Source organism: Opisthocomus hoazin, chromosome Z, assembly GCF_030867145.1.
Source record: "Opisthocomus hoazin isolate bOpiHoa1 chromosome Z, bOpiHoa1.hap1, whole genome shotgun sequence".
NCBI classification, from domain to species: domain Eukaryota; kingdom Metazoa; phylum Chordata; class Aves; order Opisthocomiformes; family Opisthocomidae; genus Opisthocomus; species Opisthocomus hoazin.
Window position 1 is genome coordinate 11,984,065 of NC_134454.1, and position 72,089 is coordinate 12,056,153.

A 72,089-nucleotide genomic window follows, 5' to 3' on the forward strand; every position below is an offset into this window, starting at 1 on the left:
GTCCAGATGGCTTAAACGATCCCTCACACAGTCCTCCTCCACCATAGGAAAGTCATCCTCTCTGAGGGGTTCTTCTCTTACCTCGGGGCCTGGGATTCCTGAGGGCCTGCCTTGGCACTGAAGACTGAAGCAAAGAAGGCATTCAGTAGCTCTGCCTTCTCAGCATCCTCCGTCACTAGGACACCCACCTCATTCAGCAGCAGCCCCACATTTTCCCTAGTCTTCTGTTTGCTACTGATGTAGTTGAAGAAGCTCTTCTTGTTGTTTTTGACATCCCTTGCCAGCTTCAATTCCAGGTGGACCTTGGCTTTCCTCGTCGCATCCCTGCATGCTCTGACCACATTCCTGTATTCTTGCCAAGTGTCCTGTCCCTATTTCCACATTCCATGGACCTTTCTCTTCTACCAGATCTCTGCTAAAGGCTCTTTGTTGAACCATGCTGGTCTCCTGCCTCCTTTGCTAGAGTTCTTTCTCAGGGGGATGCACCACCTCTGAGCGTGGAGGAAGTGACGTTTAAACAGTGACCAGCTCTCTTGGACCCCCCTGCCTTCGAGGAACCTGGCCCATGGGATTCCTCCCAGTAGCTTCTTGAAGAGGTCAAAATTCTCCTGAGGTCCAGGGTTTTGATCCTGCTTATCGTCCTGCTTCCTCCACGCAGGATCCTGAACTCGACCATTTCATGGTCACTGCACCAGAGTCTACCTCCAACCTTCACATCCTCCACCAGTCACTCCTTGTTTGGTAGTACAAGGTCCAGCAACGCGCCTTTCCTTGTTGTTTTCTCCACCACTTGCATCAGAAAGTTATCATCGATGCTCTGCAGGAACCTCCTCGATTGTGCCTGCCTAGCTGTGTAGTCTTCCCAGCTGATGTCAGGGTGGTTGAAGTCTCCCATGAAAACCAGGGCCTTTGACTGTGAGGCTACTTGCAGCTGCCTGTAGAAGGCCTCATCAGCTTCCTCCTCCTGGTCAGGTGGCCTGTAATACACACCCACAATAACATTACCGATATGAGGCTGTCCCTTAATTCTAATCCACAAGCTCTCAACTCTTTCTTCATCTGACCCCAGGTCAAGCTCAATGCATTCCAGTTGCTCGCTCACACATAGAGCAACTCTCCCACATCTCCTTCTTGGCCTGTCTTTCCTAAGGAGTCTGTAGCCATCCATAACATCATGCCAGTCGTGCGAGTTGTCCCACCACGTTTCTGTGATGGTGACCAAGTCGTAGCCGTCCTGCTGTATAATGGCTTACCCATGCTACATGCGTTGGTGTAGATGCACTTGAGCTGGACTGTTGATTTCACCCCTGACCCTGGCACGCCAAGTCTGGGCTCATCCCTGGTGAGATGGACTATGACCTCTTCCCCCTTCGAACCTATTTTAAAGCCCTCTCAATGAGCCCCGCCAGCTCGTGGCCAAGAATCGTTTTTACGCTTTGAGATAGCTGCGATGCATCTGTCGCCAGCAGTCCTGGTGCTGTGTACGCCTCCCCATGATCAAAGAAGCCAAAATTTGACCGATGGCACCAGTCCCTGAACCATCTGTTAATCAGGTGAGTTTTCCTGCCCCTTTAAGTGCTATTTCCTGCCACTGATGGGATGGAGAAAAACACCACCTATGCCCCTGATTCCTCAACCAGTCTCCCCAGTGCCCTGAAGTCCCTTTTGATGGCCTTGGGACTTCTCTCTGCTATCTCGTCTTCGCCAACCTGCATTACCAAGAGGTAAGTGTTATAAGGAGTGCTTCAGAGAACGGAGACTGCTTAGTTTGGGGAAAAACAGGCTCAAGGTGGACCATATTACTCTCTACAACTACCTGAAAGGAGATTCTATGATTCTGTGGTTCTGTAATCCTGTAATGATGCCCTCAGAACATTTTCATGGTTTCCCCCATGACCTATCTCATCAACCTTGCTGATATATGTTTGTAATGTTGCTTTCTGTGATGTACAGTATAGGGTTGGATCTTTGGGACATATAGGGACACAGGTATGTATCTTCTATGGTACTATGTTGATTTCCAAAGTCTGAAACATGAATCCAAAATGAAAAGACAGAAGAATTTTCTGAAGACTTTAAAATTCAGAAAACAAATAAAAATCTATTAGATTTATTCCTCTTCAATTTAAGGCCTATTCGTAGTGTAATTCCAAATTAAAGCTGAAATATACTTCTGTCCATTTTAGACGCTGAAGTAATGTAATGGTAAAACAGTCAGTTTCCATTTGTATCAAAATTGCCTATAATGGGAGAGAATTACAGAATTATATTAAAGCTGGTCAAAAATAAGTCATATTAGCTCTGCAAGGTTTAAAAAAATAACGTTACTTGAAAAAATATTACCCATTTTTCTGAATAAAAATGACCTTTTGCTTTGCAAATACAATTATTAAAATTATTTTCCTTCTGCTATATTCTTTTTGTGCAATAGCTTTTCAGCTTTTCAGTAGCTCTGAGAGCTATGGATATGTTTTATTAGAAACATGTGTTACCTTCTAACTATGGATAAGTCTTTGATGGGACAATTTCTAACATCCTCTAACACATTTGGGTTTTTTTTTTCTTTTTTAATTTTTTTTTTTTTTAAATAAGACTAGAATGATAAAATTATTGATATTTTAACTGAAGTACTCCAGGCTTTACTTAACTCAAAAAAAGTATATATTATAAGAGAGTTTATGAATATTGTATTAAATGCCATATATACTGAAGGTAGGCTGTGTCCAACTCATAGGAGTACACAACTCTGTGCTTCCACCATGGCCACTAACAACTGGACATCAGCTAGGCAGAATGGCACAATGGTAGGACAGAACGATAAAATAATTCAAGGTAGCTTAAATCCACCTAGGCAAGCTCCTGCTCCTGTGATCAGGGAACTATGCTTTTGGTTTAAGAATAACTAAAATTAAAAATAAATACAGAGCCACAGAATTTGTTAACCCCCATTTAAAAATCCTCTACAATGTAAGAGGAAAATTATGGAACATATAGTACCTGTGATTGAGCAAATACATTTTAAAAAGGAATATTTCTTTAAATACACATGTATACCTGACAGCAGCAGATGCTCAAGCTGTCAGTTTTACAGACGATAAACAGAACATGGCATTATTTACAAGTGCTGGGGAGAGGTAGATAAAGGATGTCAGTTAACATTTGACACCAAAAGAAAAGCTATTGAGTGGTCCTTGATCATAGTTCGACTTTAAATGCAATTAACATACATTCTATCAGCTATGTTGTTTAGATGCTGTTTGAAAAAGCAGACTAAGTTTTCAGTACCCTTGGTGATGCTAAATAAAGGGGACTTTAACATTTCTGGAATGACATAACTGTATATTTTCCTACATTTGTTAACACTTCATAAAAGTCAGAAATTCCATTTTGGGACAGTTAAAATTTTATTTGAATTGAAAAAGTGAGTATTATTTCCATACTCACATGCCGTAAATTTACTTGACACTTTTTGGCCCTTTATTCAGTTCCATAAAGAAAGTAAGTTGTAGGAAACATTACACCAGTTTTATATATAGTTGGTCACAACTCAGACCTTCTCCGCAGTAAGTTTATGGAGAAAGCACACATTAGGCTCTGTGACAAGATGTTCGTCTTTTTGTGCATGGAGAGCCCAGGACATGAGGCAGTGAGCGGGTGAATGCCAGCAATCAGAGACAGACACCAAAGAGGTACATGTGTCTCTGATGGCAGTAGCCGCAGAGACCTGAGTGCGTGTGTATTGCATGGTATGAGAGACTGAAAGAGTTAATGTGCACTAATGCCTCAAACATTGTGGTAAAATAGCTGCCTCAGCCCAGGGGCAGCCCTCCAAATGGCTGTCCTGAGCGGGCAGGACAGCACCACCCCCGCAGTGGGTGGGAGTGTTGGTCTGCTCAAGAGCAGGAAGGGTCTGCAGAGGGATCTGGACAGACTCAACCGATGGGCCAAGGCCAACTGTATGAGGTTCAACAAGGCCAAATGCCAGGTCCTACACTTGTGTCACACCACCACCATTCCACAGGCTTCAGGAAGTGTGGCTGGAAAGCTGTCTGGCAGAAAAAGATCTTGAGGTGCTGGTTGACAGCTGACTGAACACGAGACGGTAGTGTGCCCAGGTGGCCAAGAAGATCAACGACATCCTGGCTTGTATCAGGAATAGTGTGGCCAGCTGGAGTAGGGAAGAAAGGGTGTTCCTATACTCAGCATTGGTGAGGCTGCACCTCGAGTATTGTGTGCAGCTTCGTGCCCCTCACTACAACCAAGACATCGAGTTGCTGAATTGTGTCCAGAGAAGGGCAACAAGGCTGGTGAAGGGTCTAGAAAACAAGTCTTACAAGCAGCGCCGAGGGAGCCGGAGCTGTTAACTCTGGAGAAGAGCAGGCTGAAGGGACACCTTATTGCTCCCTACAACTACCTGAAAGGAGGTTGTAGAGAGGCAGGTGTTGGTCTCTTCTTCCAAGTAACTAGTGATCGAATGAGAGTTTAAACATCACTGTTTAAGCATTATTCTTTAAACATCACTTCTTCCGTGCTGAGGATCAGTGTATCCCCCTGAGAAAGTAATCTAGCAAAGGAGTCAGGAGACCCACATGGATTAACAAGAAGCTTCTAGCAGAGCTCAGGTGGAAAAGAAAGGTCCATGGAATACGTGGAAAGAGGGACAGGCCACTTGGCAATAGTAGAGGAATGTTGTCAAGGCACGCAGGGATTCAACGAGGACGGCTGAAGTCCACACGGAAATGCACCCAAGAGTGCTGAGGGAGCTGGCAGATGTCATTGCTGAGCTAATCTCCATCATCTTTGAGAGGTCCTGGAGGACAGGAGAGGTGCCCAAGGACAGGAGAAAGGCCAATGTCACTCCAATCTTCAAAAAGGGCAAGAAGGAGGACCCAGGGAACTACAGGTCAGTCAGCCTCATCTCCATCCCGAGAAAGGTGATGGAGCAGCTTATCCTGGAGGCCATCATCAGGAAAGTGGAGGAAAAGAAGGTTATCAGGAGTAGTCAGCATGGATTCACCAAGGGGAAATCATGCCTGACCAATCTAATAGCTTTCTATAATGACATGACTGGCTGGGTAGATGAGGGGAAAACATTGGATGTTGCCTACCTAGACTTCAGCAAGGTTTTCGACATAGTCTCCCATAATATTCTCCTAGGGAAGTTCAGGAAGTATGGGCTAGATGAGTGGTCGGTGAAGTGCATTGACAGCTGGCTGAATGGCAGAACTCAGAGGATTGTCGTCAGCGGCGCTGAGTCTAGTTGGAGGCTGGTAACTAGTGGTGTCCCCCAGGGGTCAGGACTGGGCCCAGCCTTGTTTAACTTGTTCATCAACGACCTGGATGAAGATTTGGAATGTACCCTTAGCAAGTTTGCTGATGACACCAAACTGGGACGTGTGGTAGACACAAGAGAAGGCTGTTCTGCCATTCAGCGTGACCTGGATAGGCTGGAAAGCTGGGCAGAGAGGAACCTGATGAGGTTCAGCAAAGGCAAATGCAGGGTCCTGCACCTGGGGAGGAATAACCCCATGCACCAGTACAGGCTTGGGGCAGACCTGCTGGAGAGCAGCTCTGTGGAGAGGGACCTGGGTGTCCTGGTGAACGACAGGTTAACCATGAGCCAGCAGTGTGCCCTGGCTGCCAAGAAGGCCAATGGCATCTTGGGGTGCATCAAGAAGAGTGTGGCCAGCAGGTCGAGGGAGGTTCTCCTTCCCCTCTACTCTGCCCAAGTGAGGCCTCATCTGGAGTACTCTGTCCAGTTCTGGGCTCCCCAGTTCAGGAAAGATGAGGAGCTACTGGAGAGAGTCCATCGAAGGGCTACAAGGATGGTGAGGGGACTGGAATATTTCTCCTACGAGGAGAGGCTGAGGGAGCTGGGCTTGTTCAGCCTGAAGAAGACAAGGCTGTGAGGGCACCTAATATATACTTGCAAATACCTGATGGGTGGGTGTTAGGAGAATGGGGCCAAGCTCTTTTCAGTGGTGCCCAGCGAAAGGACAAGGGGCAAGGGGCACAAACTGAAGCACAGGAAGTTCCGTCTGAAGATGAGGAAGAATTTCTTCCCTCTGAGGGTGATGGAGTACTGGAACAGACTGCCCAGGGAGACTGTGGAGTCTCCTTCTCTGGAGATATTCAAGACCCACCTGGACAAGGTCCTCTACAGCCTACTGTAGGTGACCTTGCTTCGGCAGGGGTGTTGGACTAGATGACCCACAGAGGTCCCCCTCAAACCCCTACCATTCTGTGATTCTGTGATTCTATGAATCTGGGAAGGGATGTCAAGGAGAACAAGGAAAGCTTCTTCAAGTACATCAGCAGCAAACAGAAGACTAGGGATAATGTGGGGCCGCTGCTGAATGATGCGGGTGTCCTGTTGATGGTGCACGCAGAGAAGGCAGAGCTACTGAATGCCTTCATTGCTTCAGTCCTTACTGTTGAGGCTGGCCCTCAGGAATCCCAGGTCCAGAGGTCAGTGAGGAAGCCTGGAGAAAGGACGACCCTCCCTTGGTCAAGAAGGACTGTGTGAGACATCGCATAAGCAATCTGGATGCCCACAAATCCATGATCCCAGATGGAATGCATCCAAGAGTATTGAGGGAGCACTGGCAGAAGTCATTGCTGAACCACTCTCCATCATCTTTGAGAGGTCCTGGAGGACAGGAGAGGTGCCCGAGGACTGGAGAAAGGCCAGTGTCACTCCAGTCTTCAAAAAAGGCAAGAAGGAGGACCCAGGGAGCTGCAGGCCAGTCAGCCTCATCTCCATCCCGGGAAAGGTGATGGAGCAGCTTATCCTGGAGGCCATCATCAAGCAAGTGGAAGAAAAAAAGGTTATCAGGAGTAGTCAGCATGGATTCACGAAGGGGAAATCATGCCTGACCAATCTGATAGCTTTCTATGATGGCATGACTGGCTGGGTAGATGAGGGGAGAGCATTAAATGTTGTCTACCTTGACTTCAGCAAGGCTTTTGGCAGTGTCTCCCGTAATAACATCTTTATAGGGAATGTCAGGAAGTGTGGGCTGGATGAGTGGTCGGTGAAGTGCATTGACAGCTGGCTGAATGGCAGAGCTCAGTGGGTTGTCATCAGCGGTGCTGACTCTGGTTGGAGGCCTGTAACTAGTGGTGTCTCCCAGGGGTCAGTACTGGGCCCAGTCTTGTTTAACTTCTTCATCAATCACATGGATGAAGAGTTAGATTGTACCCTCAGCAAGTTTGCTGGTGGCACAAAATTGGGAGGAGTGGTGGATAAATTAGATAGCTGTGCTGCCATTCAGCGTGACCTGGACGGGCTGGAAAGTTGGGCAGAGAGGAACCTGATGAGGTTCAACATGGGCAAGTGCAGGGTCCTGCACCTGGGGAGAAACAATCCCATACTTCAGTACAGGCTTGGGGTGGACCTGCTGGAGAGCAGCTCTGTGGAGAGGCACCTGTGTGTGCTGGTGAATGACAAGTTGACCATGAGCCAGCAGTGTGCCCTGGCTGCCAAGAAGGCCAATGGCATCCTGGGGTGCATTAGGAAGAGGGTGGCTAGCAGGTCGAGGGAGGTTCTCCTTTCCCTGTACACTGCCCTAGTGAGGTCTCATCTGAAGTCCTGTGCCCAGTTCTTGGCTCCCCAGTTCAAGAAAAATGAGGAGCTACTGGAGAGAGTCCATTGAAGGGCTATGAGGATGGTGAGGGGACTGGAGCATCTCTCCTGTGAGGACAGGCCAATGGAGCTGGGCTTGTTCAGCCTGAAGAAGAGAAGGCTGCAAGGGGTCCTAATAAATGCGTATAAATATCTTAAGGGTGTGTGTCAGGAGGATGGGGCCAAACTCTTTTCAGTGGTGCCCAGTGACAGGACAAGGGGCAATGGGCACAAACTGAAGCACAGGAAGTTCCGTCTTAGCATGAGGAAGAATTTCTTCACTTTGAGGTTAACGGAGCACTGGAACAGGTTGCCTGGAGAGATTGTGGAGTCTCCTTCTCTGGAGGCATTCAAGACCCACCTGGACAAGTTCCTGTGCAGCCTGCTTCGGCAGTAGGATTGGACTAGGTGACCCACAGAGGTCCCTTCCAACCCCTGCCATTCTGTGATTCTGAGAGGCAATGACCTCTAGTGGCGTCAAGGGAGCTTCAGATTGGATATTAGGAAAAATTTCTTTCCTTTACTGAAGGAGTGGTCAGACATTGGAATAGGCTGTCACAGAAGTGGTTGAGTCACCATCCCTGGAGATGTTCAAAAAATTTATAGATGTGGCACTTTGGGATATGGTTTAGTAGGCATGATGATGTTGGGCGGGTGGTTGGACTTGATGATCTTAGAGATGTTTGCCAACCTATGATTCTATGATTCTATGATCCTACTCTCTTCTCTGGCTGATCAGGGTGGAAGCCTGTAAGTATAAAAGATGTACATTAGTATTCGTATATTTAGTAAGGATATCTTCAGTAACTGACCAAGTCTCCCCAGTAACCACCCACACAAGAAGCACTCACATACAGACATGCACTCACACATACCCTCACAGACACTATGGATCTCACTAGTGACTTGGCTTGTACACTCAGTCTAACCAGCAGCTAGCCTTTGGATTCCCTGATCTCCCAGTGACCTCATGCATACAGATACACATGCAAGAGGGGTCTCTCTGCCAGCTGTCCAGCCCAAAGGCTCTGCCAGTAGTCTGCCACGATGCCCTGTGACTGCTCCAGCATCTGACTTAGACCCTTGATCTCTTCAGTAGCTGCCAGTCAGACCCCTAGTGTCTCCAATACCCAGCCTAGACTTGTGGCCACTTTGACACTGGCTCCTCAGCCTCTCATCCTGCTAGCCATCTCAGCCTCAAGTTCACTACCAATAACACGTTGATCTGCATACGCTTCTGTTGCATCATGCCTGAGGGGCAAAGTGACCCCGATTCTATGAATCCCCTTGGGCTAAATTAAGATGAAACTACACCAAAAAATCAATTTAAGCATTTTATTTATAACACAAATTATCTGGAAAACATGGAAAGCATTGACAACATGTATTCTTGTCAAAAATGTCTAGAAGAGGGAGAGTAAAGGAAAGAGAAGAAAAGAAAGAGGGACAACAAAAAAGGTATCTCCACCCTAGGATCCAGCGATGATGATGACAGGCCTGACATCCTCTGGTGGTGGACGCACGCGGCTCATTGCAGGTGTGTCTTTTCTCACTCAGTCTCCTCTCTTAGTCACACTTCTTGGCAACTTACATGGCAATTCTTCTAGAAAGTTTGTGATCTTCTGTGGTGTCACCAGTGGGGGGAAGATGTCACGAGGGGTCTCTCAGGTAGTCTTAATCCCCTTCCTCAAATGAACTTTATATGACCTCTGCCCATATTTGGGTCAGGCACAAAAGCAGAACTGTGCATCCTCCGATCCACCCTCCCTGTCCTGTACTACCTTGCTCCTTATCTGCAGCCTGTTGCTGGGCAGGCCCCCCACTGCAGGTGGGTGCTCACATGCCTGCTGATCACACTCAGGATGAATTGCTCCATGACCTTTCCCAGCTCTGAGGTCAGGCTGGCAGGCCTGTAAATCCCAGGATCCTCCTTCCGCCCTTCTTGTAGTTGGGTGTTACATTGGCTATCCTCCAGTCATCTGGGAGCTCCCCTGTTAGCCAGGACTTCTGATAGATGATGGAGAGTGTCTTAGTCAGCTCCTCCGCCAGTTCCCTCAGCACTCTTGGGTGGATCACATCTGGACCCATAGACTTGTAACTGTCCAGGTGGCATAGCAGGTTGTTAATTGCTTTCTCCTGGATTATGGGAGGTTTCTTCCACTCTCCTTTCCTTTCTTCCAGCACTGGTGGCTGACTGCCCTGGGAATAACCAGTCTGAATATTAAAGACTGAGGCAAAGAAGACGTTAAGTGTCTCAGCCTTTTCCTCATCCTTGGTGGCAATATTCCCCCTTGCATCCAATAAGGGATGGAGATTCTCCTTGGCCCTCTTTTTGTTGGTGGTATATTTCACACAGAATCACAAAGAATGTTTGGGGTTGCAAAGGACCTCTGTGGGTCATCTACTCCAATACCCCTGTCGAAGCAGGGTCACATACAGCAGGATGCACAGGACCGCATCCAGGCGGGTCTTGAATATCTCCAGAGAAGGAGACTCCACAACCTCCCCGGGCAGTCTGTTCCAGTGCTCCTTTATGCACAGAGGGAAGAAGTTCTTCCTCATGTTCAGACGGAACTTCCTGTGCTTCAGTTTGTGCCCATTGCCCCTTGTCCTGTCACTGGGCACCACTGAAAAGAGCTTGGCCCCATCCTCCTGACACCCACCCTTCAGATATATGTAAGCATATATTAGGTCCCCTCACAGCCTTGTCTTCTTCAGGCTGAACAATGCCAGCTCCCTCAGCCTTCCCTCGTAGCAGAGATGTTCCAGTCCCCTCACCATCCTTGTAGCCCTCCGCTGGACTCTCTCCAGTAGCTCCTCATCTTTCTTGAAGTGAGGAGCCCAGAACTGGACAGAGTACTCCAGGTGAGACCTCACTTGGGCAGAGTAGAGGGGAAGGAGAACCTCCCTCGACCTGCTGGCCACAGTCTTCTGGATGCACCCCAAGATGCCATTGGCCTTCTTGGCAGCCAGGGCACACTGCTGGCTCATGGATAACCTGTCGTGCACCAGCACTCACAGGTCCCTCTCCACAGAGCTGCTCTCCAGCAGGTCCACCCCAAGCCTGTACTGGTGCACCCTTACAACAGTGCCCAGCCTGAGTTCTAGCTAGACTTTTGCCTTTCTAATTTCCTCTCTGCACTACCTAGTCAGAGCCCTTGTACTCCTTTTGAGTCATCTACCCTTTCTTCCATAGGTGGTAGACCCTCCTTTTTTTCCTGAGTGCCAGCAAGAGCTCCCTGGTCAACCAGGTCGATTGTCTTCTCCACTAATTCATCTTGCGACACATGGGACAGCCTGCTCCAATGCCTTTAAGACTTCCTGCTTGAAGAATGTCAAGCCTTGCTGTACTCCTTTGCCCTTCAGGACCCGCTCAGTGTCCTGAACAGGCCAAAGTCTGCTCTCTGAAAGTGCATGGTGGTGATTTTTCTGACCCCCCTCTTAACTTCACCTTTTAAGTGAGAACTCTGTCATTGCGTGGCTGATAAGCCCGAGACAGCCTCCGACCACCATATCTCCCACCAGTCCTTCTCTGTTAGTAATGATGCTGTCGCCATTGTCTGTACTTGCATGAGTGTTGTGTTTTTGTTTTCTGTGTGTTTCTCTGTGTGTGTGGCCATGTACATATGGTTATACGTATTATGCATATGTGTACATGTTTGCCTACTGAGAATACATGCTCGACAATGCTATTAGCTGGACTTACGGACATGTAGCTACAACAGCCTCACCTCTTTTAGGCTACTGGCTTTGTGAGCTCCCAGAATCAATAAATTTTTGAATGGTTGGGTAACGCTGTAAATGCAGCCACCATCACTCATTTATTAGCCTACGTGAAATTTCAACACCATTACACCTAAAGGTTTGTCACATCTGCAAGTGTTTATCTTTTCTTCTTATAAAGAGGTGCGTATGCCAACTGAAAAGCACACTTTGGATTCTGAAAATTAAGCATGTTGCTACTGTTCATAGTTCTAAGTGAGCCACTGTAGTGTTCAACACACAACCTCTTGTATGTAAATTACAAAAATACATTGTACAGTTAGAGGACTTCTTATGTCTTTATAGATCAGGGGATCAGGGTATTTGTAGTGTAGGCAGAACAGGAGAGAAGCTAGAAAGTTATTTCTACCTTGCCTACTGTCCCACTAATCAAATTATGGGTCTAAATCTACTTCCATTTTCACTCTGTCTTCAGAAGAAAGACATTATCATAAAAAGTTTGCACACTTCCTTAAGCTGAAGCTGACTGAAAAAACCCTTGATCTCAGCTAGTGTCTCCAAGTGCCTCTGTATATTAATAAGGAAAAATTAAACCAAAGGAAAAAGTCACCAGAGATATATGTAAATGTTTACTAACTAGTACACAGATAACGGATATATGTTTCTTAAGTATAAACATATGCTTACTGCTGGCCATAGAGCTCATTTTTCTTGCAGATGTACAAGTGCTTCTGGAAATGATAGACTTGTCATAAATTAGAATGCTTCCTTCTAAGGCCAGAAAATGAATTATACTTTCCTCTGTTGTCCTTCTACAATGCCACAGAAATCTACCTCATCTATTAAGGAGATATAATGGCAGGATACAGGGAAAGACAGAATTTTGATGGAGGGTCAGAAAGCGTGAAAGAAAGTAATGACACTTCATAAACTTCACTGGTCATCCAAAACCAAGCAGTATTGGACCACTAAACTCAAGATGTTAGCAGCAAGATTCTTTCCTCTCTCTAAGCAGACCTGTCAGTTTAAAACAGCTATAAATTCTGAAGGAAATTTTTGTTCTAAGCCAATATTGCAACAGAGGAGATGGATAAGTGGGAAACAAAAACAAAAAAACAAAACAAACAAACCAAAACTCTAAATAAACAGAAAGTGGAGCTTTTTTCCCCACCCATTTTAAGTATGAAATGTCCTGTTCCAACTCACCCTGTACATTCTATGGATAATCTGGTTCTCAATTCCTACAAAAACGGAACAACTGTTGAAAGATGCTGTGCAGTCTCCTGGTGATTGCACACCCACTGCAGTGCTTGTGATCATTTTTATTAGCAGAATGGACCTTACTCAGTAAAAAATGAGATATTTGGTTCCCTACCGAGCAAAGGATGTTTCTGTTTCAGTGCTATTACCTTATGAACATATATAGGCAGGGGAATATCTTGAGTACCCTCTCTGTATGCTTTAGTATTTTTGACACTTCTTCCTTCTGAAGTAATCCAGTTTTACAAATGTAGGAATACACAGATAGGAAACATGTTCCTGACACAGTCCTTGATTTTTTCTGTTCTTGTGTTGTTATGTCTTGACATGCAAAATAAACTGCAAATTACAGACATTATAAAACAGTCTTGCAACACAAATCATAATATCTAACCTCTATAACAAAGCCATATAATGAATGCTCATCAAATGCCTGAATATCTAAACAGTTATTTGCTAACATTAACTACATTGCTTGAAGTATTAGATCTACTACATCCAGATAGCTGGAATATTTTAGTTCTCAGTTAATAATGTTCCTGGATCCAATTTGGGAGCCATTTATTATTGCCCAGTAACATATAGTTTTAGAGAGAAACAAGTATTTTAAAGTATTTATATTAAAATGTCTGACAGGTCCATTTCTTTAGAAATCCAGACCCTTATGTCAAGTTTATTCCTGTTAGTACTACTCTGCTCTGTTATAAAAAGTGTCTTCCACAGGCACACCAGATAACAGACACAGGCTGTCCTCCACACATGACCTGTAGGGTATGTAAACTTCTCACTGATCCAACTAAGGAGAATTAGTTCAAACTGCAACAGCTAGTTTTAGCCCTCGAGCTTCCTTGCCAGTGCAGTCTCATAAGTGGTGACTGAAATACTGAAATAGCAGTGGAACACACCACTACCAGACATAAGGCCTGGATCTGAAGAGAGCAGTAGGCAAAGGGTGTAAAGACTTGCACTACCAAGCTGGAACACATATGGGATTGTGACAGACCAAGATCTGTACAAGTCCCTCAGCAGGTCCTGTGGAAGGGGATGCTGCAACAAATAAATTGCATTAAATGCACATTTATTGTGTGGAGACAAAAGCTAGTATGTTTTAACATTTGCCCACACTACAAACAGTTTTCCCCTAGGTACTTCTGTTGCCCTAAATTTTCTTATATCAGTATGAGATTGATGATAAGGATGCTAATAAATGACCTGTGCCTAGAGTGTCCTTAAAATATTTTTGATACAATGTGTTTTAATATAAATCCAATGTCAACATAAAGACACTAACAGATCTTCATTCAGCCTTTAAAAAATAAAGTGTTGTGTAAGAAAAGTCTAATTAGTACACTGATGTTATAAAATATAATGATCTGTAGAGAAGATGAGGATCCTAATGTAACATATGGCAGTGCCATATTAAATGAAGTAATTGAAAGTCTCTCACAGCTTCCTCAACAGTAACAACTGTATATTTATAAAGATAATTTACATATCCTACATGTGGACAAACACTATTATACACAAAAAATAATTTTTTTGGTGGGGGTTTTGTTTCTTTTTTAGTGATTGTCAGAGGTGTGTTTTCACATAAGCTTTATATTGCTAGCATCCAATGACAATGTGTTACACCTCTGTTTCTTAGACAATACTTCCAAATAAACAGACGTAGGGGTATTAAGTCTCGCCGAATTAAAGGCTATGACCTTCAGCCTACTGAAGTTTTGAATATTTTAGTCGGCTTTTTTTAAATTAATCTTTTGTGTTAGGAAAAAGAGAAATGCTTACAGAGTTCATCATTTCCTATAGTTGATTCCCAAATTCAAATTCCACCAGCCTCAGTTTTCTAGAAATGAAAATAATTTCCATAGCAACCAACTGTGACTTCACCAATTACAGGCCCAAAGGGAAACTGCAAATGAAACTAAAATCCTCTTGTCAGGCATTTGTACTTCATAAAGCAGAGTAAAGGAAGAGAAAATTAAGAAGAGAAAAAAAAAATTTCGGACTTAATTTTTCATTTGTTCCTTTTTTCAACACATACCATAAATAGAACCAACAATTGTGATATCTTAATGCTACTTTCTCTTTTCTTCAGTGGCTTAAAACAGGATAAAGATCATGATGTATGAATTTTTATGCACTTGGAAGTTGAAAACAGAATAGTAATTGTCATATAAACGATTTACATCTTTCACATCCATCTTTGCTGCACTGTGTTACCAAAATCACTAACAATATTGTTGCCTTAATGACTATACATCAAATTAAAATCATTCTTTGTTCCTACCAAACAGAAAATGCACTTTATACCTCAATATGTCATGTGAATTTTTATATTTATCACAGAATGAATCTACGGATTGTAGAAACCAGAAAAACAGACACATTTTCTCTCCAAATGGCAAATGATGTTTTTGAATAAACCAAATTACAAACAATTTTTACTGTTCTTTCCATTTGAAAATTTCAATATTATTGACTGAAAGGAAATGAAAGAGGTGAAAAATAATACTTTTGATGAATGAAGTGACAAAGAATGCTGAACTCTGAGAAATTGTACCTGCCTGCTGGTTTATTACTGTCTTATGGTAAGAACCAGAAGGCAATGATGACACACATTTCGCTGCAAAATTTTTGTAGATTGATAGCTTAAATACTAGGTGTCAGGTAACTTTTGCTTCCTCATTTTCAAGACATTTTTACTTGTTATTGGTTTCACATGCATGGTAGCATATTTACTAGTGAATAGTGCACTAATTTTCACATTGTTCTCTAGAATTAAACAGCATCTGCATTTGAGTATGGCTGTGCCCTAGAAGAGATATTATGTCAAACACAAAAAATCTTGAAACTTAATGTTTCAACGAATCATAGAATGGTTTGCATTGGAAGTGACTGTAAAGAACACCTAATTCCAACCCCCTTACCATGGGCAGGGACACCTTCCACTAGGCCAAGTAGCAAATCCAACCTGGCCTTGAATACTTCCAGAGAGGTGGCATTCACAGCTTCTCTGGCCAACTTCTTCCAGTGTCTCACCACCCTCAGAGTAAAGAATTTCTTCCTTATAACTAATCTAATAATTTAAAGCCATTACCCCTTGTCCCATGACTATATGCCCTTGTAAAAACCCCTCTCCAACTTTCCTGTAGGGCCCCTTCAGGTACTGGAAGGCTGCTACAATGTGTTTACAGAGCCTTCTCTGCTCCAGGTGAGCAACCCCAAATCTCTCAACCTTTCCTCATAGGAGAGGTGTTTCATCCCTCTGATCATCTTTGTGGCCATCCTCTGGACCAACAGGTCTCTGTCTTTCCTGTGTTGGGGGCTCCAGAGCTGGACGCAGGACTCCATTTGGGGTCTCAGCAATGCAGAGTAGAGTGGCAGAATCACCTCCCTTGACATTCTGGAGATGCTTCTTTTTATGCAGCCCAGGATACCGTTGGCATTTATAGGTACAACATTGCTATACATAAATAGCCTTCCATTTGTACTTAACTTGTCCAGTCAGCTGCTAGTCATAGGCAGCCAGCCTTCTCCAGAAGGCTATGTACAGGAGAAGGCAGTGCGGTTTACTATTTTACAGTTCAAAGAGATCAAGAAAAGCTGTAAAACCAAAATACCTCCACATTTTCGGACTTAATGTGTAACTGTGTTTGCATTTTGCTATCAGATGCTCTAATAAAGTATGAACATTCAATGTGCAACCATGCACAAGAATTCTGTTTTTGAACATAAGCACGTAACAATGAACCAGACTCTTTCATATATAGGAAGTATACTTGCTAGCAAACAGTACAGTTATTAAGCAACATGCTTCTATTATCATTTTATACTAGTATCAAGAGACTTTATGAAGTTATGCTGGTCTATATTTTGTGTTGAGAAATGCTGATGGACTATCAGTGAAAGACTTCAGGGAACTGTCTTCTTTCCACACATGTTCCAAGAAACTCAAGCTGATTTTCTTCTGAACCCTGCTTTACACTTAGAGTCTGCCTAAGCATGGACAACAGCCCACCATAGAAAAATGGATCCACCAGATGGACCAGGGTGGTCATAAACTCTGTAGATCCCCATTGTAAAACTCAGCTTAGTTTGGTGACTGCTCCTACTCAGAAATTTGTAGGAACGAAACACATGGAAACCACTCATTTTGGGACACAAGCTTATAGAGTTTTAGTAAGTGTACTTTGATTTGGAAAAGCCACTTGTTAGTGTTCCTGAGAGAATAACATCAAAATTCCTAATTTTTTTAGGTAATTTTGCAGAACTGTGGCTTCAACAGCAAGGTAAACAACAAACTTTTAGAAATGTTTTTTTCTAACTAGGTAAAAATTTTAACTTTGAAAATACAACCACTTCAAGCAAGAAAGAATCATTCACTTCCCAGGCTCTTAAAATATGTGACTGACACTTCTGAAAAGTGCAAATGGTATAATTACGTGTTTATGGCTTTTTGAGGCTATTCACTGTCTGCTAGGAAGCAGAGAAATCAACTTCTGTCCCTTTATTGAGCGTCTGACCTTCCATTTTAAAAATGTGTCTAACATTTATTACTGTAGAGGAAACCTCAGCACATCACTGATGAGGCATCCTCTTAGACTTGTAGGGACACATGAAAAATAGTTACAAAAAGTATCTATGGAATGTGTGAAATTTTCTGTTTGCTTCAGCTAAAAGATTTCATGCATATTTCTGGTGATGATAATTGAAATGTCAACACTGTTAATTTCATTTGAGAAAAGTCAGGGAAGGTCTCTTTCACACAACTCTGAGATCTTGTCTTGTTTCTGTGCTACAAATAGATTTCAGTTTGGATGTACTTGTGTATATTTCCTTCTCTTAAAAAAGAAATTCAGATACCAGTTACAGACAATAAGCATATTGAAGTTCATCAATCAATCATTTTGTCATGGAAATGTGACAGCGATATTTAACACAACGTGATTATTTTTCCAACAAAACTGTCCGACTTGAGAAGGTCAATGCATTTGAGTAACGTCATTCTTCAATTTTTTATGTTTGAATGAAGATTTCCTGCTCTAAGGAAGTTCATTCATAAGTTTCAAATATTCCATTTCATGTATCATTAATTGTCATTGTAGCAGTGGAGGTCCAGGGAAGTTCAACATTTCATATGACCTTTCATTAGCAGGCTCATTACAATTCAATTCATGTGCCTGTAGATATCCAAGATTCAACAGTGTTATGGAGTTTTTTTCACCTTGGTTCAAGATCTTTTCTTCTTTCTGATGAACTGGTTAAGAAAATGGTGATGTCAGCCAAGTTTAAATGCTCATGACTTAACTTGATAAGATAGTAATCTTTTGTAAATTACAGGTTTATAAAATGTTTTGCCAAATTACAGCAGTGAAACAGATTACCAATTTTCCAAGAAATTTGGCAATTCATGAATTTTTGTTGTTTACTTCTTGTTCTTTGCAATGGTTCCACAACTTCTTTTTACCCAGTGTTCATTCTGTTGAACATTCCCCTTCAAACTGCTGCAAAGCAATCACTTTATTTTATTTTCCATTTGCCTAAAATACCTCTAAATACCTATTTAAATACCTTTGTTTCTAGTTTTCCCCAAACTATTAGCCAGAAAAGATTTTCAATTGGTTTTAAGCTATGTAAAGCAAAGTAAGCTGGCACTTTAATCATTTCTTTTTGAGAGGAGCAGAAGGCAGAGGGAAGAACAGACAAGATTATTTGGACAAATCTTTCCTGACCCTGGCTTTCTCAAACAAGCAAAATTTCCTGGGCTATTCATTGTTATCCAGTCACAGATGTATATCCTCCCTTGCTAATGATATTTACACATTATTATAAAGGCTCAAAAGTTTACTTGCAAAATGCTGATTATTTATATTTGTTCAAGTAGCTTTTGGATAAATCTTGACCGAATTGTATATATAAGTGTACGCCCAGATCTGGGAGAAGCATCACTTGTCAGCAGGAGAGCTCCTAAAGGGCAGCACAAAGGAACTCCAGCCAGTAAGGGGACCCAGCTGAAATGCCTCTATGCAAATGCAGACAACATGGGGAATAAACAAGAAGAGATAAAGACGTGCGCATGCCTGCATGGCTGTGATCTTATTGGCATCACGAAGACATGGTGGGACGGCTCCTATGACTGGAGTATTGGAATGGAAGGATGCAGGCTCTTTAGGAAGGACAGGTAGGGGAGACGAGGAGGGGGTGTCACCCTCTGTGTCAATGACCAGCTGGAGTACATACAGCTCCTCCTGTGGATGGATAAGGAGCCGATCAAGAGCTCACGGGTCAGGATTAAAGACAGGGCAAGGACAGGTGACATTATAGTGGGGGTTTGCTACAGGCCACCTGACAAGGAAGACTGAGTGGATAAGGCCATCTACAGGCACATAAGAGCAGCGTCATGTCCACAAGTTCTGGTCCTCATCGGGGACTTAAATCACCCAAAAATCTGTTGGTGGAACAACAACAGAGCGTCAGCAATCCAGAAGGTTCCTGGAATGCAATGATGAAAACTTCCAAGTGATAGAGGAGCACACAAGAGAGGTGCTGTGCTGGACCTTGTTCTCACCAACAAGTAGGGACTGGTGGGGAATGTGAAGCTCAAGGGCAGCCTTGGCTACAGTGACCATTAAATGGTGTAAATCAAGATCCTTAGGGCAGCAAGGAGGAAGCACAACAAACTCACTGCCTTGGATTTCAGGTGAGCAGATTTTGGCCTCTTCAGGGACCTGTTTGGTAGCCTACTCTGAGAAAAAGCCCTGGGGGGAAGAGGGGCCCAAAACAACTGGTTAATTTTCAAAGATAACCTCCTCCAAGCTCAGGAGCGATGCATTCCAAAAAAGAGGAAGTCTGGCAAAAAAGCCATGAGGCCTGCATGGGTGAACAAAGAGTTCCTGGGCAAAGGCACACACAAAAAGAAAGCCTGCAGAGGGTGGAAGCAAGCACAGGTAGCCTGGGGGGAATACAGAGAAACTGTCTGAGCAGTCAGAGAACACCTTAGGAAAGCTAAAGCCCTGATAGGAGTAAACCTGGCCAGGGACATCAAGGGAAACAAGAAAAATTTCTATTGGTATGTCACTGATGAAAGGAAAACTAGGGAAAATGGGAAAATGTGGGCCCTCTCTGGAAGGAAACAGGAGACCTAGTTACCTGGGGTACGTAGAAGGCTGAGGCTCAATGACTGTTTTGCCTCAGTCTTCACTGGCAAGTGCTCCAGCCACATTGCCCAGGTTGCAGAAGGCAAAGGCAGGGACTGGGAGAATGCAAAAGCGCCCACTGTAGGAGAGGGTCAGGTCTGAGACCATCCAAGGAACCTGAAGGTGTACAAGTCCATGGGACCAGATGAGGTCCATCTGCTGGTCCTGAACAAACTGACGAATGAAGTTGCTAAGATGCCATCCATTATATTTGAGAAGTCATGGCAGTCCAGCGAGGTTCCCAGTGACTGGAAAAGGGGAAACATAACCCGCATAATTAAGAGGGGTCAAAAAGGTAAAAAGGCAGACCTGGGAAACTAAAGATCAGTCAGTCTCCCCTCTTTGCCCAGCAAGATCATGGAGCAGATCCTCCTGGAAAGTATGTGAAAGGCATGTGGAAGATAAGGTCGTGGCTGGTGACAGCCAACATGGCTTCACTAGGGGCAAATGCTGCCTGACAAATTTGATGGCCTTCTGTGATGGGATTGCTGCACTGGTGGATGAGGAAAGACTGGTGAAGTCATCCACGCGGACTGGAGCAAAGCATCAGACACTGTCCTGCACAACATCTATTTCTCTGAATTGGAGAGACATGAATTTGATGGATGGACCATTTGGTGGATAAGTAATTGGCTGAATGGTTGCACTCAAAAATTTGCGGTCAACAGTTCAATGTTGAAGTGGAGACCATTGATGAGTGGTGTTCCTCAGGGGTCAGTACTAGGACTGGTGCCATTCAGCGTCTTTGTGGGTGACATGGACAGTGAGATTGAGAGCATCCTCAGCAAGTTTGCCAATGACACCAAGCTAGGTGGTGCAGTCAGCCTGCTAGAGGGAAGGAATGGTATCCAGAGGGACCCTGGCAGGCTTAAGAGGTGGGCCTGTGCAGATCTCATGAAGGTCAACACGGCCAAATGCAGTCCGGCCAAAGAGCACATTGAGAGCAGCTCTGAGTAGAAGGACATGGGGGTGCTAGTTGACAAGAACCTCAGCATGACCTGGCAATGTGTGCTAGCAGCCCAGAAGGTCAATGGTATTCTGGGCTGCATCAAAGGAAGGGTGTCCAGCAGGTCGAGTGAGGTGATTCCGCCACTCTGCTCTGCAGCGAACCCACCTGGATTCCTGTGTCCAGCTCTGGAGCCCTCAGCACAGGAAAGACAGGGACCTGTTGGAGCAGGTCTAGAGAAGGGGCACAAAAAAAGATCAGAGGAATGGAACACCTCTCCTATCACTGAGAGGGTTGGGGCTGCTCAGCCTGGAGAAAAATAAGGCTCCCGGGAAACCTTGTAGCAGCCTTCCAGTGTCTGAAGGGGGCCTACAAGAAAGCCAGAGAGGGACTTTTTACAAGGGCATATAATGATAGGACAAGGGGTAATGGCTTCAAGAAGAAAGAGGGTAGATTTAGATTAGGTATAAGAAAGAAGTTCTTCATTCTGAGGGTGATGAGGTACTAAAAGAGATTGGCCAGAGAAGTTGTGTATGCCCGCTCCCTGGAAGTAAGGACAGGTTGTGTGGGGTTTTAAGCAACCTGGTCTAGTGCATGGTGTCCCTGCCCTTGGCACGGGGCTTAGAGTTAGATGATTTTTAAGGTGCCTTCCAACCCAAATAATTCTACAATTCTATGTATTTATATAATGCACAGTTATTGGATAATTTTAGCAATTGTAAATTGAAATGTAAAGTATAAACAATCAGGACGGAATTTGCTAATATATGATGTGGGCTGTGAGAATTTCAGCTTAGATTTTTCATTTTTTTATTATCGGCAGTGGATTGAAGTACATGAAGCATGAAAAGAAGAATTGCCATAAATTTTGGTTAAATGAACATTTGCCCTGCATTTTCAAATTGTGACATGCTGTTCTTCTATCTTATCTCACTTTCTTGCCCAGCTATATTTTTCCTGTATAACTATCCTTCTAAATATTGTGTATTTATGACAGCACAAAGTACTTCTGTTGTGAAGGCAAAAATAAGTATAATAATTATGAAAAGTACCATGGCAGAATGTGGTGATGTTTACAAGTCCTTTTTGTTATCGTTCTTCTTTCTGCACTAATATTTTAAACAATAATTTAAAATAAATGCTTCGTACTAGGTTAAAGTTATCTGTATTGCAACTATATTAGCATCAGACATGAAACTTCCATGTATATAAAAACAGATCCATTGGTACTGCTATTATGTTCCATAGGGGAAGTCAGTTACTCAGAATATATATACTGAATAACTACTTTCTGTAATTAACCTCCACCATCAGCAGCATCTTTTCGAATATGCTTCACTTTCAACATTTGACATAAACCTTATCATACAGCAAAAGCTAAGGTCATGCCAAGAAATTTTATGGAGCAGGGTCATAAAGAACCCCTACAGAATCGGCCAGACAATTAGCAAAAGGAATGACTTGCATGTGGAAGATAGGCACCTAAGCAGTCCAATAGATAGATAAATCATCTGCTCCCATCTGTTTAACAGAGATGCACATATGGAAGATTGCCTTATTCTTTTTCCCAGCTCCCTCTACTCCTCTGCTCTAGAGGCGTCCTTTACTTTGTGCTGATCTTTCGTATTGAGTTTTGACCATTTGTCAGAGCTCCCAAAGCTTACAAAAACTCTCCTTGCAGTGCTTAAGACATCCCACTGCTGATGCCACATGTCAGTGACTTGAGCAGTAGATCTGACTTACTTCAAATGCAGATAATAGAAGCTAAGAGAAGGTAAGAGAAGTGAAAGTAAACTAAGCTGAGTAAAGCTAAGCTCTGCTTTACTACTCTTCCTTAAACAGTTTTTTTGCTGTTTTTCAGGATCTTATATACTCTTTCTGATTAGCCACTTGTTTTTAACATCCCATAGCTGTGCTTCCAGTTTACCAACCAGGCTTTGAGTCTCACCATCTTTGGAAAGGTGAAGACTGTGTGCATATGTAAAGGTGCTGACAAACAGATATACATAACAGGGAAAAACTCCTGGAAAATTTTGCATTGTAAGTAGAGGCTACTGATACCCTTGATGGAAAATGTGGCATAAACTCTAAGGTGTTTGAAATAGCACATTTTTCTAAACACCTACCTGAACAGTATCAGAAAGCACACTAAAATACTGCCAGAATAGCTACAAAATAGATACATATACTGAGATAGAAATGTATCTGAAATCATGCCATTTACTTGATTTATTAAAGAATGGGACAAAGAAATCTTTGAAGTATACATGCATGACAGACATGTACTTACGTGATTAATGGCTTCATAGGATAGTGTAAGTTCTATGAGGGAACAATTTACCAACAGGTGAACATACTTTTGAATGTGATTGACCTTCGGGAAACAAAGAATGTCCTTTTTGGAGGTCACGATACCTGCAATATGCTTGTAGAGGATGGGAAGAAAGAAGCTGGCTGAGTCATAACAAAATGTATTAAAGTGTCATTTTGGAAGATTTTCCTCCTTCTAATGAATCAATTCCAGAGTACAAAGTATAGTCATTCAGCAGAGAAATGCAAAAATATTGTAAGGTGCATATTAAGTTTCAAATAAAAAAGAATGCCCTTAAATGTGAGTCAAGAAAGTCAGAAAAAGTTTCTGATATGTATGGCTAAATAATAAGACTGGTAAGAAGCTGTGATTTTGTGTCCATTATTTCCTCAATATAATGAATTTCTTTTTTGTAATTATGTAAAAATCAGTCTTTTTTCCTTAAAGTAAGCCAAATGAAACATTAAACCTGTTCAGGTCCTTAAGCCTTAGTAAACAGTGTCTGTAAAACTGCAAATTAATATTAAGAATTATTTATTCATAGTAATAACTAGAGTGATGGATTTGACTGTATCGGTCAACAAGCTATATAGTATAATATGTTACTTCCATAACTTTTAGTCTCCAACATGTGCTAACATGTACTGTAAAAATGAATAAAATGTTAGCCTACAGGATATAGAATGCCCCACCCCCCAAAAAAAAACCCAAATGCAATGCAATATTACCCTCACCCCTCTAAGTCTGCATTCTAGTTTGTTTTCAGACTTTCAGTGCCAAGGGCATCTTTTTGAAAGCAAGTGGCGTTAAAGTTTTTAGCAGGGCCTGTAACAATAGGACAAGGGGTAATGGTTTTAAACTAAAACAGGGTAGATTTTGATTAGATACAAGGAAGAAGTTTTTTACAAAGAGAGTGGTGAAACACTGGAACATGTTGCCCAGAAAGGTGGTAGATGGCCCATCCCTGGCAACATTCAAGGTCAGGTTGGATGGTGCTTGGAGCAATCTGATCTAGTTGAAGAGGTCCCTGCTCATTGCAGGGGTGGTTGGACTAGATGACCTTTAAAGGTCCCTTCCAACCCAAACTATTCTATGATTCTATGATTATACTCATTACACATTTACATAATATATTTGCAGGAAGCACTTTTATTAAAACTCAAGAACTCAAGGAAGAAGGCTCATTTGCAGCTCATATGTCTTTCAATATAAGTCAGTGGCCAGTCATGAGTGGTGTTTCTCTGGTCTCAGTTTTGCAGCCAGTCTCGTCTAATATCTTTATCTGGATGAGCAGATTGAGTGCTCCCTCAGTAGGTTAGTAGATGACACCCAGTTGGGTGGGCGTGCGATCTGCTCAAGGGTAGGCAGGCTCTGCAGAGGGAGCTGCAGAGACTGGATCGATGGGCTGAGGCCAAGTGTACGAGTTTCAACAAGGCCAAATGTCGGGTCCTGCACTTGGGTCACAACAACTCCATGCAACACTACAGGCCTGGGGAAGACTGGCTGGAGAGCTGCCTGGCAGAAAAGGACCTTGGGGTGTTGGTTGACAGTCAGCTGAACACGAGTCAGCAGTGTGGCCAGGTGGCCAAGAAGTCCAGTGGTATCCTGGTTTGGATCAGAAATAGTGTGGCCAGCTGGAGAAGGGAAGTGAGGGTGCCCCTGTACTTGGCACTGCTGAGGCCGCACCTCAAATACTGTGTTCAGTTCTGGGCCCGTCACTACAAGAAGCACATTGAGTTGCTGGAGCTTGTTCAGAGAAGAGCAACAAGCCTGCTGAAGGGTCTAGAGAATCAGTCTTATGAGGAGTGGCTGAGGGCTGCTTAGTCTAGAGAAGAGGAGCTTGAGGGGAGACCTTATTGGTCTCTACAACTACCTGAAAGGAGGTTGTAGTGAGGCAGGTGTTGGTCTCTGCCGCAACTGAGAGACGAGACACCTGCTTGATACAAGCAGAATGTTCGTGTTATTGCCATTATACACATGTATTTATACAGATCAAAAGACAGCGTGTTCTAAACTGATTGGTTGAGTTTCAAACTAGGCACTCATTAACTGGTTAACACAAACGCTGGGCAGACACACATTCTTTAAGCTTATCTTGACAGACACATTCCTTAAGTTTATTTTAACTAGGGCAATACTCCCTCCTCCAGGAAGACTCGACACTATCTCGTTTCTTCCCAGAGCTTGTGGCCAACGAGTTCCAGCACGTCCTCCTTTATTGCACCACACTGGGGGCCCTGCTGAGACCTACATCTCCCCCTTCCTGTTGCACGATAAGAATCCTTTTTACCGAGAGTGTTATTAGTTTTTGCAAACACTGTAACAGGCATGGAAGGAGTAATAATAGAAAAATAAAAACAGCCAAAGTATACACTGCCGTCTTTATAGCATTTACACAAAACCCATGGTTCACAAGTGTTACAGAAGAGACACGAAACCTTCATGACTGGTGTCTCTGTACACTGGTTCATACAGTCCTTCTATGTTTATGATTCAACCGTCCTGACTGTCCCGGTCCTTTTGAGGAGATTCACCGACTTGTTGATCAGAAGGTTGGTCCTGGGTGCGATCCAATTCGTCCTCAGACGGTTGTGGCAACGATTCACGGAAAGGCCGCATGCTTTTCGCTGGAATCCATCGGGGGCCTCTTTCTGTGGAAACACAAGCATAACCTCTGCCCCACGTGAAAAGGGGGTAAAGTCCCGTGATCTTACCTGTTTTGGGATCTCGAATCAATACTGGAGCCTTGATTGTTGCTTCAAACGAAGAGTTTGTATTAAAATGACGAACTATCGGAGGGTTGTTGTCTAACAGAGAACAATTCAAAAAATTAAAAACATATCAGGCTTTCTGTAGACGCTCCTCAGGAGTAGCAGTCCCTACTCCCCCTTTTTGTTGACGTAATAAACGTTTTGGAGATTGATGAGTGCGTTCAATTAAAGATTGGCCTGTAGGGGAGTGAGGAATGCCAGTAACGTGAGTAATCCCCCAGGAGTTAAAAAAGGCTTTTGTTGCGGCCGACACGTAGGCAGGGCCGTTGTCCGTCTTGATTTGAGAGGGTATACCTAAAGTGGCAAAGGCACACATTAAATGTTTTTGAACATCACGTGTCTTTTCTCCTGTGTAGCAGGAGGCAAACAAGGCACCAGAAAAGGTATCAATGGAAGAGTGAATGCATTTTAGATGACCAAATTCTGAAAAGTGGATTACATCGTTTTGCCACAGTTGTAAGCTCTGCAGTCCCCTAGGATTAACCCCTCCCGTTATCGACGGACAGGAATGTTTTTGACAGTCAGGATACACGGCGATAATATTAGTTGTTTGCTGAGTAGTGAGGCCGAATTGTCGTTTAAGACCTCCAGCATTCTGGTGAAAGAAAGAATGGCTGAGTTTAGCCTGTGCTACGCGATCCGGTAATACTTGCACTGGTAACGTAAGTATATCAGCTCGTCGATTCCCTTCTGCAATAAAACCAGATAAAACAGTATGTGCCCTGATGTGCATAACAAAACAGGGATGAGGGCGCGAGTCCAACAGGAAAATAAGCTCCTGCAATAAAGCAAACAATTCAGAATGTGAGACATCACGTAACACAGATGCTTCAGCTCGTTCAACAATTCCTACAACATAAGCTGAGTCAGTAATTATGTTAAGAGGTGTAGACCACTTTCGAAAGACTCGAACAACAGCTCTACTATCTGAGGAGAACCAGGCACAGTCTCTATATCCGAGTTCCATTGTCCACACTGGTCATCCCACCATAGGATGACCGATTTATGGGACTTTCCAGAGCCATCCGTAAACACGGTGAGGGCCTGTGAGGGTTGGTTGCTTCTTTTTGGCCTGGACAGAAGATGAAAGTCAGCATTGAGTAGCTTATGAGATGGCGGGTGAGAGGTAAGTTGGCCTGTATAGCCAGCTATCACTATACTGAAGGCGTCGGATTGTTGGTGGAGCCACTGTAAATAAGTACTTGCCACAGGCAAACAGATGCAGGCAAAGTCCATCCCTGATAGTGTCAATAAACGTTGCCGGGCTCTAATGATTAAGGACGCAAACATCTCGTGCTGTGTTGAAATAGTCTTTGAAGATTGATTGGGTAAGAAAACCCATTCAATAGTCAGCAGTGGGTCTGATTTCTGAGAATCCCGCTGAAATATTAGCGCATGATGTTGTTGAGCGGGGTTTAAAATAATCAGAAAAAAGGGTAGCTCGGAGACCATCGATGTGCTTGTCGGAGACTAATTGCTGTAGCAACCTTTTGCAGGGAAGTAGCGGCTTCAGGGACAAGACTGCGGGGGGAGCGTAAGTCAGTGTCCCCTTTTAGCAGTCTAAATAAAGGACCTAGGTCCGCATTAAAAATCCCCAACAGTGGTCAGACCCAATTGATTGTTCCCAAAAATTTCTGTACATCATGTAAATTTTGTATGTCTGTCTGTATCTGTAGAGGTTGGGGAGTTATAGTCTGGGCACTGATGCGCTAACCTAAGTATTTCCATGGAGATATCTTTTGAACCTTTTCCGGCGCAATACAGAGGCCTGCCGAGTTAACGGCAGCCATGACGAGAGCTACAGCTTCCTCCATGACCTCGTGGAGTTGTGCAGCCACTAGGATGTCATCCATATAGTGATACAACAAGACACTGGGCATCGTAGTTCTAACAGGGGTAAGTACTTTAGCTACATACCACTGACAAATCGTAGGACTATTCTTCATTCCCTGTGGCAGCACAACCCACTGGTATCTTTGCAATGGGGCTTGCATGTTGACGCTTGGAACTGAAAATGCAAATTTAGGAGCATCGTCTGGATGCAGTGGGATATTAAAAAAGCAGTCTTTGAGGTCAATAACAGTCCAGTGCCAATCTCGAGGGATCATAGTAGGGGACGGGAGTCCTGGTTGAAGGGCTCCCATGTCTTCCATAGCATCATTAATTTTCCTAAGGTCATGGAGTAAGCACCACTTGCCAGTTTGTTTCTTGATGACAAAGACAGGTGAATTCCAAGGGCTAGTGGAGGGCACAATGTGCCCTCTTGTTAACTGCACCGTGACTAATTCCTGGAGGGCGCGAAGCTTTTCCAGAGGTAGGGGCCATTGATTTATCCAAATAGGGTCATCGGTTGTTCAAGTTAATTTCAGGGTGTCGCGCACTTCAATGGCCCCATCTAAAAATGGGTCCGAATGGACATTCACCATTGAGACAGTACGTCGTGCCCCCACAGAACCATAGGAACAGGCAACACAAAAGGCTTAACAGAAGCCGTATGCCCTTCCGGACCTTGGATTTGGATTAATTCCACGTCTCTGGTGACTTTTACCAGTTCCCCCAATTCCAGCTAATGTCTGGGAAACTTTAGCCAGAGGCCATTGTGGAGGCCACTTGGCCTGGGATATTACTGTAACATCAGCTCCAGTATCAATAATCCCATTTAGCATTACTTTCTGCCCCCCACGAATAAGGGTACATTGGTACACAGGTCATTTCTGGGAAATAGACTGTACCCATAAAATTTTGGGTCTCCCGTAGATCCAAACCCTCCCTGCCTTTGTTGAGGCTGGTTAGGAACTGGGGAGTCTGTCACTGTGGGAATCAATACCAATTGTGCTATACGGCAGCCTTTTGGCACAGCGCAGGGAGGAAACCGGGTCCATGCCATGATTTTAATTTCATCAGTACGGTCAGAATCAATGACCTCTGGTAGTACAAAAAGTCCTGACAAGGTGGTAGATGATCTTCCTAACAAAAGCGCTTGAGTTTTTGGGGGTAGGGGCCCCGAAGCGTTTGTTAACAATAAGTGAACCGAGGAATCGAGCAACGTTACTGTGTGGGAGGTTGCCAGGTCCAGTCCAGCGCTACCGGCTGTTGTTGGATGGAGACCTGAGACACTGCTGGTTCCCTCCGTGGGGGTTGGAACGTCGGCTGCGGTACTTGCGTCTGCGCACGTTGCTGCTCCACGCTCCGTGATCGGTTTCCCTGTATCGGTTGACCTTCGAAATCATACTTAGACCGACATTGATTAGCATAATGACGCCCTTTTTGGCATCTAGAACAGACCCCAGGGGCCTGGGCCCTGGTACCAGCATTGGTAGCCAAACAGTTCTTTTTCAAATGACCAGGTTTGCCACAACCATAACAATTCCCGGGCCCCCCAGAGCCGCGCATGGCCGCGAAAGCAGCAGCCATGGCTTCAAATTTATGATCCATAGTGCCAATTCTATTACAAGCCTCTACCATCTCCACCAGCGTGGGGTTTGGATTCGGGAGAGATTTCAGTAACTTTTTACAATCCACATTAGCATTTTCTACAGCCAATTTTAACAACAAAATCTCCCGCCCTTCCGTATTGTCTATCTGACGCTCCAGAGCTTGCTTCAGCCTGTCAATAAACTGCATATAAGGTTCCCGGGGGTCCTGGGTAATCGTAGTGAAGGTTTTTTGAGGTTTTTGTGAGTCAGGGACCTTAAGAAGGGATTTTTTAGCTTCTTCACGAGTTGCCTCAAGAGCTTCCCGTGGGATATCCCGGGCTTGAGCCATCGGATCAGAGTGTTGACCTGTGCCAGTAAGGTGCTCTATAGTCAGCGCAGCTATAGCTGCATTGCCGTGAGCCACGTAAGTCATAAGAAGTGCCTGTAGTCCCCCCCTCCAGTGTGACTCCCACAGGGAGTACTGTGTCGGAGTCAGTAACAGTTGCGCTAAAGATTTTAAGTCATGTGGAGTCATATTATAAGTGTCAAAAACAGAAGATAACAAACTTGCAAAATACGGGGAAGAAAGCCCGTGCTCAGTAACAGAACGACGCAGTTCCTTAATTACCGGGAACGATAAAGCCTCCCACTGTGCCCCCCGACCCTGATAAATCACGGGGGCTACAATTCTTTTAGCGATTTCTAACTCCCCCTCCTTCAAGGCTTGGCGTCTTATATTAGCCCACACATTGCACGTGTCAGGGGGGTAGAGATCCGGTTCTTTTTCAGGATCCACCGGACCCGGGTCAAAAGGATCCTCCTCTGGGGGGTATCTCGCAGCACACACTCCTAAAGGTTTGTTCTCCGACAGCACCGGAGGCGCTGTAGGAGAGTTGTCCTCCTCCACTGCTTTGTCCTTATGATTTTTCTCTTGCGCTTTTAAGGTCTCAAAAATACACCTCCACCAGAGGAGCATACGCTGGGCTTCAGCGTTCCCTGTTGTTGCCGTGTCCCATAGTTTCACCCCCACATCGTCCCAAAGTTCCCGCGTAAAGATAGTAGACGCAGTTACAGTGGGCATCTTCACCTGTACCCATTTAAGTATCAGTTTGAGATAGTGCCCAGAAATATTCTTTCAATGTTTTTGAAGGAGAGCTTTCATAAGCTCATAAACGTCTCTCTCTGGGGAAGACGTCTGACTTCCCATGTTTCCCACAGCTCACCTCTCTTCTCCGGAGGGATTGTTTATGCCAGCTCCTGCTTCCTTTCAGCAGCTCACTCAACGTCCTGTGGGACTCGCAGCATGCCACGCAGATAGGTGGTTCTCTTCTTATCACGTCGGGGTCACCAATTTGCCGCGATTGAGAGATTGGACACTGCTTGATGCAAGCAGAATGTTCGTTTTATTGCCATCGCACACATACATTTATACAGATCAAAAGACAGCGTGTTCTAAACTGATTGGTTAAGTTTCGAACTAGGCGCTCATTAATTGGTTAACACAAATGCTGACGCGGACACACTTTTTCTAAGTTTATCTTAACTAAGGCAATACTTCCTCCTTCAAGATGACTCGGCACTATCTCGTTTTCCCCCAGGGCTTGTGACCAACAAGTTCCAGCATGTCCTCCTTTATCAATCGCGCCACACTGGGGACCCTGCTGAGACCAGTCAAACTCTGACCTACAGACCAGGACAGTGTTAATTTTCACTGGAATCCAGGAAGGGGCACAGCTGGGTGGGCTGACCAAACCTGGCCAAACAGAACTGAGTATTCCATACAATGTGCCGTCATGCTGGGTTCTGGTGGGGGAGAGTGGGGGGGCCGGAACTCACTCGGGGCTCGGAAGCACAAGGCGTGGGTCCGGTCCAGGAAAGCGGCTCTGTGGGTTGTGCGGTTTGTGTTGTGTATTCTCTTTATCTGTGTTGTTTTCATGTTCCCTTTCTTTGCTGTTCTGTTAAACTGCCCTTATCCTGACCCACCAGTTTCTGCCTGTTTCTTTCCATTCTCCTTGGCACCGCGGCAGGGGGAGTGGCGGCTGCGTGGAGCTTTTGTTGCCGGCCGCAGTCAAACCATAACATTAAATGGCGCCCAACGTGGGGCGGGGATAACAGCGGGGCTGAGCAGAGTGTGTTAAGATGGTTTTCTTAGATTTTGTTAAAAATTATTGTACGCATTTATTGTGTTAGTGAAATAGTCACCGGTAAAAATGTTTCTAACTTTGAACAAATGACTCTGCTACGTAAACCCTTATTTGCTGTATGTGTTTGCTGCCATGCTGTTTATTACCTTGGGAAAAAAGATCAGCATAATGATTTTGCTGTACTGTATGATATCGACTTATGACATGATAAAATCACTGTGCTTGAAATTAGGCTTGTATTTGCATGCGGCACTGCGGTCATTTACGTACCTTGGATCCTATGTCTAAGAATTTGTTAATAATCAAACCCTACCTGTCTAGCAGACAAGGTAGACAGTTTGATCTTGATTCCGATCCTCTGGAAGGGACCTCCAAGTCTTTCTTTCAGCAAGTGAGCAGTAAATTCTCTGACCAGGATTAGAGGGGCCCTGCCTCCAGTCAGGTGGAGGAAAGGGACAACCGCATTTAATGGTCTGTGTGGATTCGGTGGCCTGGCACGTCAGATCCACAAGACGATCAAGCTCTACTAGACACTGGTGCACAGTGTACTTTAATGCCATCAGATTTCCAAGGGTCAGAGTCCGTTTGTATTTCGGGAGTGACAGGGGGGGTCCCAAGAGCTGAGTGTATTGGAGGCTGAAGTGAGCCTCACTGGGTAGGAGTGGCACAAGCATCCCCATTTTAATAGGCCCTGAGGCTCTGTGTTTCCTTGGGATAGACTATCTTAGGAGAGGGTATTTCAAGGATCCAAAGGGGTATCAGTGGGCTTTTGGCATAGCTGCTTTGGAGACGGAAGAAATTAAACAGCTGTCCATTTTGCCTGGTCTCTCGGAGGATCCTTCCGTTGTGGGGTTGCTGAGGGTGGAAGAGCAACAGTTTTCAATTGTGAGCACAGTGTTGCACAAGCAACAATATCGCACTAACCGCGACTCCCTTATTCCCATTCATCAGCTCATCCGCCAGCTGGAGAGTAAAGCAGTGATCAGCAAAACTCGAGTCATCCTTTCAACAGTCCCATATGGCCAGTGAGAAAATCTACTGGAGAGTGGAGACTGACAATAGACTACCGTGACCTGAATGAAGTCACACCACCGCTGAGTGCTGCCGTGCCAGACGTGCTAGAACTTCAACATCAGCTGGAGTCAAAGGCAGCCAAGTGGTATGCTACAATTGACATCACTAATGCATTCTTCTCCATCCCTTTGGCAGCAGAGTGCAGGCCACAGTTTGCTTTCACCTGGAGGGGCATCCAGTACACCTGGAATCGACTGCCCCAGGGGTGGAAACACAGTCCCACCATTTGCCATGGACTAATCCAGAATGCACTGGAAAAGGGTGAAGCTCTGGAACATCTGCAGTACATCGATGACATCATTGTATGGGGTGACACCATGGAGGAAGATTTTGAGAAAGGGGAGAAAATAGTTCAGATCCTTCTGAAAGCCGGTTTCACCACTAAGTGAAGTAAAGTCAAGGGACCTACCCAAGAGATCCCGTTTTTGGGGATAAAATGGCAGGATGGGCATCTCCCAATAAAAAAGAGATTCTGGCAACATGTGAAGGCATTCGAGCTGCTTCAGAAGTGGTTGGCACTGAAGCACAGCTCCTCCTAGCACCACGATTGCTGGTGCTGGGCCTGGATGTTCAAAGGGAGGGTCCCCTCTACGCATCATGGCACCAATGCTATGTGGAGTAAGTGGGTCGCGCTGATCACACAGCGCACCTGAATGGGAAACCCCAGTCGCCCAGGAATTCTGGAGGTAATCATGGACTGGCCAGAGGCAAAGATTTTGGAGCATCGCCAGAGAAGGAGGTAACACGTGCTGAAGAGGCCCCACTGTATAATCAGCTGCCAGAAGATGAGAAACAGTATGCCCTCTTCACGGATGGGTCCTGTCGCATTCTGAGGAAGGAGCAGAGATGGAAGGCTGCTGTATGGAGCCCTACATGACAATTCTCGGAAACTGCAGAGGGAGAAGGTGAGTCAAGCCAGTTTGCAGAGGTGAAAGCTATCCAGCTGGCTTTAGACATTGCCAGTCGAGAGAAGTGGCCAGTGCTCTATCTTTACACCGACTCCTGGATGGTGGTCAATGCCTTGTGGGGGTGGCTGCAGCAATGGAAGAAGAACAACTGGCAGCACAGAGACAAACCTATCTGGGCTGCCCCATTGTGGCAAGATATTGCTGCCCGGCTGGAGCAGTTGGCTGTAAAAGTCCATCACATGGATGCCCACGTCCCTAAGAGTCGGACCACTGAAGAACATCAAAACAACCACCAGGTGGATCAGGCTGCCAAGATTGAAGTGGCCCAGGTGGATCAGCACTGGCAACATAAGGGTAAAATCTTTATAGCTCAGTGGGCCTATGACAACTCGGGCCACCAAGGAAGAGACGCGACATACATATGGGCTCGTGACCCAGGGGTGGACTTGACCATGGGCACCAATGCACAGGTTATTCATGAATGTGAAACATGCGCTGCAATCAAGCAAGCCAAGCGGATAAAGCCTCAGTGGTATGAAGGACAATGGTTAAAATATAAATATGGGGAGGCTTGTCAGCTTGACTACATCACACTGCCACAAACCCACCAAGGCAAGTGCTACGTTCTCACAGTGGTGGAGGCCACCACCGGATGGCTGGAAACCTACACTGTGCCCCATGCCACTGCCTGGAATACCATGCTGGCCCTGGAAAAACAAGTCCTGTGGCGACATGGCACTCCCGAAAGAACTGAGTTGGACAATGGGACTCACTTTCCCAACAGACTCATAGACACCTGGGCCAAAGAACATGGTATTGAGTGGGTGTATCACATCCCCTACCATGCACCAGCCTCTGGAAAGATCAAATGGTACAATGGGCTGCTAAAAACTACTTTGAGAATAATGGGGGATGGGACTTTCAAAAACTGCAATACTCATTTAGCAAAGGCCACCAGGTTGGTTAACACCAGAAGATCCTCCAACCAGTGTGGTCCTGCCCAATCAAAACGTCAGCTCCCCGTAGAAGGGGATAAAGTCCCCGTAGTACACATGCAGAAGATGTTAGGGAAAACAGTATGGGTTAGTCCTGCCTCGGGCAAAGGAAGCCCTATCCGTGGGTTTTCTTCTGCTCAAGGACCTGGGTGTACCTGGTGGGCAATGCGGAAGGATGGTTAAGTCCGATGTGTACCTCATGGGGATTTGATTTTGGGTGAGCAGAGTCCATAAATAAATTGTATCAAATTAATTGTTAAATAACCCTGTCACTGTCTGTTATTACTGTTATAATTGTTCTATGTTATACCAGTAGTATCATAGTAAGAATTTTCCAGATTAAAGAAGGATGGACTTTTTGATGAAAACCTAGCAGAGCACAGCGATGATGGGACTGGACCTGGTTTTCAACAGCTAGCGCCCAGTAACTTCATTGAGATCGATGTCTCTAACTTGCAGACTGTGTGCACGGGCCGCACCAGATACATCAGCTGTGAGTTCCGGATGCAGAAAGGGACGGCCCATCAGCACACATCACCTCTCCTGCCACGGAAGACCATTACGACAGATGGAGCCCGAAGTCATGGATTAAATGAACTCAATGGACACTTTAGAGTGATGACCCATATACTAAGGGAATGATATCTGGAGACAGGAGAAGTGGTGGTGATCAACTGGACAATGGGGGACCTGGGCATGATGTAGATGGTATGGAATAAGGGGTGGATAATGTCCTGGGTTTGGCCAGGAGGGTGTTAATTTTCACTGGAATCCAGGAAGGGGCACAGCCGGGTGGGCTGACCCCATCTGGCCAAACAGAGCAGGGTATTCCGTACCATGTGCTGTCATACTGGGTTCCGGGTGGGGAAAGCTGGGCGTCGGGAACTCACTCGCGGCTCGGGAGTACGCCGCATCGGTTTGGTCCAGGAGAGCGGCTCTGTGGGTTGTGCGGTTTGTGTTGTGTATTCTCCTTAACTGTATCATTGTTGTTCCTGTTCCCTTTGTTTGCTGTTCTGTTAAACTGCCCTTATCCCCACCCACCAGTTTCTGCCTGTTTCTTTCCATTTTCCTCTGCACCGCGGCAGGGGGAGAGGAGGCCGCGTGGAGCTTTTGTTTCCATCTGCAGCCATACCATAACACAACATCAGTTACTTTTTCAAATTTATACCTCTTTTCTGTCTTTACCCTACTTTAACCTTGTCTTAGTATGAATATAAGTATGTGTTACTACAATGCGGCATATTGGAACGGTAAATTAAAAAAGAGGAAATCAACATTTTATGTGATAATGCCTTAGTTTTTCCTATTTTAGTTAGGGGAAAAAAAAAAAAAAGAAACCATGAATGATCTGACCAAACAGAACCAGAACAGAACACCAAAAAAGAGGAGAAACAGGCCCTGTCAGAACATTTAAAATGCAGTGAAGTAATGCATGTGCGTACTAAGCTGTCAGGAGGTGTCTGGACTGGCTCTGGTGGATACATATTATTTAGCTTGAGTACTGACAATGACAGCACTCCATTCTCAGGAAGCACATAGCAATTTTGCTGCTTCCCCTTATGTATGGAGTGCTGTGTGAACTCACAGTGCCTGTTCACAGACAGCACATCAGTTTGTGTAAACAGGGATCTGAAATACATACGAGCGCTGAACACAGGAACATTAAGGTGATTCTTCCTAAGTTATACTGCATCCAGTGCACAACCTAATCTGCCATATGCTATTTTTAAAACAAGAAAGAGGAGTAAAAGATTTGTGGAAGACAGTTTGTCATTGTGGTAGTGAGATTACGAGCAGAAATTTTTATTTATGCTTCAGTTATTTTGGTGTTTCTGTGTGACCCTTATGCAACAAGGATGGATTACAGTAATCCAGCAGCGAAAAAGAAGTAAGAAAGCATTTAAATTAAATGACTAAGATGATACAGGGACATATAAGAGTAGACTAGCCACAGACCAAACAGGACTGGAAACAGGAAGAAAACTTCAAACTCTCTAAGCAGGACTGTTCTGAAACATTCTTCTAGTAAAAGTATTATAGGCAAAGCAATGTAATTAGTGTTAAAGCAAACACTGATCACTAAATGAGAAGAATTGTAGTGGTGTATGCACAGTTCCAGATACCTGCGCCCTAAGGCTATGACCATAAGATTCCAGCTTGCTGTTATCATACTGCAGTCTCTTGAAGTACCTTCATCGCAGAACTTTTGCTTTCACAATGTACCATGAGTGGTGCTACAGAATCACAGAAAGGTAGGGGTTGGAAGGGAACTCTGTGGGTCATCTAGTCCAACCTCGTTGCCGAAGCAGGGTCACCTACAGCAGGCTGCACAGGACCTTGTCCAGGCAGGTCTTCAATATCCCCAGAGAAGGAGACTCCACAACCTCCCTGGGCAATCTGTTCCAGTTCTCCATCACCCTCAGAGGGAAGAAGTTCTTCCTCATGTTCAGATGGAACTTCCTGTGCTTCAGTTTGTGCCCATTGCCTCTTGTCCTGTGGCTGGGCACCACTGAAAAAGTCTGGCCCCATCCTCCTGACACCCACCCTTCAGATATTTATAAGCATATATCAGGTCTCCTCGCAGCCTTCTCTTCTTCAGGCTGAACAAGCCCAGCTCCCTCAGCCTTTCCTCACAGGAGAGATGCTCCAGTCCCCTCATCATCCTTGTAGCCCTCCACTGGACTCTCTCCAGTATCTCCTCATCTTTCTTGAAGTGGGGAGCCCAGAACTGGACACCGTACTCCAGAGGGGGCCTCACCAGGGCAGAGTAGAGGGGAAAAACAACCTCCCTTGACCTGCTGGCCACACTCCTCTTGATGCACCCCAGGATGCCACTGGCCTTCTTGGCAACCAGGCACACTGCTGGTTCATGGTTAACCTGTTGCCCACCAGGACACCCAGGTCGCTCTCCACAGAGCTGCTCTCCAGCAGGTCACGCTGCACACTTAACCAGACAATTTTTTCACAAATCCCATGCTGATTTTTTATTTTTCACATGATGCAATCTGACTCATCTGTAACACTACACATGCAGCCGTCTTTCTTACATGGTTCTGTCAGCTTTCACACACTTTCCTTAGAGTAGGTAGTTACTTGTGAACTGTTAGAAGCTGGAGAAAACAAGAAGGTGAGATAGGTTCACTGTGAAAGTATTATACACGTAGAGGGTCACAGTGATCCCATTTTGTCCTTGTGATAAAGAATGAAGGAATTTCTGTGGCATGCATTCATCAGGGCTTTGTGCAAGAAAACAGTCCTACTATTAGAAAAGCAGGTTACCCTTTGCTATACTGTGTTGGCAGAGAAGCGAGGCAGACCACATTCATGTAACAATCCAGGTGAGACCTCCTCATCTTTTATCATCTAAGCCTCTGAATGATTTTGTCTGTATGCCTTTTCCTTCATTATTTCAGGCTTGTCTTTTGTGCAGGGAGAAAACTTGCACCTTTGTCACTAGAATACTGTAGCTATTTGAACACCATGTGAAAAATACAAGCTGTCTACTGGCATCTTTCCCATGTGGTTCAACAAGAGTGAGGAGTCCTGCATATTTATTCCCTGCTGCCACACAGAAAACTCTTCAACAAAAATCTCGGCCACTTGTGGATAGGAACTGACAGGCTGAGAACTCTTATCAGCCAGGGACTTGCTGATAAAATAGCCAGCTGTTTCTTAGGAGAAAGTGCAAAGATCTAGCTAGTCAAATATAAGCATAGGGAGGACTGATAAGCAGTTCACCCTAGTTCTTATCACCAGTCACCATGATACTTGAAACTAACCTTATTTCACTACTTTTAAAAGTTGATGTTCTGTGAGTAAAGATTCATTCTGAAAACCAGAGCTGTGTTATAACAGGTTCTGCAGTTCCACCATGTAAGGTTTAGTGTAAGGTCTATTAGTGCAGATTACAGTTCTTGTGCTCTTTGTTACATTGATATGTGTCTAAGGCTCCTTGCAAAGGTGACAAGGACTGAGAGCTCTAAGAGAGATGCAGATCATTCTTTCTGCTTTCCCCAGAGCCCTCTTTGGGAAAAGAATCCAGCTTTTAGTCATCATGACCTATTGCATGGGAGAACAATGAATAATCTATCAAAAATTAGTCATGTTTTGATTTTTCTCTTTCCTTAGCACACTTTTCTTTAGAGCAGATAGAGAATTGATCTTTCTTTCTTCCTAGCTGATATACACCTTTGTTCAAAAGCAAACAGAATATTTTTCTAACCTTTCCCCATAACTTCCGCTGGAGGATTGTGTGTTCTCTAACAAAGTGCTTGTAGCTCTGGGATGGATGAATTTGCAAGTATAATACACATTACAATGAATAAAAGTGAAACCATTCAAAAAGGGTTCCAAAAGAATTGCAATGTTCTGTTGCCCCTAATTTAATAAACAGCACTCTTTTTTAATGAAATGTTTATGCTTGTATAGATATAGAAAACTGTATGTGTTTACATATTATATACAGAGGAAGAAAGAGAGGGAAAGACTGAAAAAGATCATGGCAGCATGAGTCTTTTGACATCAAATCTAGTATCATTGATTACATCAGCTATTAATTCGGCCCAAGGCAAGCTATTTAGTGAACTAGCACGAGAAAGGTCCAAGTGATGAAGCGGAATGCATCATATGAGTTATAATGTGAACAACATTCCCAATAATGATAGCTGGATAATAGCTCACATAGAAATAATTTTCTTCATTCTCTTTCAGGACACATAATTCACGTTACAGAACCAATTAATGGGACTAACATATGAAAGAAGATACAGTGAAGGACTCTACCGGAGAAGCGTGGGGATGCTCAATTTGATTATGAAAAGCCTTTTATAAAAAAACAAAAGGAAAAGGAAAGGAAAACATCAGTTTTAGTCACAGGAAACACTGAATTTCTGAACTAGAAGATACGTGGATTACACGATGTTTCACAAGTAGAAATTAATTTTCTAATAAGTGAAAGCACAACTTCTGCAATCTGTAAGGCTTTTTTTAAAAAAAAACACTTCTGCTACTCTTATTTTGATATAATGCTCCTCTGAAAAAGAGTGAAACTGCATGTGCTAAATGCTGTCTCACTTCCCACATATACACTTAAGAAGTCATTTCAGACAAAACTGGTGTCTATGCTTATCACTGCAATTACCCAACACTTTCTGGTACAGAATGTTGTTCAACATGACATATATCATTATCAATTGTTATATTTGACCTGAGAGTTTATTCACTACCTATACATCTACAGGTGTTAGGTTATATGAAGTGTTTTTTACATTTCTCCCATCAACATATTCTTAAATATCTAAGATATACTTTGGAATATTCTGCTACAAAAAAAAAAAATCTATTAATGTATCAAAGTTTAATTCCATGTTGAAACTTTATTCATCTATTAGTGTTTGCAACACTGAGATGCCCTTCTTAACATAGTTTCTGGTGACTATATTACAGGAAGACAGTGAGACTGAGTATCATTTGCTTAGACAGAACAGTAATAAATAAGAGACACAGTTAGTCATACAGACTCCCTGACAGTGATCTGCTTTACAACAGAAACGGTTCTTCTGAGCTTCCTCATTAGAAAAACAACCAAAAAAACCCCAAACTTTAAAAGGTGAAGCAAAAGTTGTATGCACAAGTACAGCAAAATAAGGAATTCATTCACTCCTTCCCATCGTCAGACAGGTGTTCAGCCATCTCCAGGAAAGCATGGCTTCATCATACGTTATGGTTATGTGAGAAGACAAGCACCATGACACTGAACTTCCGTCTTCCTCGTTCTTTCCCCAGCTTTTATTTCTGAGCACAATGCCATATGGTCTAGGGATTCCTTTGGTCAGTTGGGGTCAGCTGTTCTGGCTGTGTCCCCTCCCAGCTTCTTTTGCATCCACAAAAGGGAAGGAGAAAAGGCCTTCACATTGTGTAAGCACTGGTCAGCGACAACTACAACACCCCTGTGTTATCAGCAGTGATTTGGTAACAAGTCCAAAGGACAGCACTATACAAACTACCATAAACCTAGACTTCTGTAAAGCCTTAAACACTGTCCCTAACAACATCCTTCTCCCTAAACTGTGAAGATATCGATCTGATGGGTGGACTGTTCCATGTATAAGGAATTGGTTGAATGGTCACAGCCAGAGGCTAGTGGTCAACAGCTCAATGTCCAACTCGATGCCAGTGACAAGTGGTGTTCCTTAGGGGTCCGTGATGGGACCAGTGCTGCTTAGTATCTTCATCAATGACATAGTGAGATTGAGTGCACCCTCACCAAGTTTGCAGATAACATCAAGCTGAGTGGTGCAAGTGACACACCAAAAGGACAGGATGGCACCCAGAGGGACCTGGACAAGCTTGAGAAGTGGGCCGGTGTAAACCTCATGAGGTTCAACAAGGTTAAGTGCAAGGTCCTGCACCTGGGCCAGGGCAACCCCTGGTATCAACACAGGCTGGGGGATGAAGGGATTGAGAGCAGCTCTGCCAAGAAGGCCTTGGTAGTACTGGTAGATGAAAAGCTGAACATGAGACAGCAATGTGCACTCGCAGCCCAGAATGCCAGCAGGATCCTGGGATGAATGAAGAGAAGTACGGCCTGAAGGTTGAGGAAGGTGATTCTGCCACTCTACTCTGCTATGATGAGATCCCACTTGGAGTCCTGCGTCCAGCTCTGGAGCCCCCAGCAAAAGAAAGACATGGAGTTGTTGGAGCAGGTCCAGAGGAGGGCCACAAAAATTATCAGAGGGTTGGGACACCTCTCTGATGAGGAGAGGCTGAGAGAGTTAGGGCTGTTCAGCCTGGAGAAGAGAAGGCTCCAGGGAGACGCTATTGCGGCCTTTCAGTACTTAAAGAGGGCCTATAGGAAAGAGAGGGAAAATATTTTAGTGGGGCTTGTTGTGTCAGGACAGAGAGTAATGGTTTTAAACTAAGGGAGGATAGATTTAGACTAGATATAAGGAAGAAATATTTTACACGAAGGGAGGCGAAACGTTGGAACAGATTGCCCAGAGAGGTAGTGGAGGTCCCTTCCCTAGAAACATTCAAGGCCAGGTTGGATGGGGCTCTGAGCAACCTGGTCTAATTAAAGATATCCCTGCTTACTGCAGGGGTGTTGGGCTAGATGACCTCTAAAGGTCCCTTCCAACCCAAAGCATTCCATCATTCTATGAGTCTATGAAGAAAACCAACTAACTATCTCAACCAAAACCAGTATACCAATCTAAGTGACTGCGTATCAACATAGAATCACAGAATCACAGAATAGTAGGGGTTGGAAGGGACCTCTGTGGGTCATCTAGTCCAACCCTCCTGACGAAGCAGGGTCACCTACAGCAGGTTGCACAGGACCTTGTCCAGGCGGGTCTTGAATATCTCCAGAGAAGGAGACTCCACAACCTCCCTGGGCAGCCTGTTCCAGTACTCCATCATCCTCAGAGGGAAGAAGTTCTTCCTCATGTTCAGATGGAACTTCCTGTGCTTCAGTTTGTGTCCATTGGCCCTTGTCCTGTCACTGGGCACCACTGAAAAGAGCTTGGCCCCATCCTCCTGACACCCACCCTTCAGATATTCATAAGCATTTATTAGGTCCCCTCGCAGCCTTCTCTTCTTCAGGCTGAACAATGCCAGCTCCCTCAGCCTCTCCTCGTAGGGGAGATGTTCCAGTCCCCTCACCATCCTCGTAGCCCTCCGCTGGACTCTCTCCAGTAGCTCTTCATCTTTCTTGAAGTGGGGAGCCCAGAACTGGACACAGTACTCCAGATGAGGCCTCACCAGGGCAGTGTAGAGGGGAAGGAGAACCTCCCTCGTCCTGCTGGCCACACTCTTCTTGATGCACCCCAGGATCCCATTGGCTTTCTTGGCAGCCAGGGCACACTGCTGGCTCATGTTTAACCTGTCGTCCACCAGGACACGCAGGTCTCTCTCCACAGAGCTGCTCTCCAGCAGGTAACATCTTGCTGTGCTGAAGGCAACGATATTGTGAAGATCATGACTTTTCAAAGCATGTCAGAAAAGCAGTTCTTATGGACACAAAACCATTTTGTCATTAATTTGACTCAGCGTCTGTGGGTAGGTTTTGGAATAAAGGTAAAAATATAGTCTGTTGGGATGTACTCCCCTTGCTATTAACATACTTTAAAAAGCCTTTCTTGTTGTCTGACAGAACACTGGCCAGTTTCAGCTCTAGCTGAGCTTAGGCCTTTTGTGTCTTCTCCCTGAATATGCAAACGATGGCTCTGTAATCTTACCCTAAAGCCTGACCTGTCTTCCACAAAATATGCAATGTCGTTTTTACTCCTGATTTCCACAAGGAACTCTTGGAAGTTAAAAAAATGTTTGTCATTTCACGTGAAACTTGCTAGTAAACTATAGGTAAAAAGGTAACAAAATGTAAATAGAATCCATGGAACTTTAAGGCTAACCGAATAATGTAATAACTGTAAGTTGGAAAGAATGGAAAGAGCTAACTTGTTTAAGAAGAAACAAGAATGAAAATCATGTCCATTTTCTATCTGCCATAATTTTTGTGAGCTATCACAAAGTCTGGGATGTCTTAAAGACATTCTTGTGCAGTATCTGACTTTATTTATTAAAAAAACATTTTAATAAACTTTCTTAGCATCAATACAGTAGCACTTCAAAGACCACTTGCTTGGAAAACCTGTGACTATTTCCTGAGGTTTTCTTCTTTTTCTGATGGGGAGAGGAGATGGATTTGTAATACAAAATCTTATTTGCTTAGATAAGGAAAGCTATATTTTTATAGAATACATTGGCAGGTACTTTGAATATGCTATGGAACATATCCTGGGTAAGGTCTTACATTTATATTATATTATTTAAGGAGACTGTCAATAAAAGGAAAAATAAAACTATTTTCATACCTAATTGCTTCTGAATTGTAGTTGATAATTGAAACACTATAGAATGGACACAGACTTCTTTGCACATTTTTGCTGCAGATGATAATTCTCAGTTTTAGTATATGAAATCACAAAGCTATATAGTCATGACTTACGAGTGAACTTATTTTGTGTACTTACCAGTTGTTGTATCTCAGTTGTTTACATAAAAGCCTTAATTTTATTTTAGTTTTGTATGAGTTTCATGCATTAAATTTTATCTAAAGTTGATGTGGCCAGATTATCCCATCTTCTAACTTTGGACTCAACACAGGTAAGGCAAACAGATCACTCTTCTGTTCCCCTGATTCTCAGCTAGGTAGGACCTAGATAGTTCTTTGGCATAAGCGAAATATTACGAGGAAAGACCGAGGGAGCTGCCCTTGTTAACCTGGAGAAGGCTGAGAGGGGACCTTATAAATGTTTATAAATATCTTAAGGGTGGATGTCAGGAGGAGGGGGCCAGACTCTTTTCAGTGGTGCCCAGCAACAGGACAAGGGGCAGTGGGCACAAACTGAAGAATAGGAATTTCTGTCTGAACATGAGGAAGAATTTCTTCCCTCTGAGGGTAACGGAGCATTGGAACAGGCTGCCCAGGGAGGTTGTGGAGTCTCCTTCTCTGGAGAGAATCAAGACCCACCTAAACGCGGTGCTGTGCAGCCTCCCGTAGGTGACCTTGCTTTGGCAGGGGGGTTGGACTAGATGACCCACAGAGTTCCCTTCCAGCCCCTACCATTCTGTGATTCTGTGTGATTCTGTAAATTTTAAGTACATGAGGGTGGCACGAATTATACAAACTGGGTACACTCTTACACTGTAGTCTTCAAATGTCTTCTTACACTGTATCTAAAAGTCATAAAATGTTTTTTTATGACGAAGAAAATTATAATTTTTTTTTAGATCAGTTTACTACTACAGACTTTACTGATACACTACAAATCAATCAGCTTTGGGGCCAAGTGGATTACACAGCTTCTGCACATCTGAAAGCCGGGTGTTGAACACTTACACTTATTGACATCCAAAATCATGTGTGTCACTGCTCACCCTGCTCCTAAAATCTTGAGTTTGATTTCCTCGTGTGCATATGCACTTTAAAATGTTTTGACTGCTGTCAGGGATCTCGTCACATGTGTACACTCAGAAGATCTGTACAGGGATTTTCAAGTAGCCTTTAGTGTCTTTGAAAATCCAAGGTCAAAGTTGACAGAAATGAGAAAGAACTCCATTCTCAGAAATTAGACAGCTATGAGAGGAAAGAGAAACATGAACATTGGCTTTCCTCTCAGTTTCCTCTTTGAAGCGCAATGTCTCATATATTTAATTTAAAAATATAATGGAAAGCTGTATGCAGATTTTTTTCTACCCTTGTGTCCACCATTGCCTTCCTTCCTGACTTACACACTGTCAATTGTCTTAAGCTTCTTTCCTGACTTATACTGAATTCAAAGCAGGAGAAAAATGCTCCAGCTTTCTTCCCGAGACTTAGAGGAAGGCGGTGTCTCAGTGAAATGCTGAATTACTAGATCTTACAGATGTGAAGTAATAATCTTTGGAAGTACTTTGCGTATACATTTAAAAAGCCTGACCTGAAAGAACTTGGGTATAATCTGAAATGGATAGGTAGTCTTCTATTAATTATAGGACTTTGGATGATTATTATTTGTAACCAAGAGAACATATCAAAAGACCTGTCAGAGTCCAGGTAAATATAGAACTTAATAAGCATACACATTTTCAAATCCCTTACTTGCCTAATACTCTCTATTTTATATTCCAAGATATGTATATTTAATAAAACACAGATCTTTAACATATCAGAAGTGAACCACTATGTCTTTTTGGTGGAAACACAGCCATGTATTCCTTTTATGTGGAAACATCAATACAAAATCTACTTTGCAAAAATTTTTATTTAGACCTAATTAGTTGGCTACTTCTTTCCTTGAAAATACCTAGAGAACTCTATTCATAAATAAATTACAAGATAAATTTCAGTCTTAAAGAAATGCATATGAATTATCTGAATAATCCATAACATGATTTTTTTTCATAGAGAAACCAAAATTCATTTCAACTCACAAGGTATATTTCAATATGGGTAGAATGAACAAGTGAGAGCTTAGAGGTAAAACAGACTTTTTAATGGGAGTCTTGAGATTTAGTGGGTACATTAACTACCGTATTATAGTGGAAGAAACAATGAAAATTTTCTTCAGGCTTGTTTTCTTTCTCATACATTACCTTCTGTGAAGCACTGATTTGGGAGAATTGAAATACTGTGAAATTTCCACAAATAACTTTCCTGTGACCTAACTAAATGTTCCTGCACTTCACTAAGTTTTCTCACTGCTTTATTCAATGTCTTTTTAGGAAAAGCACAGCCATCTTATTTCTGGTTGTAGTAAACAGTGCACTTTTCATAAGTGAATTTTTATTTCGTTTGCTCTTTAACAGTGACTAACAGTCTGGTTTGATGTGACCCTATCCAAGAATTACAGCATTGGCCTGTGAGAGAAAAGATTGCTTATACCAACTCAAAAAAAAGCAGGAAATGAACAGCTTGCTTTAAAAAAAATTTAAAATATAAGTACATTTCTAAGAGGAGTAGGTGAGTGTTCTAGTGTTTCAGGGTTTTCCCAACATTCAGAAACACTGGTATTAGTTGCCAACATTTCTTTCCTGCAGTTTAAGCCCATAAAGTCAAGATGTTCTAATTTTTAAAAAAAGAATAATTAAAAGTTATATTCTAGTTAAATGGAATTTTATGCTTTATTTTAAGAACACCACACCTTTTCAGATTTAGGGTTGGAAAAAGAATTTTCCTGTACTCAACATACTCTACCTAGATTTTTTAGATAACCATTTTGATTTCACCTCTTTTTATTTTTTTCTCTTTTAAACAGTTTCATAATTCGAAATAGTAACTAGAAAAAGTTTTGAATGAAACCAAGGTAATTCATTTGTACAAACCAACATGGCCTGTGTAAGATATCTGAATACCTACAATATGTTCCAGTACATATTGTTACAGAACCCTGAACATCTGTGAGTTGTCAGCTATAATAGATCTCCTCAACTATAGAAGGAGCCATATCTTATTAAATAGGTCTGCAGCAAGCCTAACAAGTTGTTTTTTAATTCTTTCACTTAAAATTTTACAGAAAACTGTTACAGGTAACCATTCATAAGTTTGGTCTTTTGCAATATTTATGAACTTGTCATTCTAAGTTACATCTGTAATAGATGATGGAAGACTCAAAGAATAAACTAATGATTGATACTTAAGGGAAAAGGGTATCTTCATAACTATGACTGGAGAGATAAAAGCAATACACCTATACAAAAACAAAGGGGATCAAATTGCCGCTTGATGGACTGTGCTGTACTCTGTTCCTTCCAGCAGATATTTTGCATTGAACAATGGAAAATTTAGTGATTTACTTATTCTCTCTGCTTCTCCACCATGTAAGTAAACACCATTAATAAAAAAAGATTCTCATCAAAATTGTCTGCTATGACAGACAACAACAACTTACATGATGAACCACTTGAGAACTGACTGCATTACAAAAGTCAAGAGGGTCACAAATCCACAGTAAGTCAGTAGTAAGACACAGCGGATGATCTTATTATGGTAATCCTCTAACAGGATTTTAGGCACTGCATTAAATATTACTACCAAGAACCAGTATATGAATTGATGCAGACAGAAATTTTCTAAAAATCTAAAGTCACTTTTTGCATTGTTGCTTGTTTGTATGAAATACATTGTATATGATACAAATTGACATGCACTAGAATGTTTCGTGACTGTTAATAGCGTGCTACTCAATTCACTAGGAAGAAAGCAAGTTTTGTGTGCCCTTTTAGACTATACATTTGTATAACATTTTGCATTTATTCTTTATTTAATCTGTACAATTTAAAGACAACACATCCTTCTGTGTAAGATCACATTATAAAAAGCTTTTATAGCAAGTAGACCATGACTACTCGATATGCCCAATAAAATCAGAGATGTTGTTCATTACAGAGCAGTTTCACTCATTGCTTTAATGGAAAGACACTGATGTTTCTCCTATTAAAAAAACAAAATCTCTTGTGTATCTGACAAAGATACAAGCCAGAAATTAACCTTTAAAACTGTAGGGCAGTGCTTTCCATTCATTCCACCCACAAACTTCCATTAAAATTAGAAACAACAGTTCAGCTACTGGATCTTGATGCCTTTCGTGGAGTGAAAGTCGAAGAGGTATGTTCTATATTAATTCTGTGTGCAAAATTGCCACAGATGTCAGCAGAGGAAAATAAATGTGTTTAGGTTTTGCCCCACTGGTATGGTAAGTCAGACTAATAATTAATTTAGAAACGATCCCAGGCCCTTGAGCATCTGTGGAGTTAAGACAAGGGCAATTTTCTTGTAACCGCAGGGGAGAAACGAAACCCTATCTTCAGTTTATGCAGATGTCTGTATTTTTCTTCCCTCTCTAAGCATAGTCACACTTTCACTTTAGTTCAAATGCCACATATTTGTCTCACAAATTGCAGCTGAAGAGTATTAAAATCTGCCACAACAGAAATAGCTACCATTAAACAGAGTCCTCTTTTTCTTCGCTCCATCCTGGAGCTCTAAGAAGTTATCATTGCTTAAAGAGCACACGAAAAACTTGGGGTTTACTCGTAGGAATTTATCTTTATGCATGGAAACAACTCCAGACTTTAAAAGTGAACATTCTTTAGCTATTTTATCCAAATGTACGATCATTGCCCAAATCCCAAACATACATCCACTATTAGTTGACCTTGATCAGTAGTCTTGTCTAACAGCCAACATCCAAGAACTTAAAATATAAAGCCATTCTCAATTTTTACTTCAGAGTTAAATGTCCTCAGTTCCCTGAGATATCCAAATGTTTTGCTAAGCGCCAGACCTGGAATCTGATTTTTGAACTGCCAAACTTCCTTGAACTCTTTCTGTAAAAGAAACAAAAAAAAATAACAACAAACCCCACAAAAAAGAGAAAGACAAATCTCCCCAAAACCAAACAATAGAAAACTCCAGCTGACACAGGGAAAACAGAAGTTACTTAACAATTTAAAATCAAATATCACAATAAGTTAGGCAAGTAGTTATACAATATAAATGTAATCCTTCTGGGTTATATGGGAAATATTTAATCTAAGGTAGAATTAAACTGTGGTTGCTGTGGGTTGTTGCAGAAGCAATAGACTGTGGTTACTATAAATGCTCTGACAAAATTCATAAGCTTGCCAGGTAGGCTGCTGATAGTGAGTCAGTTGTTTTAATGCTAATATAAATTTAATGAAACTTTTAAACTACCTCATGTACCCAGATAGGCTGGGTTTATATTTTAAAACCTGTTGTTCCTGCTATTGTCTTATACAAAACCAATATGCTAAAGTGACACGCCCTTTGGCACTGCTATGCTTTCTTCAAGAATGAAAAAAATCTATGAATTAAAGAGCTTCTCAAAGATACGAGTTGGTAATAATTTCTCTGAAATATTCTGAGTTCAGAGGAAACTCCTTTCTAGGGGCAGCACTTGAAATAAACACATATGGTCCAATAAAACTTAATAAAACCTGGATTTAAACTTGTGTGACTTTCTTCACACACACAAATCTACTTGCTATACGGATTTCAAAGTGGAGTCGAATTTTCAGAGGACATTAAATTTTTGTATACTGAATATATACTGAGTGTATGCTCTAATATATAGTAAATATACACTGAAGCTAATATTGTCCTCTTTTAGAAATTGCTCCAGAAACCACTCTACATCCTTTGGGTTGTCTTCTATCATTAGCTCTCACAAAGAAACCCTTTTGTACATGAAGTAGATATACAAATTTAAAAGAATTTGGACAAAAGATGTGCTCAATCTAAACAATTCACATGAGAAACTTCTATGCGATATTCTGCCTTTCCCACTTCTGTAACTATAAGCAAATTATTAGCTTTCTGAAGAAGATCTTCTGGCTTGTTACCTTCTCTTTCAAGGCTTCAGATAGTAAACTGCAAAAATTCATAACCTTTCACTCCCTTTGAATGCATATGGTGGTGCTAAAGGTTTTTGAGTCTAATCCTGAGTAGCACGTTACCTGTATGAAGAGGTATACTGATGACTAGGCATAGTTCCTTGGAAAGATATCTATATGCAGGGATGAATGGAATGTTACCTTTAGCAGAGTAGTTTGGGAATGTGCTAAAACTGCATATCAGTTCAGGTAAAAATGGCTGGAAAATACAGAGTGACAAATTCAAGGTGCTCAGAGTCTAATTTTTTAACAGAGAAGTTCATTGCATATAACTTCAAGTCCATATAATACGTAATTCTGTGTAAAAAAGAAAATATCCATAATCTATTACAATAGATGCAATTAAAAACTATTCAAACCCTGAGAACTCAGGACAGCAGCATTTTTTCTGAGTAAATTATGATACCTTCTTATCAGTATGTACTAAAACTTTGAAGTCACATCACATCAGAAGCCTAGGAAGGTCATTCCAATTTTCATAACTATGTAGATCTGAAGACATGTTTATTCAAAAAATGCACTATGACAGTAAGCTTGAAAAGTCACTATACTTCTTTTATGGGGACTATATTTGTAAGTGGAATTGTGGCTAAAGAAAATTTAGAGAATTTGACTTTCTTTTCAAACAGAGAAGATGCTGTTGTGTGTCAGGATTACATGGCTACCAGTTAAAGTGAATGATGCTTTATAAATTTTATGTCTGTGACTCCTTTGGTGTGTTATTAGAAGAGTTAGCAAAACTGGCTAGCAGGCAGATCTGAGCTTCTTCAACTTATGCCTGCTATTCTCTTTGTCTGCTGTTTTGGGCCTGCCCTGACAGTATCTAGCACAGCATCCAGTCAATGCTGTGACAACTTTCCTGGGTGTGGACCAAGATTCTCTCAACACACATTAACTTTTTAGTAGAGGGCGAGGTATCACCTATACGATAAAACCAGAAGAATCCCAGGATGATCCTGTTAAGCACCTAATTGTAAAATTATTCTTTGCATCTCTGTATTTTAATTTCAGTATGAGAACATTTTATCTGCAGACCAAAGTTAACAAACACAGTAGAGTGGGATTTTTTTACCAAACCATTGTTCAACAAGGAAGTTAATATAGTCACATTTTTGCAGATTAGAGAGCAAGTAATAAATGGAACATCAAGACTGGGAATGGAAAAACAAATTCACAGTCACTATAATTAGTCTGAAAGTTCACAGCAATTTAGTTTTAATTATTTTTTGGTTCTACACACTAAAATTATCTTTAAGTGGCTGGATGGAGTAGTCTAATGGCACTATCTATTTCTCTCTTTTCAAATGAACATGTAAGTTCCTTTACTTAGGATGTATTTGTACTTTCTTCTCTTTCTCAGTGTTCCAAATGGTCTGAGGAATAGAGTTAATAGATCACAGATTGTTTATACCTTTACTTGGTAAAGAAGGGGTAGCATAAGCATATTAGAAATTATTTGTTAAACTAGTTTGTCAAGAGAAAGTTCAGCTGCAGAAGCAAGTTCAGAAGTTGTTTCTGAAAGTGAAGGTGCTCATAGTTTTCTTACATCTTGTGGACATTAAGTTCTCATGAGTGCATACAATTCCCTCAAATCAACCTCTCAAAAACACACAGCAACACTGTGATTCACCAAAGTTACCCTTCCTTTTCCCTAAATATTTTTGGATAAATAGATACATCAGTAAAAATCTCACTGTTTATTTTTTTCACCTCTGGAGTTTGAATTTGTCACTTACTGGCTTCTTGAGTACCAAATGAAAACTCTGTGCTTCATAACCTGTTGTAAGCTTGCCCTTGTTAAGGATATTATACAGTGTCTTCTCCTTCTTATGTTGTTGTTTCTTTAGAAAATGAATGTAGTAATGAATAACACCATCTTTATAACTTCCTAGTCCTTTCAATGTCTCTAAAACTTTCTGTTTCAGTTTATATTCAATTTCCATTTCTATTCAGCTAGGTAATAACTGTCTGTTGTTAAACATGAATGTATTTTGAATCTATACTCAGCCAGACAGATTTGTATTTTTTTTATTTTGATTTGCATGTAAAGCCGCCTGTGACTTCTAAAAACCTTTTTGAAGGAAAATTAATGATAAGTATGTGTTTTATTTTGGACAGAAGCTCTATATAAGTGCATTAAACTTGCTAGTAGAATTGACAACAACTACAGTACTGGCCATATGGTCATCTGGATACTTGAATTAATTTACTTACTCATTACTTTTCCTAGAGAACTTGCTTTTCCTATTCAGAGACTTCATTTACCTATTACCTGGTCAAGGTTTGGTCAATAAGTATAAGAAGCAGCCTGTAAATACACTAACAAGTCTAAGAAAATCTTTATTGCTTTTGCCTTCAGCTCAGCTTGCTCTTCTTTTCTTTTCTTTCTCTGTGCTCCCATCAATTACTTGGCAAACTCTGTGCAATGGAATTCAGAATTGACAGCATGCAGCAAAGAACACACTCTCCCCTTGAATGCTTTTCTTTTGAACTTAATACTCATTTTGAGTGTAAATATCAGCATATTTAATACAAATAGAAACTTTAGTGATCAATGTTTGTTTAGGTGAGATCTGAAAAGCACCTTAGCCTTGAAGTACATCTGAGATAAAATATTTCTTTGTGGTCCTGCAGTTATCAGAATCTTTCTGCAAGGATAGGCTGATTTAAAACCTGATTTCTTGCCCTCAAATGCAGCCTTTGCTGTGATTTTTAATTTATAAGACTTAATGTAGATTCTGTCTTAATATAATTTGCATTTATAGGTGTACTTATAATAGATCACTGCTCTTGTTAGAGCTAAGAAAAATGGGATAAATGTACACAGGTAACAAAGACTGAGCTGGAACACACATAGGCTTTTGAAAATGTATATTCTTCTAAAGCCCAGTAAGATTTTTCCACTTTCTTTTGAGCAGGGACTACGTTATTTTCTGTTCTAATCTTTGCAGATTAGAGGAAAGTAGCTTAATTTTATTATTATTATTTTTTTAATTGTATTGCAGGTGAACAATGTTCTCTTATAGAGGCTGATAAAAAACCTGTTTGATAAAAGGGTTTTATTACAGGAATTTCTTCTCCTTCTAGTGAAGATGGAAGTCTAAAATACAGACTTCTGCATCAAAATAGGCGAGGTATTTTGGTAATAGAAGCAGCCAGGCCATAGTCACACAAGGTTTAAAAGCTGTAGATATCCTCTGACCAATGTTATATATATATCCACACATATTGTCATGACAATTAAGAGATTAAGTGATGGGGCAAAAAAATTGACAGAACTGAAGAGAACAGTCTGGTTTCTACTCCACATACATAGTACAGAATATCTACTCTCTTTCAGATTAATCATTCCTTCAACAGATTCTGTTTATTAGATGGGTTTATTTTGAAACCTGTTAGGACAACAGAATAACTTTAGGTCTTTAGCAAAAGGACACACACAGACACATGTAAAACACATTTTTAGAGTATTTGCCAGTGTTTTATCATATTTCAACTCAATTTTCCCCTATAAAATTAGGCAATCCCAATATTCTTCTTTTGCCTAAGTTGTTTTGAGTTAGAAGTGAAGAAAACAAGTTATTATCTCATAAAAAAAATCTTCAGGTAAATTAGCTGCCCAAGTAAGTAGACTTCAATACGTTCGTGATAATACTGTGCTCTAGCAGTCTTTTAGTTAGGTCATTTTTCTTCCTTCCTTGTTGTTTTAAATACATCTGGTGAAGTAATTCACTAGAACTGTAATCCAAAGATGACTTGTTTCCTGTTGCATTCCCCATATCCACAACTCCTAGTGGGAAAAAGGGAAACATCCCATTGGAATGGCTATAGGAACACCTAACCATTCAGAAAATTAGGTTATTTTTCCTACTACCTGGTTCAGAACTTGCTTGCTGTAATATTATGGGCTACGTCTTCCACAAGTTTTGCACTCAGTAACCTCATCTCTTTAAGAGGTCATTCTATCCTTTTTATTCTATTCCACTATTTTTTTGATCCTTCTTTACAGCTGTTCTTTTTTTCTTCAGCTTCTTATCATCTGGAACATGATTAACATGTTGTGTTTGATATGCAATTCTTTTCTTCTCTTTCTCTTTACCTAAGACACAAAGTTAAAAACTGTAGTGTTACACAATCTTTAGGAAATCAAAGCACTCAGTCCCCAGTTAATACTTAGCTATCATCTTCAGTGATTTCCACTGATTTCAAGATCTCAGGAGAGGACAGGGAAAAAAGAATTTTTCCTTACAACCATCTCTGTCTTTTGATAAAGAAAGAGAAATATTTTGTTTGTAATGAAATTCAATCAAGTAAGTCTACTCTTCACTTTCTCATTATTTTCACTTTATCTTTAAATACAATAGCACTTAAGTACTATTTTTAAGTTGCACTATTTGTCACCTTCTGAAGCCAGAACAGAAATCCCAAGGTTTCTTTTTAACTGAGAATGAAATCTAGTCTCTGAACTGTCTAACTCCCTATTATATTTTCCCCTCCATTTTGTATGTTTTTGAATCCGTATTAAACTATACAAAAACTTAAGGTTTTTTCTTAACCAAATTCTAGCCTTGTATTTTCTTTTTCTCTTTCAACTTCAGATGAATTTTCCCTTTCCCAGATATATTTTTCAAGCCACCCAGCTGCAAATTAAGCATACTCCAATCTCTCCTGTTTTCAGCTCAAAGGCATAGCCTGCAATAAACCTCTGCATCAAGTCCTCTTGTCCAGCAAATACCTCACTAATTTTTTTTTGTTTCGTTCTCTCCAGGATGTTTAAGTAGACAATTGTTCTCAGCTCTTTCTCTTCTCCCACCTTCCTCTCCTGTTAAATTTATGTGGAAGTGCACCAACTTTAAAGTGTTGTCAGTGTGCCAGAATTCAAACCTGTGCTGATGTATGTCCCATCTCCAGTAAAAGTAGTATGTCTTGGACTTTTTGCATTTAGACCTATACTTACTGTCTTCCTACTAACAGAAAAGATGTGCCTAACAGTAGACCTAATTTTTTTATGCTTGGGTTTAAGAACAGGGCAGGAAAAGGAGATGAATAGCCATGAAGAAATTGTTCATTTGTGAATACACAAAGGACACCATGTTCCAGGTGCTAGGAGCACTTCTGTTAGGAGGTATCAGCTCTGCATTGCTTAGTCTAATGGTGCTTTGGGATGGAACATGTTCAGTCAAAATAGGACCACAACAAGGTACCTAAAGAGGTTTGATCTGCTAGAGAAAGTGAAGTTTGATACATACAAACTGGTTTGTTTGGGCTTTTTTGATAGGTTGGTTGGTTTCTTCTGAACTGAGATTTCTGTAATGAGCAGAAAAGGCTGGACCCTTCTTAAGAATAAAGAATTGCACCTCTGCACTCCTATGTCAGTTTCAGATTCTTATTCTAAGGTACAGACCCAAGAGCACTTTTAGAAGGGAAGTTCAGCAAAACTGTTGATAAGGCAAAACACTATACTTTGACCAAGATGTTTTATTTCTATCGCTAAAATTTTTGTTGCAAAATCTTCACCATCCTTTTGTTTAAAAACATTTGAAGCAAATGAAAATCAGTCCCACAATGGAAAATGCTGGGCCTCCTGTTATTTGGAAGCAACACTACTTGTTATGCATAGAATACACTGACACATCTTTTTTTCCAGATTAAAATCTAAATTAAATTAATTTAGGCAGTTGTTTTACTTACCAATTAAATTTCAATCTATATTTAGGCAAGTTGTGAACAGAGAGACCCTGAAAAGATAATCACATCTAACTAATTTTGCTTAACAAAGAAATAAATTCTGCTACTCTTTCTCTTTATGTGACCTTTGTTATATGTCAGTCCCAGAGAGCATATCAAGAAAGTAAATAATTGAATGAATTTTTGTTATCACTCCATCTCTCTTAGATTATGGGCCAGAGGTCTATCATACTGTTTAAATGCAACTCTAAGGGTTAACCCAACATTCTTAATTGGCAAAAATACCAGTCTTACATTACGTGTAAACACAGGGGCAATTAGCAAAATTTATGCCCTAAAAAAATATTATCATTCCTCCTCACTCCTTTTCAGAAATTCATAAAAAATTCAGATCTATGTAAGAGATGGTTCTCGGTATGCATGCAGATTTAGAGGTAAATAAATTATCACTGATGTTGTAGGTAGCAATAAATACCAATTAACTCTTACAGTTAAGTTGCAAGCAAAAGATTGCCCTTTTTCAAGCACTTTTAACTTTCTGATGCTTCTGTTAATTCACCAGTAAGGCTCCAGGAGATAACAACAGGTCTGAAGGTATTAATAAACTTCCCTGTCAGCAAGCATCACAGGCCTCACAGCTCTGAAAAATGAGAAACGAAAAATCAGAAGAAATTAATGTGTTTTGATCCCAGTCCTCCACACCAGTCACAGACACTAATAAAACTTAAAAGCTTTTCCACATAGCAGATGGTTTAAAGACAGTTGTTTTATCATCCTATGCTGAATATACAGGGAACTTCAGACCACTACAGGAAAACTTACTGAAGGTCATCTTTCTGTCACTGATATACTGTTCTAGAAGGGTCCTTATTTATTAAGTTTATATAGAATGAAAATAATATCACATGCCACTAATTACTTATGTGTCTATATAGATTTCACCATCTCTTTGAACAGCACAATGATCTGAATATTCATTCCTGTAAAGAACCCAGGATAATGCAGTTTAGTTCACAAGTACTATGCAATGGTTTAGCATATTCCAGCTACATTATATTCCTGCTGATGACTGCTTTTGCTGCAGATGTGATTTCTCAACTGTTCATGTAACTAGTAACTTCGTTGAACATGTGTGCATCATTCACAAAAAATTCCAAACATAATACAAAAATATGATTTTATAAAAGAGGGACTCTGTCTGAGAAATGTGAAATTCTGCCAAACAGTACCTTCTTCTCTAGTTACTTACAATAAAACCTTCTCTTTTCCCACACATTGTTCAAGAAAATGCATAATGACCTAGCATTTTGGGAGTTAGGAAAAAAAATTAAAGAGAAAGTTCACATTCTGTGCTATGGCAAAGTTAGTAGCTCCCTCATAAAATGGAGGTCAGAGAGTTGAAAAAGAGATACGCTTGCTGGCACTAATGAGTATTTTTTGAGGAAAGCAAGGCTGTCTCAAAATGAACATGTTCATCTAATGTCTTTATATTCTTAGTAATGCAAGTTGTCTCCCACACTGACAACTCTTTATGACAAATACTGGCCTCAGAAAGCCATGTAATCTCTTTCCATTAAAGGGCAATAAAATAGACTCAGTAAGTAAAGACACTATGCACTAGGTTATATCTAGTACGTTGTCTGACTAAGAAGGGGAGTGAAATCTATGAATTTGGCATCTTACATGCACAGCGCTGTATCAGCTGCACAAGAAGTATGAACTAATCCTAATGTTGAACCTCAGGGTATTTGTTCATCCAAATTCCCCTCACTCTTTTTGTCAAAATGGAATGACTATAGTCACCATCTAGAGATGTATGGCTCCCCTAGAGAGGGAAGGTGGTACAGAATTTCTTTGCAACCTTCACTCCAGAATGCTCATTTCTGATTTGGCTAGTCTTTTTTCCTGTTTTCTGTGCTATCATTCTTTTTTTTGGTTAAGCATTTGAAAGGAGAAGTTCTAGGATTTGATTCTCCACTGACATTCACCAAAGTTCCCAAAGTCTGGAGTCAAGGATCTTGCATTTTAAAAAGGTACATCATGAACTTAAATGCCCAGCTGTATTCTGGTACAATTAGTCAAGCAGAAGAAAAGAAAAGAAAACAATTTTAGATTGGGAAGGTGCTACCGTCTCCTACACCTTCAGTCCACAACACGTTGTACATCTTGTTTAATATTAAGTAGCAATTTAAGCGATATAAACTGTAGACATGAGAATGATGTTTTTTGAACATGACTGATAATTTTTAAATTACTTTAAGAGAATCCCTTGATGAAACTTACAAGTCGTTGAACCATTCAGTTGCAATCTATTTAACAATGATCAGTCATTTTAAAGTATGTTATAATAGTTTTGGTTTACATTTCACTTAGCATTTCCTTTTTTTAATTAAAGTAATTTGAAGTCAGAATTTTTTTGTTGTTGTTCTGGTTTTGGTCAAGCAAAGAATCTCTTTCATTTAAACTGAAATGATTTGCCTTTTATTATTTAGAAGTGTGAGCAAAATGAAACCAGCAGCCAAGTGAAGAAAACTCAGTCTATTAATGAGCTTTCTTTCACTGAAGGACTCCCTGTGGATTAACAGTCAAAGTATGAAAGACCTCACTGAGTGATGAAATGCCTATTTGAGAAATCTGCTGACAAATTTGTACATGTACCTTTCTACATATAGATCCATGGAGGACGTAAAGAAATATTAATATCAAATTGCTTACTATCACAGCAAATCACTGGTAAAAAGGGAGATTTAAACTAGATTGTGTTGTAATTGCAAAACTAATTTGCATGACTATTACTTCCAGCCTAGAACTTTTAAAAGAAGGGAGTGAGGGAAACAAAGATACTTGATTGAGCTGGCCTTCCCACTTAAAATCCTAAATCAATGTCTAGTCTTGTTGCAGTATACTTCACTTTTTTTGCTAATTTAATCTTCTTTCTATTAGGCTGCAGATTTCAGAGGAAAGTGTTATCAACCATTAAGAAATTAGTGTAAAAAAAATCTGGTCTCTAAAAAAACCTTATATTTTGAGGATTGTCTAGAGTCCTCCCTATGTTGGAGCATGCAGTTAACTGCTGCAAATGTTCTTATCTGCACTAAGTACCATGCTACGTCTTCTTTTTCACCCAGCTTGAGTGGAAACCAGTCCAGTGGCACTCTAAGAGGACTTTTTAACTTGGCATAGTGCCATGCACCTTTCTGCAAGGGGCTGCATGAACGTAGATTCAGAATGGAGGGATATTTTTCAAATTATCTGCGAACTCTCAAAAGGTAGATTTGCTGACCTAAGTGGATCCATCAACTTATAACTCTGTTATTCTTCTGGTTCCTTGTCCCCCTGTCATAGACACTCCAGTTAATTCCCTCCAGAACAACTAAACGTGACCTGTTTGAGCTGGAGCTTGCTCTTGGCTGTCAAAAGATTTTATTCCAAGATCTGCTACAGAAACTAGTCTGAACAGGACAGAGTTGAAGTTGTTTATGTGCAGGACAGGCTAATTTGTCTCAGTGGCTGAGAAACAGCTCTTAGTATCTGACCCTTAGGCTAGTCAAAAATACATGATCAAACAAAACACCAAAATATTTTCTTTTACTTGGGAAGCAAAAAATAAAGGTAACTAAAATGCAGAAGATTAGTTGGTTAATATGGCCTACCTGCAAGTACTTCAAACCTTCCCACCAGGCCTACAAGTTACGTAATAATGCCTTATCCACAGAGAAGCAATATTCACTTACTATGACTTGCAGTGAATAAGTATGTCAACCATGCACAGACAATGCTGAGCTTAGAAAAGGAACTCATAAGCTGTTTCTGCTCAAAAAAAATTGAGTTAAAGAAAACCATGTTGAAATCTATCTGCAAACTTGTGTATCAGAAAAAGATACTAGTTCACTGTGTATATTATGAGAACAGGACAATGGAAAACAGCAGCAACTGAAAGCTAATGGATCCGCTTCAGGATGCTGCCACAATGATATAAAAGTAATGCTATTGAAAAGCTGGAGTACAGCCTCTTCACAAAACACGGTCATTGTTTTCTAAAATTAGAGGTCAGGCCAGAACCATAAGGGACCGTAGGTTGGTCAGATGCCCAGCATTAATCTCTTTAATGTGAACAGGAGTTACAGGCACCCTCGTGACTGCTCAGTCATTCAAGCACTCAGAAACACTGATAAGCAAATTACAGAAGCCAGTCTTGCAAGCCCTCCTTCACACAGACCTTCCTTGGTCACACAAGCTAGCATGTAATTAAGGGCATGTGACAGAACCAAATTATTCACTGCACCTACACAAATATCTTCCCTTCCATTTCACTTTGGCAGCTGTTTGAAAAGCAGAAAGCCATGCTGTTGCCTTTGTTGGCGTGGCGACCTGGTTCAGGAACGGCACGGCGACCAACCCCAGGCCGCTCGGGCCATCAGCTCGCAAACACCAATGTGGTGGACGGCAAATGGCGTTTATTGACGGGTAGCACGGTATTATATAGCTTAGGTTTACAGCGTCACTTCCGTCTGCTTACACCTATGGGCTAAACGCTACTGGTTATCAGGAGAGGAGGGAGGGGCCTACCTTTCCGTACAGCACGACATCTTCCGACCGCCAGGCCCTAACTATCCACATTTCCCCCCTCCTTATGCTTAACTAAATAGGTTAATATAAAATATAAAAGTGTTAATACTTAACCTTAAGACTTAAACTTAATATCTGGCCAGACTTAACCTTACTTAACCTGAACTACAATTTAAAAAATGTAAATATTAAAATCTTACGATTACAAAGATAAGGTACCTTAGACAAATGCATTTGTAAATTAGCTAAAATATAATCTTAAAAATTCTATTGTTATTCTTATTCTATATTGTACAGTAGTGTTAAAAAGTATATGCTATAAACTTGAATAGAAAACATAAGGCACAGTAAACAGGTAGAAGTTAACTTTTAGGGACGATTGAGGGTAACACTGGGTAGGTACATTTTTAAAGCAGTTGTTGGTGTTCTACGAACATGATGTTAACTTTCTCTAGCCGACTCTTGACGAATGACACGATCTTGTTCAGTATACAGGGCCCAAAAATTAGTGTCATTACGATCATTGCGATCGGCCCTATCAAGGTGGATATCAGGGTGGTTAACCATGGCGAATGGTTAAACCACGACTCAAACCATCCTTGTTGGGCTTCTTTGTCTCTTTTTCTTTTTTCTAGACCTTCTCTAAGTTTGGCCATGGTATCTCTGACTACTCCGGTGTGATCAGCATAAAAACAGCACTCTTCCCCTAATGCAGCGCAGAGGCCTCCCTGTTGCAAGAAAAGAATATCCATTCCCCTCCTATTTTGTAACACAACTTCTGACAGTGAGGAACTTCCAGGCTTGGACAGAACGTTTGCTGACTTGTTATCTTCTTTTGTCGTCAGGGTGTGCGGGTTATGGGGGTGTCCGATGATCCGGTCCTGTGAACAAAAACTCACAGTTTTCATTAGTTTTATTCTGGCTAGTATGATGCGAACAGCCACCTGGATCGGGGTTAGATGCTCTTCCTTCACGACATGCTTAATCATGTCTGCGATACTCGACCCCGCTGATAGTGATCGCAGGATTTCTTTGGTTGTTGAATTACACTGCTGATGTAAACATTCTGCTACGACTGGGCCTTTTGCCTCCACAGGCAAGGCTGATGAATCGACCGCTGCTTGGAGACGATCCACAAATGTTGTGAAACTCTCACTTTCACTTTGCTTAATTGTGGACCATGGCGATGGTTTGGCAATGACTCTAGAGGCTATGCGAATAGCTTCTCTGGCCGCACGAGTAGTTGTAATGACTTCATGGGCCCGCAGGCCCTGGGCTTGTGCCTGGGGAGTAATCATTGTGGGATCTGTGCCCATTAACCGCTGCAGGCTGGAGCCATGCAGGGGATGGTCTGCCCCAGTTACTTGGGCCAATTGCCTCGCACAGATGTCCTCCCATTCTTGTTTAAAAACGATCATCCCTGCCCCGTCAAAGATCAATCTACAAGTTTGTTTTATATCGAACGGGAGCATATCGTCTCCCCCGAAGACACCATCTATGAGGGCGGAGACAATGGCAGAATTAAGGCCTTTATCTGCGATTGCCTTAACAATCGCTTGTATATCCTTAGGGTTTATCGGTGTGTGGACCCTCTGTCCCCCGTCCGTCACCCGGACCGGGAACGCTAGTGCGGCCGATGGGGTCCAGTCGGCGCACATAATCTTTATTTTCCTCCAGTCCGTGACAGGGATTTCTCCCCCTCGCGGTTTCTCTTTAATTTGGATGGGGATATTTTGGCTCTTGACTTTATTTATCTTTGTTTTCTTCTCTTCTAAACTTAAATTAGTTACGAGCCACTCATCCCCGCTAGTGTTTGACTCGGAGTCGGAACTCGACTGACTGGTTACTTCCGGTCTCCAGTACCTTTTTGCCGAGCTCCGGCCCCCTCCCCTATGGGCGGGCCGCTCCTCCCCCCGCCCGGGCCCGCCCCGCCCTCTGCTCGGCGGGGTGCCCACCTCACAGGCGCACCTTTTGAAATGCACGCCCCGGTTGGCTCTCTGCCCCCCGCTGGCCCCCCTTTCCCCTTCTAGGTCGCTCCTACCGCTCCTCTCCCCCCTGTTCTCCTCCACCTCCCCTTTGTGTGGGCTTGATAACTTTAGCGCTTCCTCCCTGTTATCACCAAAGGAATTTTCATCCCGCCTTTCCCCTTTGTGCTCGGTGCCATCTTGGGGGGCATAGGGCGGTGGTGTGGCCCAGACTTTATCAGACTCTGTTTCTTTCGCGGCGCCCCTAGCCTCCTCGGCTAACCCGCCCCAGAAGGATTTAGCTTGTTTCTCTCCCTCCGTAAGCGGATCGGGGTCCGGGAGTTGAGGGGACGTGTCGCCCTCTTGCTGATTTTTAGGCTCAGCAGAACCGTTATCGTCTGGGGGGTGCGAAGTCTGTGTAGCTGCCCCGATTCCCAATTTTGGGGTAGCTAACAAACAGTTCTTTGCCGCCTTCCAGGTCTCCTGCTCTTGTATAGCTTTCTGCAGGGCCTGCACGACTTTCCCCCACGACTTAAGCTTTTTCCCACAACCCGAGGACATCGTTTCCTCGGCTAACGCTTTAGTGCACTTATCCCACACCTCAGGGTGGAGAATATCCACCGGCTGGTCAATGACCCCAATTTGCAAAAGCCTCGCAACTGCGAGCGTAAAATCTTTGGGCTTACAATCAATCCCCCACTCCTTATGTAATTGCAATACGACCTTCACAAGGGCTTCCATCCTCCTTGTTGGTCCGGGAGCGTCCTCCCCGCCGGGCTGGTCCTGCCGCTCCGGCCGCCGTTCACCCGATTCCAGGCGAGTCTTTCCCGGGTTTCGGCACCACTTGTCGCCTTTGTTGGCGTGGCGACCTGGTTCAGGAACGGCACGGCGACCAACCCCAGGCCGCTCGGGCCATCAGCTCGCAAACACCAATGTGGTGGACGGCAAATGGCGTTTATTGACGGGTAGCACGGTATTATATAGCTTAGGTTTACAGCGTCACTTCCGTCTGCTTACACCTATGGGCTAAACGCTACTGGTTATCAGGAGAGGAGGGGGGGGCCTACCTTTCCGTACAGCACGACATCTTCCGACCGCCAGGCCCTAACTATCCACACCATGCTCCTACAGGTACAGAATTTCTTCTGTAATGATCCTTTGGACATACGTCATATTTAAGATCCAGCAGCAAGAAATGTTTTTCACTCAGAATAATCAGTTGTCTAACTGGCTTTTAAGAAATGAGGAGCAATTGGCTGCCGTACTTGTCTGGCTGTGAAGTGATCTATTCTGCTCCTGAAGGTATTTTTCTTTTATTTGGTTTGATTTTGCATTATACAGTAAGATTTTACATATTCAGAAGATTAATCATAATTGGTATTTATTAAATCCTCAGATTTCATTAAAACATCAGTTAGAAAGGATTAGTCACTGAATTAATGCTCATTCCATGTTCACTAGTTTATTTTTCCATTTTCTGTTCAAAATCATCTGTGAATACTAAGCAACCCAAAGTCCTGTTAATGTAAATGAGGGAAACCTTCAGGTTAATTTTGATACCCTTTCTTATCTGCTTGCACAAGTAAACTGACTGCAGTTTGTCCCTTAAGAGGCAGTAAAATCTTTAAAATCTGTTTAAATACGGAACATATTTGCTATGTTAATTGACTTGATCGCTAAACTTGAGATCCAAGCCTCTTCTTCCACTCAGGGTGGAACAATGTCTAATTTTGTTCAGCTCCTTTTATTGATAAAATGAGTGATTAACTATAACATATGTTTCTCATTACAGAAAGGCATAGAACTGTTAATGAAATTTCACTTATATTAGGGTTTAAATACATATGAAGTTTAAATGTATTTAATTACCTTCATCTGACTATTAAGTCTGATGCAATAACAATCATTTTTCTGTAGTCATTCTCCCACCTTTACCAACTGCCATCACTGTTTTGTCTGCTGTTTGTTCTGGCATGTGCAGCAGTATAAAATAATATATTCATCACATTAAGCCAAAAAACTTGGTGAAAGAGTATCATAAAAAAGATTTTAGTCTTGTTAATTCAACTTCCTGAGGAATGTTTTATTCTGAATCTTCTAATTTCTCATCAATTATGAGAAACAGAACCGAACTTTTCACCCATGCTATTTTCACTCTTTCAAAAAAAAAGTGCCAACTAAACTAATTCCAAAATCATGTGAAATTGAAAGTTTGAAGGAAATGTGGGGAATGGTGATTTTCTAATGTACAATAACTAGAGTGTGCATTTCAGCAAATACTTAGTAAAAAAGTATTAATCAAAAATACATAATTTTTCTTTAGAGAGGGAGATTTGAATTCTAAGTGGTTGAAACTTTCTTGTGGCAAACTAATTTTTCTTAAGCAGATATATGCTCCTTCCAGTTAAATGCTTTTTCTCTTGTGAAAGTTCAAAACTTAATGGCTGTGAGTTGAATGACAAGCTCACTTTGCCTCATTTTTCAAACCAGCATTATTGTTTTACTCGTTAGTTTGCATTCTGCTTTCAGGAAGATGGTCTGCTTTTTGTCTTCTCTGAAAAATTGACAGTTTGATGGGGAAAGTGTCAGACTATCGTATACAAAGTGGATGTGTTATCCCTAAGGAACAACCTACTAAAACAGGTCAAAAGCTGTCTGGAAAAAAAAAAATCAAATTTATGAATTCCCCATAAATTTACATGGCTGGAACAATTCACAATATAAATTCAAATGTCCAGATTTCTCAAAAGACAGCATGTAGTGAAAAAATACTTACCCTTCTTGTGAAGGATTCTATATAAACCTAAGGTTTATACTGAGCATTATTGTGACCAGACATTTTCAAAACTATTAGAAAGTCTAATACTTTCTGATATTCTTTTGTATCTAAACCCGAATTTTACCAGAAGATGAATTTCACGTGTCACAGGAATGAGCTTGTATTTCACACTCTGACATTTCCTTTGGATCCAGAATTTGCTGCAGCACTTACAGTTTTGTAGTCTGAGGTTACCCTTTCAGTAGTTCAAGAAGGACATCTCTGGGGACATAAAATGTTTCTGATGTAGCCAAGTGACCAGCACAGGCTGCTTTCGGTCAGCCTAATGAAATCCTTGATGACAGGCCTCTGCTTCTTCTTACTTGACTATTAGGACAAAGCTTCAAAACACCTGAGACTTTTGGGCGGCCTGAATTTTTGTGAAGAAAAATCTCATCTCAAAGCTTAGCACATATTTTCCCAACGTATTTTCATGTCTGTCGGGGTGTTACAACTACAGCAAAACAAAAATGGTTTGAATAGATAAGTAATAGGGACCTCTTCCACTCTGGATTGATTAAATGCTTGACTTAACCTTCCTCATCCAAAACTTCAGTTTGTAATTCCCAAATTTAGTTTGTCCCAAATTACTTCCATTTTTGAAAAGAAAGGTGGAAGAAGCCCTCAAAAAGATTGAAGCTAAAATTATTAACCTAATCTAGGGTCGGCTATCCTGAACAGAAGTTACTCTAGAGTCGTGTTTTTGACCTGAATGTCTGTTACCATTCTAAAATTCTCTACTTTTCTCTAAGAAAATACTTGGCCAGAAACATTAAAATGTATACTTTCCACACTTTTTTTTGCCAGTAACTCACAGAGAAGCAGCAACTGAAGACAAAAGAGACACAATCACATACTAAGCAGATTCTATTCTCTATTCACATGAATATTCATAGTGGAAATGTAAGGTGTTTGGCCAACTCTAATTGATTTTCTTCTGGTAGTTCAATATTCTTTTTCTGGTACTGGTAGAAACCAGAAAACAAAAAAGGAATCATGTAAATTAAAAAAAAAAAAAAAAAAAAGAAAAAAAGGAAGCAACCAAAGTCACTTCAACCTTTAAATACTTCCTTTTGCACATGGGCTATGCAAACACTCAAAATATAGGAAAACCGTGTTCCTGCGAACGAAGAGATGAAGGAGAAGAGCAAAACAGATAAGGCTGTGATAAAAAGAGTTTGCATAGAGTTAGTTTTTCAGAAAACGCATGCATAAACCCAATTAAGTATTTTCCTTCTACTACTTACTTTTCTTTCTTACTGTGAGAACTGTTAAGAAATTAAAGTACTGCATGCAGAGATATTTTTACTCAGATAGCAAAATAATCTGTATTTAGCATTGTTAATGGTTCCCAGAAATAAAAATGCATTATTGTACTTCATAGAAAGCAACTCCTCATCTTGATAAAGAGATTATCTTGTCTAATGCACAACATTAAGAAGAAATAAGATAGGTTGCTATGTTGGAACTAATTTTTATAGAAAACAAATTCAAGGAGGAAGTCAGCTAACTGAATATTCCTTCCTTTCAAATGAACGCTCAGTTCTGGAGTCCAAATGTTTCAAATGTATTGTCATGTTATTTCCATTTTTATCTGCAATCCATACTATCAATCCTATGAAGCACTTACTAAGATAAATAATTTGAGAAATTCGAAGACATAAATTCCCAAATAAAAATAGATTTCTGGAGGTACTTCCTTGAACAGCTTCTGGTGAGAGCAAGTTGTTAACCAAATATAGCAGCATCATTAAATGTAACAATACTCTCTTTTTAAATACGTTTCTACATTTAGGATAGCTTGTGAGATTTAATTCCTATTGGGCATAACATTCTAAAGTCATTTACAAATTGAAGCATACAAATGGTTGAGAATTAATCTATTTTCTGTGGATTTTCCCCTCCTTGAGTAGAAGCTGTAAGTTTTGCATTACTGCACCAAGATCAGAATACATCTCACTGGAACCCATTGGGGATCATTTTGTTGGAGAAATTTACATTTTGTTTTTAATGGAATATAGAAAGATGCAAGTAACACTTTAATATATCTATGCAAGATCAGTATACTAAACCAACCAATGATTAACTGTGTATTCAAATAAAACCTGAGAAAGAACACAAAATGCCAGTACCCACCAGAATATCTAAACACTTATCCCTATTCTCAAGTCCATTCAAAAAGCAGCTAAAAAAACATTAGAAGGGCCTATTGTCTGCTTAAATGTACCAGCAAAACTTTCCAAGAGCAAGTAACATAAAAAAATTACCTTAATTTAAATTTTTGCATTGATTAATTACTTTTCCATAAAAAAGGTAGTTTTAGCAGATTTTGGAGGTTAGCAAATATCCCACTGCAACTGCAAAAGAAAGTTTAATTTACATGCCTTAGGATACATTTATATCTAGGTAACATTTATTTAGATAATAAGTACCAAAATAGTATAATTAAAAATGTACAAGATAGCTGTAACATAAGGCAGTCACAATATACCTCAGGAAAAGTGGTGTTTGTGCCTAAAGGGGTTAAAAGAAGTTTGAAAAAAGTCTGCTCTATTTATGCTACATCTTTGTATTTTAGCACATACAGAGTATTTTTGCATGACATACGTCAATAAGATACAGTAATGCTTCCAGACAAATTTCACAAAAAAACCCCACAGCTCAAAATCAACCACCTGAATAAAACCCCAAGACACTACTTCAATTCCAGTCTTCATCTATATAGAGAGCAGTATTTCAACAAAAGTCAGTAAGAAATGGTATCATGTAAGATTCAATATATTCCCCTAATCTATTTATCTAATTATTTATTTGAAAAAACCTTCACCAAAGATAACAGTTTTAATAGATACATTCAAGTAAGAAATCCAAGGCTGTCAGAAAGTTTTCTCACATCCTCCATGTATTAAAAATAAACGTAAAATAAATCTTATCAAGAAAGGCAAGCAGACAAGTCAACCTAGAACAGGCAGTGTTTCTTGAAAAATGCAGAAAATAATTCATTCATGAATTCTTTAATTTGAAGAGAGGCAATCTGAGTGCTTATGCAACATGTGGGTCTGAAGCATACAACTTGGTGTATTAACCTGAATGAAGAAAAATTTTTGTCTAGTCACCAGACCTGTACTCAGGACAGAGTTAATTTTTTGCGCCTGTGCGTACAGATAACAGAATTCTATGTCCCTCCTTACATAGGTTTAAGAATATGTTGAAAAATGTTTCAGGACGATACATAAACATATTTCATGTTAAGATTACTTTGTAATTGCAGTTTGTAATTCTCAGAAAAAAAGGGTAAATATCTTAATATTCTTAAATGAAAGTTTTCCTAAACACATGTTCAAAGCCAGCGAAGTAGCCATGAGTATAAGAAACCTGGTACTGGACTTCAGAATCCCCATGGGAGCCCACTGAGTCCCACATAGGCTAAATAAGTCACAACTCAGCACAGTGTTGAAACACTACTGTGCTTTCTACACCAGCTTCGTACATTTACAGGCACTGACCTGTCATGAGCAAAATTTTTTGTGATTACTTTGTCTGTTAAGTCCCTGTGTGGATATAGGATTGTTGTATTTAAAAGACACTTTTTCCTAGATGTTTCTTTGGGAGCCAGACTGACATATTTATGTTGGAAAAATAGAGTAAATTCTGAACAACAGTGACCTTCACTAACACATTTTCCATAATATTTCCCATCCCAATTTCAAGAAAATAAGTCTAAATGAAATTTTACTCACAATTGAAAAAAAAGTATCAGACAATTCTAAAACAAAGTTAATTTGATGTAGCTACATGTCTATAATTTATATGTTTCTTGCTTTTATGATGTCCTTAAGTTTGCTTTGCCTCTTTCTGGTGTCAGTAGAGTCTTGTATGAGAGTCGGTGAAATAGTTAATTGAAAGAGAAAGGAGAATTGCTCTTTTTCCCTTACTGTACACTATCTTATTATATGGATAATCAAGATTTCATGCTAAAGCTAATCAATATTAACCGCCAAGTGTTGCTTTTTCATCTGCCATGTGGCTCTGTTAAATAAAAAACTGTCCCACAGAGACTACTTCACTATACTGGTAGGATTTGGGTTTTAATTAAAAGATTGCTGTTCACTGCAAAACTACTCTTTGTGATAGCTTTCCCCTCACCTCCCAACTTAGAAACTTCATGTTTCCTATTATATAGAAAATTGCTCTATTACACCAAGCATCATTTGATTTTCCATGGTGAGGCACAATTCCTGTAGGCTTTATCATGGGATTTTACCTTGTTCTTAAGTCTCTTTCTCTATCAGTTCTTCAGTGAAACTAACAGCAAGAGATAATATTTAAATAGCACTCTCTGCAGTTGAATTACTTTTCATCAATTAAATGTTGTCAGTTTGCTTGATATTTATTCATGACCCTTTCCAATGACCTTGATATTGTAGTGGCTATCAGTCATCTCTTCACAGCCACCCAGCTGATTTTAAAACCATACAATAAGGCAGCTATACTAACCCATTTGAATTTGTTTGTCTGCGAAAGAAATGAGAGGTGTTGTTAAATTTCACTAAAGTCTATAAATATGATATTGTAAATTTCGTATTCGTTTATTCTGGTAATCTTTTGAAATAGGATATACTTTGATTGGTTCTTTCTAAAGCCTATGTTTTTTACTGCTCTTAGTTCTGTCATCCTTCAGTCTTAAACTCTTGACATGTGAAGCATTCAAGTCCATCTGTGTTAAAGATATTTGAGTCCTGGTAACCTAGTTTAAGGTGTTACTGTTTGCCCTAGTCCCATTTGTAAGTGCACCAGTTCTACTACCATTTCTAGCTTCTGTGATTTTTTTTCTGCAATGCTTGGATTTAAAGTAGAATTGAAGAGTGAGCAGAGCAGCACAATTGAAAACTCTGGTACTAGTGGTCTTTCAGTTGTTCATAGACATTTTTAGTAGCTCTAGGATGAGCAGCTGAGTGATAAATTAGCTGAGATAATGTACAAACCATGAGTGAAATTAATACAGAGCCTCTTCCAATAAAAATAGCTTGAGACTTTTCTATGACTTATCTGTCTTCACAGTACAGAAAAAAATTAATTATATAGTGATATCCTCTGAACTCTTCTGGTCTCTTTTTAATGTGACTGATTCAGATCTAGCAGAATAACCTCCATTTGTCTATAAGAAATTTTCTTTTGAACTGAGAATCATTCTCTAGTATTATTTCACATTCTGGGAACCGCTACAAAGTGTAGCATGTGCTTAAAATTCCCCTGAGCTTTCCTGGCCAGGACAAGCTAAAGTGTTACACACCTACTTCTTAAAAGATGAAAAAGTAGGGGAAAGAAGAGCTGAAATATTTGTTCAGGTGCTTCCTGCTCCCTCTTATTTCCACAGGGACTAGGGGGAGAAAATCTCCACTGCTGTACATTCTTATTCCACAGCACATCAACAGGAAAATACCTTGCAGTGCTTTGCCCTCAGTAAGAGGCATAATGACCAGATGAAGACTAATCTTGCAAATATAGAAACACCTCAAGAGAGGAAGTGTGCTAAAATTCAATTCATAGTTTGCCTTAGGAGCAGGAGAGTATTACAAATTGTTATTTTCCCTATGCTCAAGAATTAATGCTCAATGCTTGGCACAATTAATTGGCATACATGCAGATCTATGCTAATTAACTATTTCACTACTTTTTGCCATACAGTTCATAGATATGCTGATCTCACATGGTTAGCCACTGATACTATGAAATATGACCTTGAAAATATGTCTGAATAATACATTGCATATGTGACATGGGAAAATGCATAATTCTTTGGGAAGACTGTGGTATATACTCTATATTTTTGTTCATATAGGTGCCTGAGCCTATTGCTGGCTAATCCTATTGATCTAGAATCTCATGTTATAATAAGCTCAGAATAATCAGTTTCTCTATTTCCCAAATTACAGAATTCGTAGTCTCAGTATGCCATGATTCAGTATAAAATTCCTGAAAAAGAAAAAAAATTACAGCTGCCTTCCACACCAGAAACATAAATACATTCCTATTATCAACTTTCAGTTTTGTCTAGATTTGTTTTTTAAGATTTTCTATCCAGAAACATTATTACTAAATCTTCATCCTCCTCAATTATTCTGTGTGATTCATTTTTTCACTCGCCTCTACAAGGCATAAATAAGACACTTAGGATATTGATCAAGAGTAGCACTCACTTTGGGGCCACATGTTCATATTTAGACCCCCTCTAAACAAATCCTCTTTGATTATGAAGTGCAGGACATAAAGGTCCTGGCTCCCTGAGGTAAGTATGTTTGGGGAAATCCTGTTGAGAATATGACCATCTGGCATATATTCTGATGATATTTCAGCAGCCTGGCAGGATTTCTGGAAAAGATTTTAGAGGTTTCAGTTGGAAGAGACAAAATAAATATCTGTGTTACCAGGACACTGAATTTTCCCTGTTCTGTAGCTGACATAAGCAACAAATAGGTCCAGGTTTTGTTACCTTTGGAGTCTGTCCTGGGTTCGGCCAGGACAGGGTTAATTTTCACTGGAATCCAGGAGGAGACACAGTCAGGGGGGCTGACCCAACCTGGCCAAACAGAACAGAGTACTCCATACCATGTGCTGTCATGCTGGGTTACGGCTGGGGGAGCTGGGCGGTCATTCGCGGCTCGGGAGCGTGAGGTGGCGACAGGCGCTAAGAGTGGTTCTGCTGCTTTGTTTTGAGTATTCTCCTTATCTGTATCCTTGTAGTTATTGTTCCCTTGGTTTGCTGCTCTGTTAAACTGCCCTTATCCCGACCCACCAGTTCATGCCTGTTTCTTCCCATTCTCCTTCGCACCCCGGCGGGTGGAGGTGCGGCCGCACGGCGCATTTGTTTCTGGCCGCAGCCAAACCAGAACATTAAATTTGGTGCCCAAGCGTGGGGCGGCGATAACAGCAGGGCTGAGTAGAGGGTGTTAAAACAATTTTCTTAGATTATGTTATATGCTTTTATTTTGTTAGTTAAATACTTGCCAGCAAAAAAGATTCTGTCTTTGATCAAATGGCGGTGGTATTTGAACCCGTACTTGCTGTATGTGTTCCTTGTGGTGCTGTTCATCATCGTGGGGAAAAGGATCAGGATGATGATTTTGCTTAACTGTATGATATAGACATATAACATGATAACATCACTGTGCATGAAATTAGGCTTGTATTTGCATGCAGCACTGCGGTCATTTCCATACAGAATCACAGAATCACAGAATGGTAGGGGTTGGAAGGGACCTCTGTGGAAGACCCTCGGATCCTATCTTGTAGAACTTCTTAATAATTGAACCCACTCCGTGGGGAAAACTGGAATGGATGTTTTCCCCTACTCTTTCAACTACCCTCTCTCCTTCAGGCTAGTCCTAATGTCTTTTGAGAATTTCGAGTACCCATGGGATGCTCAGGCCAGTGTGTTTCTATTGTTGCACCTCCTGAATGGGTTGCAGGTTTTGTTTAGGGTTAAACAAGTAGTTAACTACATCCTGCAGAGACCTGCCCCAGGGTAGGGCAGTGGGCACCCCCGGTGTTTTTGAAACTCACCCCTGAACAAGTACAGAATCCGGACAAACTAATAAAATATCTGCAAAAAGTGTGCTGCCACCCTGGGAAATCCAGAGAGACACAAATCACTGCAACGTGCTGGGGTCTGGCCCACGACTACCGACCTTCCCCGTTCAACACTGTTCTGTGTTCCAAAGGGG